Raw genomic sequence first — 72,089 nt, forward strand, 5'->3', positions numbered from 1 at the left:
AGACGGGCTGCGGCGTTCTGGATGAGTTGTAGGGGTTTAATGGCACAGGCAGGGAGCCCAGCCAACAGCGAGTTGCAGTAATCCAGACGGGAGATGACAAGTGCCTGGATTAGGACCTGTGCCGCTTCCTGTGTGAGGCAGGGTCGTACTCTGCGGATGTTGTAGAGCATGAACCTACAGGAACGGGCCACCGCCTTGATGTTAGTTGAGAACGACAGGGTGTTGTCCAGGATCACGCCAAGGTTCTTAGCGCTCTGGGAGGAGGACACAATGGAGTTGTCAACCGTGATGGCGAGATTTTTCTACTATTAGGTTTTTCTCTCTCTTTTGCAGTTCAATAAGCAAAGTTTTTGGGGGCTCTCGTATCTGCAGTAAGACCAAACCTTAACCTGGCAAGGAAGCCTTTAAAAAAAAAATATTTAACTAGGCAAGTCAGTTAAGAAAGCCTGCTCATGTAAATCAAATACAGACTAACCTGTCAAAAGCTTGGCTTGTATTGATCTGTTTTTATAACGGTATAACCTTAAATAATCTTAATGGAACTACATAGATGTCCGTAGCCCGGCCAAGTTGTCTACAGCCTCTCTGAGTGCCCCCACCCATGCTATGGCCTCTGTAAGTGCCCCCACCACTACACCGCATCTGAGTACCCCAATCCCTGCACCCCTGTCTGTGAGTGGAATTGTACCTGATACATCATACACTGTTGTCCTTTTAGAACTAATACCTAGAACTTACATCAATCAAACATGATGGAGAAAAACTATTGTGTGTCATGTTCGAAATATCGCATGACCATATTGTCGGTATTCATACACATCTTTTCCTTTAGCATTTCAGCATGATGTGCCTAGGAAGCCTGTTTGGGAAAATATTATATTGCTTAACCTGTCAAGAGCTTATTTGATTAATACTGTTTACCCTCAAATCATTTTCATGTTAGGTTATATAATAATCTTCTACCATTTCCCCTTCCTCCCAGCCCTTCTCCAGCCCTGCTACAGCCTCTGTGATGACCACCTCGCCTCTCTCCCAGACCCCATCTGCTACAGCCTCTGTGAAGACCACCTCGCCTTTCTCACAGACCCCATCTGCTACAGCCTCTGTGAAGACCACCTCGCCTTTCTCACAGACCCCATCTGCTACATCCTCTGTGAAGACCACCTCGCCTTTCTCCCAGACCCCATCTGCTACATCCTCTGTGAAGACAATCACTCTGCTGTTTCTAATGGGCACCGCCAGCTCTTCTAGAGCTTCTAAGTGCTCTCCTCTGATAGAGCCTCGGTACATAACACGCTGTCATTTCTTAACTAATATGTTATTAAACTATGTGTCAGTGTTTTGATTTGATTAAGATATTGTGAGTAATCATATGAATCTATTTTTGGCTTGTTTTACATTCAGTTGTCTTTGTCATTCTCAAGAGAGCTGATTGGTGGTTGGACAACCTGCTCAGGCAGACTGGGAAGGCCATACAGGACATGGACCTGACTCAGAGGAGACTGATATTCAGGACTATTCAATGGACCCCACAGTTGCTAGTCATCTGGATGGCTTCACTAACACCACCACTGCTGACTTCTCTGCTGCCAGGCCCACCCAAACTGCTCCCAATACAGTCCTGCTTCCTCCTGTGTCAAGTCTGCTGCCACCAATACCTGGCCTGCTTCACTCACAGCCCAGTCTGCTGCCAGGCCCACCCAAACTGCTCCCAATACAGTCCTGCTTCCTCCTGTGTCAAGTCTGCTGCCACCAATACCTGGCCTGCTTCACTCACAGCCCAGTCTGCTGCCAGGCCCACCCAAACTGCTCCCAATACAGTCCTGCTTCCTCCTGTGTCAAGTCTGCTGCCACCAATACCTGGCCTGCTTCACTCACAGCCCAGTCTGCTGCCAGGCCCACCCAAACTGCTCCCGCTACAGTCCTGCTTCCTCCTGTGTCAAGTCTGCTGCCACCAATACCTGGCCTGCTTCACTCACAGCCCAGTCTGCTGCCAGGCCCACCCAAACTGCTCCCACTACAGTCCTGCTTCCTCCTGTGTCAAGTCTGCTGCCACCAATACCTGGCCTGCTTTACTCACAGCCCAGTCTGCTGCCAGGCCCACCCAAACTGCTCCCACTACAGTCCTGCTTCCTCCTGTGTCAAGTCTGCTACCACCAATACCTGGCCTGCTTCACTCACAGCCCAGTCTGCTGCCAGCCAACTCCACCCACGCAAAACAACTTGAGTGGCAACGCGTCACTAGTTTCCATATAGATCCTGCTGCAAGTTTCCATATCGACCCTGCTGCAAGTTTCCATATCGACCCTGCTGCAAGTTTCCATATAGACCCTGCTGCAAGTTTCCATATCGACCCTGCTGTAAGTTTCCATATCGACCCTGCTGCAAGTTTCCGTATTGACCCTGCTGTAAGTTTCCATATCGACCCTGCTGCAAGTTTCCATATAGACCCTGCTGCAAGTTTCCATATCGACCCTGCTGCAAGTTTCCATATCGACCCTGCTGTAAGTTTCCATATCGACCCTGCTGCAAGTTTCCATATAGACCCTGCTGCAAGTTTCCATATCGACCCTGCTGCAAGTTTCCATATCGACCCTGCTGCAAGTTTCCATATCGACCCTGCTGCAAGTTTCCATATCGACCCTGCTGTAAGTTTCCATATAGACCCTGCTATACTCCAGCCCTTTTTATCTTCTTTCTAAAATTAGGGTCATCGAGTAAATCAGATTGAGCTTTAACCCATGGTTGTTCTAGTGTGTCACAAACCACTACCTTCCTTCCCACGGGGCACACCTGGGTAGAATCAATTTAGTTCCAATGTCATTTCAATGAAACTACGTTGGTTCAACAAAATTGAATTGACATCTGTGCCCAATGGAATGTGATGTATTTATAATTATATCAGGTAATATGCAGTCCACAAGAAACTGCAACAGATAACTGAATATTTAAGATACTAATTGCAAGATACTAATTGTATAGTACAGCAATAAACCAACCTCATTAGAACAACACTTCTATATATTATGATTATGCTACCATAATTGTTTCATTAACTTAGGTGATCTTAAATTCACCAATGAGAAAAATAACACTTTTGGAGACTATAGTGGTTGTTTAGACATGTTATTTCTGGCCAAGGTGGGATTGAACTGGGGACCTTAGGGTCTACTCTTCCCCTTCCCCTTCCTCTCCCCTCCCCTTAACTTATTATTGTTCCCCAGCTTTGGCGCTTGCAACACCAGGATAGTGGGTTTGATTCCCGGGACCACCCGTATGTAGGAATGTACGCACGCATGACTGTAAGTCGTTTTGGATAAAAGCGTCTACTAAATGGCATATATTATATTATTATTATGTGAATTTGTTTTTTCTGACCATGTGCAAAGCTGAGACTGAACCTAGGGTCCTATAGGAAGTGATGTCAAGGGGATGTAGTTCCTTTTTCTGCAGGTGTGTGTTGATCATTCAGGCTGCATTTTAATAGCGAAGCAGACAAGTTTCATGCCACTTCATTCCTTTGCTGGAATAGGCCCTTAGGGTAAACACATACACTATACAGGGACCCATACACACATACACACCCTCTCCAAGACAATCCCCACCCTTCATTTGTCCCTACATTGACTCTTTTTCTATTTGTTTGACCCACGGTGCATATACATATACAACCTGCTGGCTGCATACATGTATTGTGTGAAATCCTGCATTAAGACTACACTACAGGGTCTTGCTGCCATCATCTGGGTCACAAATTCACATACTGAGGGTATGTAAGGCTACATTTCCCCACATACTACTCAAAGGGTTGTATTCATCCCACAGTATACATCTGGAGTATGGCATATTTGGTGTGTGTTATCATACATCTTTTTTTCACCATCATACTTTTCCTTGAAGTGCAGGTGCGTTATGTCTCCAAATGCCACCTGTCCCTTCACATCCGGTGAGCTACATCTTGGTCCATAAATGAACTGATTTGGTCAGTATTGTCGCCCACAACTCAGGTCCTGATTGGCACAAAATGTACAAAGGGCGCGGCGTTGAAGTGCGAGTAGGCGTGGTAAAACTATCCAAACAGTCCTGGGTAATGAAACCGAGTGCTCGAGGACTGGCGCTCTGGATGAGGTGGGCGTTCTGTAGCGGGACGAGAGGGGTCTCCTGAGTTATTTCGGCTCGAGCGCAGTGAGATGTGTAGCGCAACACAGTGATACCTGCTAATATCATTGGATACAAATTTGGAAAACAAGTGCTTTAGTTTGGAATAAAACGTCTTTGTGGTTATCCAAGTGATCGGACAAAGGCAAGCGTAACGAGTTTCCCAAACTTTAGATAGAGAGGAGTGTAAACCTGTTTTCTACCTCTACATTAGGACCCCGAGAGCTGCTGCATAAAGAGTGGATTCTGTTTTTGTTGGATTTTAATCTGGACTTCAAATTAAACACATTATTTTCCTAAAATTTCTTCAAACATTTTTGCTGCAACTGTTTTTATTGAGTAGAGAGCCTGTGACCGATGCACGGGTGACTTCACCTGTCATGCGGAATACAAACTGTAGGAATATGAAATCGTTTCCGGATTAAGCCTGCGGTGACAGTTGTTACATTTATTGGCGCGTGACCTAACCGCAAGTAAAGAGGAAATTCAATTTTCAACTCATGTAATTGTAAAGCTCGGTGAATGATTTACAATTCGACCTCTAGACCCTCGACTTGGTGCTTTAGTCCATCTTTCGAAATCCTCACACATGTTTAATTGATTCGTTGGATTAAACAACAGTGAACGTTTATTTAGATTTTTCCCGGACCTTTACTGCATTTATAATCACCATGGTTCATTCGAAAGGTGCTCATGCTGTTGGAACAGAAACTTGTGGTCTGGAATGAAACTTGTCGGTGATTTATAGAACAGAGGACTCTGGGCATGCTGCTGGAGCAATTACTCTCTCCTGGGATTTCATATTTCCGAGATGCAGTCATAAATTAAAGGAAGGACTGAGCTGAGAAAATACTCAAGTTCACAGCACACAGTGCAATTTTTCTACCTATATTTCTTTCTGGAAATATCCCACTTTCCAATGGCAACCACAGTAAAACCCCCGCTATGCGGTGTCGTCCGTTGGCTGCTCGTGCTGCTCCTCTCCCAGCTGCCCCGGCTCGCGCAAACTGCCTCCAAGGATATAGTGTGTGAGCCCATCACGGTGCCCATGTGTAAGGGCATCGGATACAACCTCACCTACATGCCCAACCAGTTCAACCACGACACCCAGGAGGAGGTGGGATTGGAGGTCCATCAGTTCTGGCCCCTGGTCCGCATCCACTGCTCGCCAGACCTGCTCTTCTTCCTGTGTTCCATGTACACCCCTATCTGTCTGCAGGACTACAAGAAGCCCCTGCCCCCCTGCCGCTCTGTATGTGAGCGGGCCAAGCGAGGCTGCTCCCCCCTCATGATCCAGTATGGTTTTGAGTGGCCAGAGAGGATGAGCTGTGAGCAGCTGCCTCAGCTGGGAGACGAGACTCTGTGTATGGACCAGAACAGTAGCGAGACCACCACCCTTTCCCCTCCCTTGCCCAAACCCACCCCCAAAGGCACCCGCCGAAGGCAGCCTGCCCCCAAGCCCCCCGCCCCCCAGGAGTGTGACCGGGACTGCCGTTGTCGGGACCCTCTGGTGCCTATCAAGAAAGACGCCCACCCCTTATACAACCGGGTCCACACTGGCCCTGTGGATAACTGTGCCCAGCCGTGCCACCACCCTTACTTCTCCCAGGACGAACGCACCTTCGCCACCTTTTGGATCGGCCTGTGGTCCATCCTGTGCTTCGTCTCCACCCTGACCACTGTTGCCACCTTCCTCATCGACATGGAGCGCTTTCAGTACCCTGAGAGACCCATCATCTTCCTGGCTGCCTGCTACCTTTTTGTCTCCCTGGGCTACATTATACGACTAGTGGCAGGTCACGAGAGGGTGGCGTGCGCAGGGAGTGGAGACCAGCAGCACATCCTATATGACACCACTGGCCCACCCCTGTGTACCCTGGTCTTCCTGCTCATCTACTTCTTCAGTATGGCCAGCTCCATCTGGTGGGTGGTGCTCTCCCTCACCTGGTTCCTGGCCGCGGGCATGAAGTGGGGCAACGAGGCGATTGCTGGTTACTCCCAGTACTTCCACCTGGCTGCCTGGCTGATCCCCAGCGTCAAGTCCATCGTGGTCCTCGCTCTGAGCTCTGTGGACGGAGACCCAGTGGTGGGGATCTGCTACGTGGGGAACCAGAGTCTGGAGAGCCTGCGGGGGTTTGTGTTAGCTCCCCTGGTGGTCTACCTCTTCACCGGCTCCCTGTTCCTCCTAGCGGGCTTTGTGTCTCTGTTCCGCATCCGCAGCATCATCAAACAGGGAGGGACCAAGACAGACAAACTGGAGAAGCTGATGATCAGGATCGGATTGTTCACGGTGCTTTACACAGTTCCTGCTACTATAGTAGTAGCCTGCCTGGTGTACGAGCAGCACTACAGGCCTGGTTGGGACCGGGCTCTATCCTGCTCCTGTCAGGCTGAGAGACAGAGGCTGGGCCTGGGGCCCGACTACGCCGTCTTCATGTTGAAATACTTCATGTGTCTGGTGGTGGGGATTACGTCCGGCGTGTGGATCTGGTCCGGAAAGACCCTGGAGTCGTGGAGGAGGTTCACCGCTCGCTGCTGCCTCTGCTGGGCCTCCAAGCCCACCGCACCCCCCTCCATGTACAGCGAGGCCAGTACGGCCCTCACAGGACACCCCAGTGCGGCCCTGTCACCAGGGTCCTACCACAAACCTGCCCTGCCCTCACATGTGTGAACGGGACCCTAGAGGGTAGAGAGGCCACGAATGCACGTGTCCAGTGATAGCCCCCTGTCCTATGTGTGACTGGGAACGTGCCTCACCTGGAAATTGGACAAGATGGTGACTGTGATAAAAACACCATACAGCTCTCTGGAAGGAAAAGGGACAGAGGACAAGGAGATAACCAAGTAATTCCACAGGTTCTAAATAGAACATTTATCGACCAGCCTCACTAGCTCTTCTTGGAACATGAAGAACAGACACAAATGTGTTTTAACAGGAAAGAAATGGGACGTTTGTATCATATGAACTCTGTGGTACTTCTGATGCGCCGTGCTGCTTTGGTAAAGTACCACTACTTCAAAAGAGCCACTAGAACATTCTCTGAGAGGGGGAAAATGGAGATGTGTTTTTATGTGTATAAACTAGTACTCCTGTCAATCTATCGGGACCATTAGAGATGACTCATTATTTATTCCTGTATACATTACCAGTCAAAAATTTGGACACACCTACTCATTCAAGGGTTTAAAAAAAAATATTACTATTTTCTACATTATAGAATAATAATGATGACATCAAAACTATGAAATAACACATATGGAATCATGTAGTAAACAAAAAAGTGTTAAACAACTCAAGATATTATTTTAGATTTTAGATTCTTCAAAGTAGCCACCCTTTGCCTTAATGACAGCTTTGCACACTCTTGACATTCTCTCAACCAGCTTCACCTGGAATGCTTTTCCAACAGTCTTGAAGGAGTTCCCACATATGCTGAGCTCTTGTTGGCTGCTTTTCCTTCAATGTTTGGCCCAACTCATACCAAACCATCTCAATTGGGTTGAGGTCGGGTGATTGTGGAGGCCAGGTCATCTGATGCACCACTCCATCACCCTCCTTCTTGGTTCAACAGCCCTTACACAGCCTGGAGGTGTGTTGGGTCATTGTCCTGAGTCCCACTAAGTGCAAACCAGATGGAATGGTGTATCACTGCAGAATGCTGTGGTAGCCATGCTGGTTAAGTGTGCCTTGAATTCTAAATAAATCACAGTGTCACCAGAAAAGTACCACCACACCTCCGCCATGCTTCACGGTGGGAACCACACGTGTGGAGATCATCCGTTCACCTACTCTGCGTCTCACAAAGACACGGCGGTTGGAACCAAATATCTCAAATCTGGACAGATTTCCACTGGTCTAATGTCCATTGCTCATTTCTTGGCCCAAGCAAGTCTCTTCTTGTTGGTGTCCTTTAGCAGTGGTTTATTTGCAGCAATTCAACCATGAAGGCCTGAATCACGCAGTCTCTTCTGAACAGTTGATGTTGAAATGTGTCTGTTACTTGAACTCTGTGAAGAATTTATTTGGGCTGCAATTTCAGAGGCTGGTCACTAATGAACTGATCCTCTGCAGCAGAGGTAACTCTGAGTCTTCCTTTCCTGTGACGGTTCTCATGAGAGCAAGTTTCATCATAGTGCTTGATGGTTTTTGCGACTGCACTTGAAACTTTAAAAATTCTTGAAATTTCCCGGATTGACTGACTTTCAAGTCTTAAAGTAATGATGGACTGTCGTTTCTCTTTGCTTATTCAAGCTGTTCTTGCCATAATATGGACTTGGTCTTTTGCCAAATAGGGCTACCCCCTGTATACCACCCCTACCTTGTCACAACACCACTGATTGGCTCAAACGCATTAAGGAGGACAAAAATTCTACAAATTAACATTTCACAAGGCACAACTGTTGATTGAAATAGTGACTACCTCATGAAGCTGGTTGAGAGAATGCCAAGAGTGTGCAAAGCTGTCATCAAGGCAAAGGGTGGCTACTTTGAAGAATCTCAAATATATTTATCTTTTTTAACACTTTTTTGGTTACTACATGATTCCATATGTGTTATTTCATAGTTTTGATGTCTCCACTTTTAATTTACAATGTATAAAATAGTAAAAACTAAGAAAAACCCTTGAATGAGTAGGTGTGTCCAAACTTTTGACTGGTACTGTGTATGATGCTCTATAAATATTATGGATTGAGCTGGCCCAGAATGCCCCCATTATCCAGGGTACTGTGAAAACAAAACAACTCGAGGAACACTAATGAAAATATAGATTTTTTATTTTCAGCATGATCCCCAGTGATTTAAATCACAATATTCTGTATGAATCAAGTACATATGTGGTATGGATGTGTTTGTATGCTGCTCGAGTTGAATCAATCAGTATGTACCAATGCACGAAATCTTTGCCATATTATGCCTGGTAAATAATCCAGCTTGTTTGACTGGCCGGTCTGTCAACATCCCAGTCAGTCAATACAATAGTAGGATGAGGACCTCTAGCCCAACTGTTGACCAGTTGCTGGACTGGAGTTACAGTAAAACAGCCTCCCAAGATGTAATCAGAGTATGTATGTGGAGCAATGTACCAGTAAACAACAGTTATGAAGTCTATACTTTTCACAAACAATGTATTATTTTATTTTAGAAATCAATGTCAAAGGTAAACTCTAAAAACCACAAGCCCCATAACAGCCATTGCAGTAAATGTAGTGCTTTGGAATAGCCTTGATACTGAACATGTTGTAAAGTGGTTTGGAGGGACTACTGTCTGTCAGATCAGTCTCCCAGGCCAGAAGAGAGTCGTCTCAAAGGGCACCTGGCTTTTGCTCAGTGAGTCCTTTGCCATTGTGTTACTGCCTCTAGTGGTACACACAGGAACTGTTCACACCAACCCAATGGTGAACGTATGTATCTCTTAGGGCTTTGTATACATTTTCAATGACCGTGTCAGTACTTATCTTGTGTGTTTTACAAGTCAGAAGTTTACAAAAAAAGGCAAACCATATCTTTTCAATGGTATCCTGCAGACATCAAAAACGGTCTTACAATTGATATACTAATCATCTATAGGAACTATGGTGGAGAGCCAGAGTATGGTTGAACCAAAACTCTGGGTGAACCAAGTTGCCGTTTTACTCTGCTGTGCTTGTCCAAGTTGTCGTGTGCCTCGTTGTTTTTCTAACCAGACTAATGTGTAAATGGTCCAGTGTCTGTTTAATTTATTAGCCTGTTTCCTCTGTGTTCTACCCCATCATTTGTAAATCTGCTTTGGCATCCCTCCGTAGATGAGTCGACTGCATCGTTGTGTGTACTTACTTTTCCAAGAATGAAATGTCAGATTTTTTTTTTAAATAGATATTTATGAAAATGCATTCTTTCACTTGTTTCATTTGTCTCTGACGGATAGAGAATTAAACTGTGGACCAATCTGTTTCTGAGTATGTGTCATTTGATGTGTAAAGTAAAAATGTACATTTTTACAATGCGCTGTGCCACTCTTGCATAGTCTCATCTCCACTCCAATGAAAGCCACACGGATGATTAGTGTTTATGTAAAATACTCCATCTGCAAATTATTTTTACATTTAAAAACAAAAATGTCACAACTAGCAGCCTACATAGTAAGCAAATATATATATACACTCCCAGTCAGGGGAGTGGGCATGAGGGGCTGCCAACGACAAAATCCCTGAGAGGGGTTGGTGGCGAGTCATGGTTATGTATCCTGGAGTGTTTGTTGGTTAGGCTGTAGAGGTCAGATATTGTGTCGCTGTCCAGTGAGCACAACATTGGAGTATGGCTGTCCAATAAGAGAACAGCATTCGAGTGACATTTGTCCAATGAGAGAACAGTGCTGTAGTATGGCTGGCCTATGAGAGTACAGCATTGGCGCAGCGGATGCCCACCAGGTTGTCAGCGCTAAAGGACCTCTTCACGGCTGCTCGGCTCCAATCCTTATACTTGTCCTCACACAGTCTGGAGATGGCCTGAACACACACACACACACACACACACACACAGGGATGAGTGACGAGTTACTGTGGCTTCAAACCTAATGGACTGGTTAAATTCCCTTTCTACAATTCTTGTGTGTCACTCTCTGCTACCATCTTTTCTGTGACACATTCTCAAACCTCTACCTGTAAGCTCCATCACAACCCTCTCCTACCCAACACCCTTTAACTACCCCTCATTGCCGTGCCTCCAGTTTCTGTGCCCTCTCGTTGCTGAGTGTCTCCAGGGGGAAGCGGGGGCTGTTGTCGTCAGCCAGAGAGCGCAGGTCGAAGTAGTACTTGGCATAAACACTAGCCGGGACGTTGATGTGGAACTGCAGCAGCTCCAGGAATTGGCGTTCCATCTCGTTCCTGAAAGGGGAGAGAGCGAGGGAAACATGGTTAATATTCCTCGTAAAAGTTGCTCTTAGGCACAGCTATAGGATCAACCTCCCCAAATTAAATCTTAACCCTGCCAATCAGTGGGAGAGAAATGCCAAATGGACTTTAGATCAGTGATAGGGGTAGCTTCATCCACAGGCAAGCCCTCGGGGCATCAATCTAATCAACTCCACTTGTCTTTCCCTGGAGCAGCAAGGGGAACAGTACATGAGGGCTATTCATTCTAACTGTCCTGCAGTGAAGACCAGACTGGCTTTCTGACAGAGCGCCTTGCTTCAGGTATATCATGTCTCTCCCTATACAGATCCCCCTCAACATCCTCATCATCACGACAATGAATAGGAGCGGCAAGCCGGTCACCATGGAGACAGCATCCAGGATGCTTTGTGGGAAAGGAGACAAGAGGGCCAGGGTGGCTGAAGGTTGGTGTGTGTATTGGAAGGCTGGTCTCCCAGGGAAACTAATGGAGCGGGCGAGGGCTGGGGCCATTATGTAGTAGCAGTGAGAGCCACTCCACTCCCTCCCGCCGCCAGTCCTCGGCCCAGCTCACAAAGAGCACTTCAATGGAGGAGATGAAACTAGACTGCGAGAAGAGGGAGAGCGCACACACAGAAAAACATGTACACACACGTGTACTCTTAAACAAATGAGACATACAACACTCTAAAACCTACTAGGATGATGACCAGTAGTGGTGAGGAGCAGCCTACTGATTGCTTTGAGATTGCCTTCTGAACACAACCTCACTCAGCCTCCGTGCCCCTCTCCCTCTGTAGTCTCCTCTCAGTTTGATCCTAACACAGGGGCCCACATCACACAGCCCTGATCAGAGCTAGAGACAAGACTACTGTACCAGTCTACAGACCACCAGCCAGTGACTGATCATCAGACAGGAAGGAGGTCTACGTCTGTCCTCCACCTGAACCAGCACAGTATGGTTCAGGTTGGCACAATAATAAAAAGGGCATATTGTGTGTAATGACTCTATATAAAAGTGACAACTGTGGCAGACGTACATATCCTCCACAGTGATGTCTTTGAGGATCTGGCAGTAGTCTACGTTCCAGACAGCCTGGTCGTCCCACACCTTGGAGGCCAGCAGGATGGCTCCCAGTACAATGCGTTTCCAGTTACATGGGCAGATGTCCATCTCAGCGTAGGTCAGCAGACGCTCCAGGTACACCTGGTGAGGTAGATAAACCTGTGCTGATAAACCTGCGGTGGCTATTTCGCTTCAGAAATGTGATTGGCACAACAAAGAAAATAAGCGCAATCTGTGGGTAACGGCATGTCATTGATGATTTATTAGAACCAATCACACTGTAATAAACAAATGCAGGTCTACTCTGTTCATTGAGATGAGGCTCGGTTCACTTGACTTGCTGTGCTTTATCAATTGTTTAACACTTTGCTGCCCTCTGGTGGTACATTAGTGCAGATGCAGGTTAATACAACATCAAATCAAACTGTCACATGCACCGAATACAACAAATATAGAGATCTTACCGTGAAATGCTTACAAGTCCTTAACAAACAGTACAGTTTAAAAAGAGTTAATAAAATATTTACCAAGTTGACTAAAGTAAAAACTTTTTTTTTTTTAAGTAACAATAACAAGTCAGTGTGGGGGAGTACAGGTTAGAGGTCATTTGTACATGCAGGTAGGGGTAAAGTGATTATGCATAGATAATAAACAGCAAGTAGCAGCAGTGTACAAAACAAATGGGGGTCAATGTAAATAGTCCGGTGTCCATTTGATTAATTGTTCAGCAGTCTTATGGCTTGGAGGTAGAAGCTGTTAAGGAGCCTTTTGGTACTAGACTTGGCACTCCAGTACCGCTTGCCACGCAGTAGCAGAGAAAAGTCTATGACTTGGATGACTGGTCTGACAATTTTATGGGCTTTCCTCTGACACCGCCTATTATATAGGTCCTGGATGGCAGGAAGCTTGGCCCCAGTGACGTACTGGGCCGTACGCACTACCCTCTAGCGTCTTATGGTCATGAGCTGAGCAATTGCCATACCAGGAGGTAATGCAGCCGGTCAGGATGCTCTCGATGGTGCAGCTGTAGAACCTTATGAGGATCTGAGGACCCATGCCAAATCTTTTCAGTCTCCTGAGGGGGAAAAGGTTTTGTCGTGCCCTCTTCACGACTGTCTTGGTGTTTTTGGATCATGATAGATCATTGGTGATGTGGATACCAAGGAACTTGAAACTCTCGACTCGCTCCACTACAGCCCCGTTGATGTTAATGGGGTCGGTTTTGCCCGCCTTTTCCTGTAGTCCACGATCAGCTCCTTTGTCTTGCTCACATTGAGGTCATCGTTGTTGATGACCACTGTTGTGTCGTCAGCAAACTTAACGGTGTTGGAGTTGTGTTTGGCCATGCAGTCGTGGGTGAACAGGGAGTACTGGAGTGGAATAAGTACACACCCCTGAGGGGCCCCAGTGTTGAGGATCAGCGTGGCAGACGTGTTCTTGCCTACCCTTACCACCTGGGGGCAACCAGTCAGAAAGTCCAGGATCCAGGTGCAGAGGGAGGTGTTTAGTCCCAGGGTCCTTAGCTGATGAGCTGATGAGCTTTGTGGGCACTATGGTGTTGAACGCTGAGCTATAGTCAACAAACAGCATTCTCGCATAGGTGTTCCTTTTGTCCAGGTGGGAAAGGGCAGTGTGGCGTGCGATTGCAACATCTGTTGGGGCGGTATGCGAATTGGAGTGGGTTTAGGGTATCCGGGAGGATGCTGTTGATGTGAGCCATGACCAGCCTTTCAAAGCACTTCATAAGTACGGACGTGAGTGCTACGGGATGGTAATCAATTAGGAAGGTTGCCTTCACTTTCTTGGACAATAACACCTAGCGGAATATATCTACAGCACAGGAGGTTGGTGGAACCTTATTTGGGGAGGGGCTTGTGTTAATGGCTGGAGCGGAATGGTATCAAATACATCAAAAACACACAGCGTTTCAGCCACTATTATGAGCCATCCATCCCTCAGCAGACTCCACTGTATCCTTTCATATATGTGTTAATTAATCATGTATTCGCTGCTGATACATGAGTGTAGAATGGGCTTTGATTGTGCCGACTGGACTCACCAAGGTGACGATGGCACACTCTGCAGTGAGCTGTGCAGCGCTGAACAGAGTTCTGACAAAGCGGTAGATGAGTTTGTGCTCGGGGTTCGTACGAGAGTAGTCACCAGGAACCTGCTCTCTCTTCAGGGAGAAGACCGTGTTAGACACAGATAAAATTAACACCAGCGGAGGCTGCTGAGGGGAGGACGGCTCATAATAATGTCTAGAAAAGAAGCGAATGGAATGGCATCAAACCATGTGTTTAATGCATTTTATACCATTCCACTCATTACCACGAGCCAGTCCTCCACAAAGTAAGGTGCCACCAACCTCACATGATACACCAGCCCAGACTCAACAGATTCAGTCTTAAATGGCATATAGACTACTCTCAACAAGTTACAGTTGAAGTCGGAAGTTTACATACACCTTAGCCAAATACATTTAAATTCAGTTTCACAATCTGACATTTAATCCTGGTAAAAATTCCCTGTCTTAGGTCAGTTAGGATCACCACTTTATTTTAAGAATGTGAAATGTCAGAATAATAGTAGAGAATGATTTCAGCTTTTATTTATTTCATCACATTCCCAGTGGGTCAGAAGATTACATACCAAATACTAATGGAGTGTATCATTGCCTATAAATTGTTCAACTTGGGTCAAAAGCTTTTTTATGGCAGTCTTGGAGCAGTGGCTTCTTCCTTGCAGAGCGGCCTTTTAGGTTATGTTGATATAGGTCTCGTTATACTGTGGATATAGATACTTTAGTACCCGTTTCCTCAAGCATCTTCACTAGGTCCTTTGCTATTGTTCTGGGATTTATTTTCACTTTTCGCACCAAAGTACGTTCATCTCTAGAAGACACAACTTGTCTCCTTCCTGAGCGGTATGACGGCTGCATGGTCTCATGGTGTTTATACTTGTACTATTGTTTGTACATTTCGTACATTTTTTTTCTGGATGTCTTGACTGATTTCTTTTGATTTTCCCATGATGTATGATGTCAATTAGCCTATTAGAAGCTTCTAAAGCCATGACATCATTTTCTGGAATTTTCCAAGCGGTTTAAAGGCACAGTCAACTTTGTGTATTTAAACTTCAGACCCACTGGAATTGTGATACAGTGAATTATAAGTGAAATAATCTGTCTGTAAACTGTTGGAAAAATTACTTATGTCATGCACAAAGTATATATCCTAACCGACTTGTCTAAACTACAGTTTGTTAACAAGAAATGTGTGGAGTGGTTGAAAAAGGAGTTTTAATGACTCCAACCTAAGTGTATGTAAACTTCCCACTTCAACTGTAAAAATAAATAAAAAATAAAAAAAAAAGAGTAAAAAAATTAGTAATTTCTAAATGTAGGTTCATGTTGAGTTTCCTACCAGCTAAACTAAATCTTATTCAATCCCCCTGCAGTGGTGTGTTTTATGCTGAAATTCGAGCTAGAGGTGCACTGGGCTGGGCTATGGCATAAAGTTACAGTGTAAGGTCTAGAAGGGAGTGGGGAGACTGGCTGATACCAGATATTGATGTAGACAAGGGCAGACACACCAGTACAGCCAACAGTAGATCTACTGCAGATCTCTGTTAGGATGTAAACCGATATCAGAAGCCATTCTTTGGAATACAGAAGATTCTGCAAACCCAGAGTGGATTATGGCAAAACTGGAACTGCCCACTCACCGATAAGGGGTGCATCTTCTCATCGAAAATGTCCAGTGACCTGTCAGAGTCCCTGAGACAGAGACGGAGAGAGAGAACACCACTCTGAACCACACTGTCCCAAACATTTTTCCAGGCGCAGAGACCACCAACAGATCCATAATGCCTACTACCTATGTATACTCAAAATGAACAAGTCAAAACACTGCCACTCACCTGTTTTTAATGTGGTAGTATATCGCTAGTGTAACACTGGAAGAGGAGAAAGATAATTCATTAGGACCTGTGTTCAACTAGAAAAGGTTCATGTCTTGTATGTGCATATGAAGGTAGCAGGTAGCCACCATTTTATTGTGCTTTTCAAGTTGGGCTGGCTGACCGTGCTGTCATCGATAAAGATGGTGGAACAGGAACTGTACTTCTTAGAGAGAGGAGAGGTCTGCAAAAGGAAATGTGTGACATTCAGTGGAAGTTGTCTTGGAAGTCAGACAGTGCTATATTGAAACCTATCCCTTTGAGGTAATTGATGCTAGCCTGTGGTGGCTATAGCATAATAATGACATCACCAATTGTCAGGAGTTACTGCAACCAAACTACTTCCAAGGTAAGGTTTGAAATGTGGGTGAACTAGGCCATGCAATCTTGGGTCTGGGCAGTCACTATAATACAGAGGTGTAGTTGAGGAAGGACAGTGGACACACTCAAAACATTCATACCAGGTCTCCTGTTTAATTGTGCTTGTCTTCTAGCTGACCGGACACCCCAACCACTTACTACAGGGGCTACAGTCTGTTCACCACACACACACACACACACACACACACACACACACACACACACACACACACACACACACACACACACACACACACACACACACACACACACGGGTATTTGACCAGGTCAAAAAGTCTTGGCAAATAGTTAGTTTCCACAGTGGGGATATTAAATAGAGGTCAGAGTACACAAAGATTAAGAGGGCAGCCATAATGTCAACCAACCCTCTTCCCAGATCCTTTAAAAAGCTGACCAATCAGGTATGATGTCAGAGAGTTAAATTTGCATATGTATTAGTTTGGTGTTGCCCTCCAGAGTAGGGACACAATGTTTTGGTGTCTCATCTGCCAGAGCCACAGTGCATCTGATGACCCCAGGTGACAATGACATCATACTGCTAACTCTAGAGCATGTGATGAATATACACACAGTAGCCCCCCACAAAACCTTAATTATAGTTGGTTGACAAAAACCCAACCTAACCATTAAATACTTACATGACTAACATGGTTTATGTGATTGCTTTTCCTCTTGTCTTGCACTGGAAGGAAAAAGAAAATAGGCCGTATCAGACTCAGACAAAACAGTCACATGGAAAGGAACAGTCACATAGAAAGGACGAGGAACAGTCCCATAGAAAGGAACAGTCCCATAGAAAGGACGAGGAACAGTCACATAGAAAGGAACAGTCACATAGAAAGGAACAGTCCCATAGAAAGGACGAGGAACAGTCCCATAGAAAGGAACAGTCCCATAGAAAGGAACAGTCCCATAGAAAGGAACAGTCCCATAGAAAGGAACAGTCCCATAGAAAGGAACAGTCCCATAGAAAGGAACAGTCCCATAGAAAGGAACAGTCCCATAGAAAGGAACAGTCCCATAGAAAGGAACAGTCCCATAGAAAGGAACAGTCCCATAGAAAGGAACAGTCCCATAGAAAGGAACAGTCCCATAGAAAGGAACAGTCCCATAGAAAGGACGAGGAACAGTCACATAGAAAGGAACAGTCCCATAGAAAGGACGAGGAACAGTCCCATAGAAAGGAACAGTCCCATAGAAAGGAACAGTCCCATAGAAAGGAACAGTCCCATAGAAAGGAACAGTCCCATAGAAAGGAACAGTCCCATAGAAAGGAACAGTCCCATAGAAAGGAACAGTCACATAGAAAGGGAAAGGAAGAGGAACAGTCACAGAAAGGGAAAGGACGAGGAACAGTCACAGAAAGGGAAAGGACGAGGAACAGTCACATAGAAAGGGAAAGGAACAGTCACATGGAAAGGAACAGTCACATAGAAAGGGAAAGGATGAGGAACAGTCACATGGAAAGGAACAGTCACATAGAAAGGGAAAAGACGAGGAACAGTCACATAGAAAGGTAAAGGATGAGGAACAGTCACATAGAAAGGAACAGTCACACAGAAAGGGAAAGGAACAGTCACAGAAAGGAACAGTCACATAGAAAGGGAAAGGACGAGGAACAGTCACATAGAAAGGGAAAGGATGAGGAACAGTCACATAGAAAGGGAAAGGATGAGGAACAGTCACATAGAAAGGAACAGTCACATAGAAAGGGAAAGGACGAGGAACAGTCCCATAGAAAGGACGAGGAACAGTCCCATAGAAAGGACAAGGAACAGTCCCATAGAAAGGACAAGGAACAGTCCCATAGAAAGGACGAGGAACAGTCCCATAGAAAGGACGAGGAACAGTCCCATAGAAAGGGAAAGGACGAGGAACAGTCACATAGAAAGGGAAAGGACGAGGAACTGTCACATGGAAAGGAACAGTCACAGAAAGGGAAAGGACGAGGAACAGTCACATAGAAAGGGAAAGGATGAGGAACAGTCACATAGAAAGGGAAAGGATGAGGAACAGTCACATGGAAAGGAACAGTCACAAAGAAAGGGAAAGGACGAGGAACAGTCACATAGAAAGGGAAAGGATGAGGAACAGTGACATGGAAAGGAACAGTCACACAGAAAGGGAAAGGACGAGGAACAGTCACATAGAAAGGGAAAGGACGAGGAACAGTCACAGAAAGGAACAGTCACATAGAAAGGGAAAGGACGAGGAACAGTCACATAGAAAGGGAAGGGACGAGAAACAGTCACATTGTGCTTATGAGGGAGCATAGAAGTCACTTACAGTAGCCTAAGTATCATCTGTTTACATAGCGTGCTAGAGCAGAGACATTGGTGGTGGAGAGGAAGAGTTACCACCGTACCAAGTAGCTAAAGTGCATAAGACGAGAGTTTGAGATGTGTGCCGTATGGACTCTCACGGCATCATGATCATGTCTCGTGTGATGATGTGATGCGAGCAGGGTAGATTACTTACACTCACAGTCTGTCTGGGACTTGCTGAGGAAGATGGTTCTCAGTCGGGCATGGTTCGATGGGTGGGACTCCTGGGCCAGTTCTGGAACGCACAAAGTCACCATGGACCAATAGAAAACAGTAGATAAAAGAGGGATAATGATACAGACTGTTACTGAAGAGACTGACTTATTCCATGGTTAGTGATACAGAGAACAGCATGTGTAAACTCTTAGTTCACTGGAGGCCAGTATGTTGACCCGAGGCCAGTATGTTGACCCGAGGCCAGTATGTTGACCCGAGGCCAGTGAGAAGAAAATTAGACCTGATGCTCCATAAAGACATTCCAGTGACCTGAATGCATACTATTACCCAATTAGATGAATGCATGAATGAATACATAAATTAAAACAAAATGTGTATAGGACAGCCAAGCTATGTAACCAAACACTCTTGGACAGCAGCAGCATCACATACTAAACGATGGAGATCGATTTGATGACCTCATTTGAAACTACACCACATAATGGGTCCATTACACACAGGTTAGGCTTAGAGATTAGACAACCTGAACCAACCGTAATGTATTAACAGCTGCCTCTCTGTCTGGGATTGTGAGCCCCTGGTGTGAAACGTGGCAGGCAGGGCCAGGGGAATATCAGGTCAGGCGGGTTGGCTTGGCAGAGCCAGCACACCCCCCCGTCCACTCAGGCTGTGGCAGGGGCACGGGATGATGGTATGGGACTGGCAGGGAGGGGGGCAACAATGAGGCCTTTGTCTGGGGTCTCTGGAGAACACTGAGTCTGCTCTCCTTAAGCTCCACCCATACTGGCCAGCATGCTGAGAAACAGAAGGTAGAGCAGAGAGGAGGGGTGCCTGTGCCAGTCATGCCTGCCCATCTGCAGACATGCTACCGAACAGCGTGTGCGCTTTGCAGAGCATAGACAAGGGTCATGGATAACTTGGACCAACAGGTAAAATCTGTGGTTTTCAACCTGTGGTCCGACCGCTGTTGATCCGTGGGGTACTGGAGGTAATTTTTTGGTAATAAGCCATTTGATATTACAATTTGCCTTTGAATGTGTTACAGTCACTGATCAAATTTACTCTTAATTTGACCACTAAAATATTTGTGATTTGGTGGTCCCGGGAACAGAAAAGAACTGAGAACTGCCGAGGTAGACTTGGTTGCAACACAAAATACAGTGCGACATACACACGTCTGCCACTACCGATCAGATAAATGGCACGCTGTCTGGGATTGTGAGCCCCTGGGCCACCGAGTGGCGCGGTCTAAGGCAATGCATCTCAGTGCTAGAGGCATCACTACAGACCGTGATTCGATTCCAGGCTGTAATCACAACCGGCAGTGATCAGGAATACCATTGTGCGCTGCCCTATTGGCCCAGCATCGTCCGGGTTAGACCAGGGTAGGCCATCATTGTGAATAAGAATTTGTTCTTACCCGACTTACCTAGTTAAAAGGTGAAATAAAATACAGATTAGAGTATGTCAGACATCAAGTGATTACTGCATCCTAGATAAGATGGAGCCTCAGCTCCCCTACCCAGCCACACAGCTCCTCCCTCCACCAGCATCTACCATTCACGCCCTGACCTCTACATGGACTGGAGTCTTCCTGCCGGGGAATCCCATGCCCACTGAGCACCGTCTGTGCTCGTCATGGTATTTCTGTCCCAGCTCCACTGCTCCAGTTTAAGAGGTATGCCACTGCCATGTGATGCCAGGAATGGGATGTGGAGTGGAGTTGGAGCCAGGCGGGCATACAGTATCTCTCAACAGTAAGGAGGGCAAGCCATGGTTAGCATGTTACCCACTAGAATCTGCCATGCTCCTGGACCTACTACTCTGCTGCAGCAGGCATAGGTCTTCTGAGTCATAACCAGTGGTCATACAAAATGGATACACAGATTACTTCATTCAGCCCCCTTCACTCGTATTCGTCCCATTTTGCCATGGCTCATGCGGTGTTCTTATACTATCCGAGTGACTCAAAATCAAATGGGTGCCCCATGCCATGTTTGAATTTTTGTGTTTTGATTCAGTGATGTAAATGAGAAAGCACAACCGTCACTCACTGCTCCGTTTTTCCTCTGTCACTGTCACTCAGAGGCTGCGTGACAGCAAAGCCTAGTCTGACTGGCCTGTTTGTTCTTACACGCTAAATAAAAACATACCTAGTATCCACTTTGCTCGCGCTGCAAGCCGCTCCAATCATTAAAACAAATGTAACAGAAACCACATCAAATGTTATTTCGCCGTGATGGAGCTGAGCAGAAGAGAACAGAAACATCTACATGATTCAGGTGGATGACATATTGAGTTCAAATGTTGCATGTACAGCCAACTAGCGCAAAAATAATATTGTGATATGAAACTATCGATTTTTTCCGCCATTACTAGTAATGATCCAAATATGACTAACTTAAGTGATCGAGTAAGAACGAAAATAGCCTTCATTGTCTGCTTGTGCAGAAATGTGCTTTGCACCCTAGGCTCAAGGGACAGCAGTAGTAGGCAGGCAGAGCAGACAGCACTGATAACCACTCTATTGATTGAAGGAAAGTCCTTGCTGTGAGATCAATGTCCTATTGGCCTTCAAAGTTCAGACAGCAGGATGTGTGGGCTGCCCGAACCAGGGTGAGCAGGCTGTGATGGTGACGTAGACTATTGTGCTAAAATGTGTCACTGGCGCTTAGGCCGAAGAGTGGCTGTCTGAAGTCTCTGCACATGGTGATTATGCTCCAAAACTTCTCAGTTCCTCACACAAGACAACACTTTGGCATGAGTGGCCCTTATCAGGTGATCTACCCTCAGTTCAGTCTACTACTCTTTATCATCCACCTACAGCTGGTCATACTATTCATAATAGTGCTGAGCAATTAGTGCTTTTTGAGGTCGGTTTGGTTATTAAAAAAATTAAGATTTTCGGTTTCGATAATTGTTTTTAAAACATGAAATGCACTATGCATTATGTGGGTTGAATGCTGTAAAAACACAATAAAACAATTAATAAAAGTCCCATTACGGTAGTGACTGCCATACGCATGACACTTATTAACAATCAGTTATTCACAGTATTTGATACAAATATTTCAGGTTGTGTATTTAACATGTTTTATTTGATAACTTGTATTTCATTCCAAATCATCTCTATAGAGCAGTTTCCTATGCCGTCTAACAAAACCACTATTTTAGTAGTTCAAAGTAAATAAGAATACTTTTGTAACTGTTGAATACCAATTATTAATCACTTAGATAATGTATTTTCAGGTAAAGATGCCTCATGAAATAACTGCTCTCTTGATTCTTCTGTCTCCTATGTAGCAGGCGTAAAAGAAAGAGACTGGACAAGTTTACCAGTCAATGGACTATGGTCATTGTAGTTGGGTAAGGCATTGCAGAGATCAGTGGCTATATCAAGGATTCAATCATCTGTTTATGGCAAGGACCACTAAAACAAAACATCCTTGAAACATTGCTGCAATTCTTTCATGAGGAGGATATCCCAAGCTGGAAGGCATGCAATGAAATCACATGGGTGTCACCCATAGGCACAAGGGGTCTTATACTCACTGAGGGTTAAAATAGTTATACTGTAGCTACATAACACTGCTTATCAGAGCATAGTATACATAGTATTGGTTTAAAACAGCTTTTCCCCTTGATTATGTGTGTGAGTCAGTGAGGCAGCTGTCCTGCGGTATAGCATCATCAGGATTCCTGGGATATCTGGCAGAGTTGGGGAATAGATCCTTGGGGGTCTGTGCCATATTACACCAACCAGCCAGCCAGCCTCACCACACAAATGGCACCCTATGGCATAGTGCAGTACTTTTGACAAGGGCCCATAGGGTTCTGGTAGTACACTAAATGTGGTCCTTTGTAGTGCAGTTGGTAGAGCATAGCGCTTGTAACGCCAGGGTAGTCGGTTTGATTCCCAGGACCAACCATATGTAAAATGTATAAATGCATGACTAAGTCACTTTGGATAAAAGCATCTGGTAATTGGCATACACTCACTAGCGTTTTAGGTATATCCACATTTCAGGTACACCCATTTAGTACCGGGTCAGACTTTGCCTCCAGAACAGCCGGAATTCTTTGGGGCATGGAAATGTTTCTCAATTGGTATCAAGGGACCTAATGTGTGCCAGGAAAACATTCCCCACACAATTACACCAACAGCCTGTACCGTTGAGACCAGGCAGGATAGGGCCATGTTGCAGCAGATGACCACACCGGGTTCCACACCTATAATGCTGCTTACGCCAAATCCTGACTGACATCAGCATGATGCAACAGGAACTGGGATTCGTCAGACCAGGCGATGTTTTTCCACTCTTCAATTGTCCAGTTTTGGTGATCATGTGCCCACTGGAACCACTTCTTGTTTTTCCTCTGATAGAAGTGGAACCCGGTGTGGTTGTCTGCTGCAATAGCCCATCCGTGCTGTTATTTGCCTGGATCAAACACCCCTCCTTCCCAGGCAGCCTCATCACACCCAACTTTATGGGCATGTAATTCAATTGGCTACAGACCTGAGAGAGGTGTATGAGAAATGGTGGGCTCAAAATACTAAATGGGTGTAAAACTAATCGGAATATTGTACCTTTAGTATCTCTACTACTGCAGCTAATCCCAAATATGCGAGCGTGACACCTACCGTTAGGTTCCTCTCTGTCGCTAATGTGCTGCAGGTACGGGCGGGTGTCGTCCCTCACGTTCGTGCTTATTTGGTAGTCTTCCTGGCGGTCCGCCAGTTGCCTTGGTAACTTTGGGCTTCTCTCCGGGGACACGCAGCATGCTATCGTATTCCCCATTCCACACGAGGAATAACTTAAATACTATTTTAGAATCAAGAGTAGTGCAAAATTCCTTCAAATCAGGTATGCCAGCTAGCTAGTTTCAGCTACCAACAAATACATACGCTTATCATTCAGCTACAAAAAAACATTGAAAACAGAGAAAATATTACATTATAAACAAAATTACTGACAAGAAATATCAATAAATTGCACTTCTGTCCATGAGGGTGTGCTTGCCTGTTCTCCTTCCGCACCATGCATTAATCAAGATTGCTGACTGCAACTAAAATAAAAAGCGATGTTGTTTCTTTGTGTATACTATATTAGATACATGGAGCAAAAACAAGGTTGCTCGCTACTTAACATAAATCATTTGTAACACCGAGGTCATCAAGAAGCTGTTTAAACCCGAGCAATTCAAGTGGCTGCCCATTCATCCATTGGACATTCCTTTACAAGAAAGTCAGCAAGCTAGCTGTAGCAGCAACGGAACACTGTATGAGCGATTAGCTAGTCCCTTTAATTAAACAATATAACTACTCCACGCATATGCAACTAGTTTTCACCCGTCGGTTCCCAATTGTCCGAAGTAAATTAGATCTCTGAAGCCAGTCCCTTCTTTGATTCCCAATCCCAGGATCAGACGCCAACTCTATCCCGAGGCTTTGTGTTCACGTAGCTGCCGTCGTGATAAAGAAATCAAAGCCGGAGCGGTTCAAATCATTTATCGAAGTCAATCTGGTCAAGTCTTCCCGAAGTTCATCTTCGACCCCACCCCCTAACATTCGGACTCAGGATCCTCCGTTATCCCCTCGTCCCCACCGGCCAGTTCTGCGTACCGCTCGCAGCCACTACAGCCATCTGTTCTGAACACCGCTACATGGCATGCACAGCTGACCCACCCACTTACAGAATTCCTTTAAATTACTATTGGGCGTAATCAAAACGAGGGGAATTTCTCAATGGCGATTGGTTCAAAAACGTGTCAATTGAAATGAATTCTGACAAATAAATACATTCAGATAAATACATACATCTTCATCCTTATTGGTCTTCAAAATATGAATAATTAAGAATGACCGTCTCCCATCGTTCAATGGGCGCATTCGATCATTCTGAGCCGCGGGACACCTGCCCATGGACCTGTGACGTGACCCGGGCAATAGCAGTGAGACGTGAACGCCGTAATCTACGTCGCGTAGTCATGTCGTCAACAAGGCAGCATGGTGTATCGTCCAGAAACATACATCTAGTTTCCATAAAACATACACTCACCGGAACAGTTTATTATTTAAACGAATGTAATCAACTTTCACCCTGTGCAAAACACGCCGACCCGACCGCCCGATTAATCAAATCCCCTCATTTTACTTGTCCAATTTTAATTTTGATGTAACCTTTATTTCACTAGGCAAGTCAGTTAAGAACAAATTCTTATTTTACAATGACCTCCTACCCCGGCCAAACCCTTGGCTGGGCCAATTGTGCACCTCCCCCTAACATAACAGGGGATAACGTACAGGCTAGTTGAGGTATACAGTGGGATAAACCAAGTAGTGTAAAAACAAAGTGGTGGGGGGTAATTTTTTGGGGCCTTCTAACACCACCTCGTATATACAGCTGAAGTCGGAAGTTTACATACACTTAGGTTGGAGTCATTAAAACTCGTTTTTCAACCACTCCACACATTTTTTGTTAACAAACTATAGTTTTAGAAAGTCGGTTAGGACATCTACTTTGTGCATGACGCAAATCATTTCTCCAACAATTGTTTACAAACAGATTATTTCACTTATTCTAGCGGGTCAGAAGTTTACATACACTAACTTGACTGTGCCTTTAAACAGCTTGGAAAATTTCAGAAAATTATGTCATGGTTTTAGAAGCTTCTGATAGGCTAATTGACATCATTTGAGTCAATTGGTGGTGTACCTGTGGATGTATTTCAAGGCATACCTTCAAATTCAGTGCCTCTTTGCTTGACATCATGGGAAAATCAAAAGAAGTCAGCCAAGACCTAAGAAATTCAATTGTAGACCTCCACAAGTCTGGTTCATCCTTGGGAGCAATTTCCAAACGCCTGAAGGTACCACGTTCATCTGTACAAACAATAGTACACAAGTATAAACACTATGGGACCACGCAGCCGTCATACCGCACAGGAAGAAGACGCGTTCTGTCTCCTAGAGAAGAACGCACTTTGTTGCGAAAAATACAAATCAATCCCAGAACAACAGCAAAGGTGCTGGAGGAAACAGGTACAAAAGTATCTATATCCACAGTAAAACAAGTCTTATATCGACATAACCTGAAAGGCCACTCAGCAAGGAAGAAGCCACTGCTCCACAACCTCCCTAAAAAAGCCAGACTAAAGCTAGAAACAAAAATAGAACTGTTTGGCCATAATGACCACCGTTATGTTTGGAGGAAAAAGGGGGAGGCTTGCAAGCCGAAGCACACCATCCCAACTGTGAAGCACGGGGGTGGCAGCATCATGTTGTGGGGGTGCTTTGCTGCAGGAGGGCCTGGTGCACTTCACAAAATAGATTTGCTTCATGGGGGAGGAAAATTATGTGGATATATTGAAGCAACATCTCAAGACATCAGTCAGGAAGTTAAAGCTTGGTCGCAAGTGGGTCTTCCAAATGGACAATGACCCCAAGCATACTTCCAAAGTTGTAGCAAAATGGCTTAAGGACAACAAAGTCAAGGTATTGGAGTGGCCATCACAAAACCCTGACCTCAATCCCATAGAAAATGTGTGGGCAGAACTGAAAAAGCGTGTGCGAGAAAGGAGGCCTACAAACTATGACTCAGTTACAGCTCTGTCAGGAGGAATGGGCCAAAATTAATTGAGCTTGTTGTGGGAAGCGTGTAGAAGGCTACCCGAAAGGCAATGCTACCAAATACTAATTGAGTGAGTGTATGTAAACCTCTGACCCACTGGGAATGTGATGAAAGAAATAAAGCTGATATACAACATTCTCTGTACTATTATTCTGACTTTTCACATTCTTAAAATAAAGTCGTGATCCTAACTGGCCTAAAACAGGTAATTTAATTATAGGATTAAATGTCAGGAATTGTGAAAAGCCGAGTTTAAATGTATTTGACTAAGGTGTATGTAAACTTCCGACTTCAACTGTAGGTTCTGGATGTCAGGAAGCTTAGCCCAAGTGATGTCTTGGGCCTTACGCACTACCCTCTGTAGCGCTTTACGGTCAGATGCCCAGCAGTCGCCATACCAGGCTGTGATGCAACCGGTCAGGATGCTCTCGAAGGTGCAGCTGTAGAACCTTTTGAGGATCTGGCGACCCATGCCAATTTTTTTCAGTCTCCTGAGGGGGAAAAGGTGTTGTCATGCCCTCTTTACAACTGTCTTGGTGTGTTTGGACCATGATAGTTCGTTGGTGGCGTGGGCACCAATTTCAAACTCTTAACCCGCTCCACTTCAACCCCATCGATGTTCATGGGGGCCAGTTCGGCCCATCTTTTCCTATAGTCCACGATCAGCTCCTTTGTTTTGCTCATAATGAGGGAGAAGTTGCTGTCTTGGCACCACACTACCAGGTCTCTGACCTTCTACCTATAGGCTCATCGTTGTCGGTGATCAGGCCTACCACCTTTGTGTCGTCAGCAAACTTAACGATGATGTTGGAGTCGTGCTTGGCAATTCTTTGAGGGACAGGTAGCTATTGGGGGTCAGCAAGGATGGGGTGATATTGGCAGACTTTTTTTGTGTCAGAATCCTTGCAGCACTGTTGGAGGAAGTTGTTCTGCATTCAAAACTTAATCTCTTCCATTTAGCTGGACCAGGTTGACAGAGCAAATGTACACCTGTTTGTTGTCTGCATAGCAGTGAAATTGGACACTCTGCTGTCTGAAGATCTGGCCAAATGGGAGGATGTACAGCAGGAAGAGAATAGGTCCTAGCATCGACCATTGTGGTACACCGCAGGTTATGGTGGAATCCTCTGTTATGGTTATGGTGGACTCGTCTGATCTTGCCTCACCGAATGTGACTGTACTTGTTACATTTTTTTTATTGAACTTTTATTTAACTAGGCAAGTCAGATAAGAACACATTTTTATTTACACATACTGCTTGCAGTTAGAGAGGTAGGAGGTGAACCAGTTTAGGGCAGTCCCACAGTTGGCAGTGTGCTTTCTGAGGGGCTGCTGTGTTCTACTGTGTCAAAAGCAACACTGAGGTCCAGAAGAATCAAGATGGTGGGGAATCCTATATCTGCAGGCATGAGCAGGTCACTAACAGCAGCCTTCACCAGGGCTGTCTCAGTACTGTGCATGGGTCTGAAGCCAACTGGAGAGCTTCATAAAGCTGGTTAGCGCTGAGGTGTGAGTGAATTTGAGTTGCCACCATCTTCTCCAGGACTTTAAATATAAATGGGAGGTTGGAAATAGGTCTGTAGTTTGAGAGGAGGTCTAGGTCAAGAGATGTTTTTTTGAGCAAAGCGGTGATGGCAGCAATTTTGAATAGTGACGACACCTGCCCGCTATGGAGGGGCTTGTTGAACAGATTTGTTAAAAACCTGGATGAGAGCAGCTGAGCATGTTTTGAACAGTGATGTTGGATTAGGGTCGAGAGTGCCACTGGTAGTTTTCATTTTTTATATTAGTTTATGTTAGCAAAGTCACTTAGAGGATGAGCAGATATGGGGGGTGGTGTAGGAGCCAGAGTGGGGTTAGATTTGGAGGATAGTATGTTCTCTCGGATGGTGTTGATTTAAGCCTTGAAGAACTCAGCAAATATATTGCATTGTTCGGTAGCTGCTATGGGAGGGCCAGAGTCTGTAGGGTGGAGGAGGTGACTGATGGTGGAAAACAAGGTCCTAGGATTTCCTCGATTGTTGTCTATCATGGCAGAGTAGAAGGTGGAGCGGGCTACTTTAATGCTTTGAAATACCAAGCCTGGTGGTCTTTATAAGCCAGTAGGTGGACAGTTAGGCCAGTACTTCTCCACACACGTTCTAGCTTGCGGCCAATGATGTACTGTATATAAACCCTGGATTGCTGATTCTATGTATTGGCCATTGAGGTGCTTTGAAGCCACTGGCCGGCCATAATGGCACTCCCCTGGAGAGCAGTCCTCCATAGGAATGAATGGAATTCTAAGGTATTTCAGTTAAATGTTTCAAGGACAAAATTAAATGTATCAAAGTATGTTTGTTGTTGTGGGAACAGTTTTATTTTTATGTTTATTTATTTTATTTATATAACATAATTATGTATGCATTAAGGTGTCTAAATAGAATAAATGTGTCAAAAACAAATGTAGACATTAATAAATGCATTTTTATAGCTTCCAAAATCTGTTTTACAATGGTAGAGGAGTAACAAGATTGCTGTGCGGTGGCTTCAATACAGCGTCCCCTGTCAATCATCCAGGGTTTATTACACATCATTGGTCTTCACGCAACTCAGCTCCTCTGTGAACCATGGCGATGACCATTGGAAGGACAGTTGTTTTTCAGGGGCAAGGCTGTTTATGGTCCTTAGAGTGCTGTTATACAGGTCAACCATCACACCAGGCGTGGACTCATGACAGTCAGCTTGTAGGGCAGGGCAAACAGACTCTTGTAAGATGGAGGTGTCTAGGGACATGATGTTTCTGAATTGAATAGTGCGCTTTAATAGGCTCTTTTTAATGGCTGGAATGGAATCAATGGAACAGACTCAAACATGTGGTTTCAGAGGTGACGAACCAGCACAGGTGTAACCATACTGAGTAACGAGGTGAGACCAATTGGTGCGCCCCACGTGCTAACATCCAACCTCGAAATATAAAAACTAAAGCCAATTTCCCCACAGATAACATTGTTATCGTCTTTCTGTAGGAGCAGAGCCCCTGCTCCTACGTCGCTGGAATCTGTGTGCAAAGCAAATGGACAACGGAAATCTGGAGCAGCTAGCACCGAAAGGGTCTTTGTCTTCTCAGAAGCCTCCAGACAGTCAGGGCTCCACCAGAAAACAACGTTCGCATTGATCAAATCTGTAAGTGGCGCAACAATCTCAGCAAAGTTCTTGCAAAAAGTCCAGTAGTAGCCAGCCATTCCCAAGAATCAGTGCAGCTCCTGTTGAGAAGCTGGCACTGGAAGGTTATTGATGGCCACCGCTTTTGCCAGGACCGGTTGGACTTTTCCTTGCCCCACCACCTTCCCGAGATATTTCACTGTTGTTCTGGCAATTTCGCTCTTTCACAGGTTAACTCTCAGGTTGTGAGCTGCGAAACACCCGAACAGACTCCTAATATCCTGAAGGTGTTGGGGTCTGGTGATGCTAAATAAGACCATATCGCCTAAATATGCCTCCACATTTTCCAGGTCATGTAGCACGATGTGCACGAGCCTTTAAAACTTGGCTCCAGAATTTCATAACCCGAACAGGAGATGAAGGTAGGAAAACAAGCCATCAGGATTGACAAAAGCAGACAACTCTTTGGCACACTCAGTTAGAGAGACCTGCCAATATCCCTTCAGCAGATCAAACTTGCTAACATACAGTACTGTTGATGATAGTGAAGACATCAAAACTATGAAATAACACATATGGAATCATATAGTAACGAAAAAAATATGATATTCTAAAGCATTGCAACAATGTTGCCTTTTTCCTCCAGAGACAAGTAAGACATCAAGATCTTCTAGAATCTCCGAGTTACTCAACTGCACAACAGGCACAGGGTGTATTGGGCTTTCCTTGTGCTTTTGAGGAAGACTAAAAGCAGAATATCACTACCGGTTTCCACTGACTTCTCCGCCCGATCATAGAGGGTGAAGTATGATTTCAAAATGTTGACATGACACAGCCAGGTTTTTTCCCCCTGCACTCCGGTGTGGCGATGATGCAATCTAGATGACCATTTTTTTCACTACAGGGTAAGGGTCTGAAAAGCGAGTTTGAAACAGTGACCCCAGAATGGGCAACAAAACCAGGACTTGGTCACCCACATCAAAAGTGCGGCTTCGGGCCTTCGATTGCACCAAACTTTTATTTTAATTTGCGCCTTCTCCAGATTCTCACTGGCAAACTCACACATGCGGTGCAATCTGTATCATTTGTTTTTGTGTTTAAGGTGTTGCCCTGCAGCAACCTCTCTCTCAACAAGCTCAAAGGATCTCTGGCATGATGTCCAAACACAAGCTCATTCGGACTAAAACCAAGACATTCCTGAACAACCTCCTGTGCTGAAAACAGCACAAGAGGGATCCATTCATCCCAGTCTTTCTCAAACTCAAAGCAGTAAGCTCTTAACATTGACTTCAAAGTCTGATAAAATCTCTCAAGAGCACCTTGAGACTCTGGGTGGTAGGCACTAGAGGGGCAATGGGTAACACTCAATTGCTGTAGTAGTGGCGGGAAAACCTTTGACATGAAATTCAAATCTTTGTTTGCACTAACTGCGGGAGCTCAAACGCTGAAAATAATTTCACCAGGGCCTTAACAACACACGGAGCTGTGATTTTTCTCAGTGGAATGGCCTCCGGGAAATGGGCAAAGGACCAACACAATCCACCAGAACCATGCTGAACGGTTTGTCCAAAGCAGGAATAGGCAGCAAAGGTGCAACCGGTTCAACTTGGTTCAGTTTACCCATCCGCTAGCAAGCACAACAGGATTTATAGTAAGTCTTGTTTCAGACCAGGCCAGAAGAATTTATGCAAGATACGGTCATACGTCTTGTTGACCCCAAGATGGCCTGCCATAATACCATTGTGAGCCAACCTCAGTATCTCTTGTCAAAGAGTAACTGGAACAGGGGGCCTCCCGGGTGGCGCAGTGTTTAAGGGTGCTGTACTGCAGCGCCAGCTGTGCCACCAGAGACTCTGGGTTCGCGACCGGGAGGTCCGTGGGGCGACGCACAATTGGCCCAGCGTCGTTAGGGAGGGCTTGGCCGGTAGGGATATCCTTGACTCCTGTGGCGGGCCGGGCGCAGTGCACACTAACCAATGTTGCACGGTGTTTCCTCCGACACATTGGTGCGGCTGGCTTCCGGTTTGGATGCGCACTGTGTTAAGAAGCAGTGCGGCTTGGTTGGGTTGTGCATCGGAGGACGCATGGCTTTCAACCTTCGTCTCTCCCGAGCCCGTACGGGAGTTGTAGCGATGAGACAAGATAGTAGCTTCTAAAACAATTGGATACCACGAAATTGGGGAGAAAAGGGGTTAAAAATTCAACAAACAAAAAAAGCGTAACTGGAACAACAATTTGAGAAACATTGGGCCCAAAAAGTGGCCCAGAATGCCATTTCCTTATTAGAACACCAACTCTGTCAAAGTAACACCCACACATTTAATCAAACTCCTCTGGACGTATATCAGCAACAAGAGGGGAGAAGGAAACTTATTTTCTCTGTTCAGCAATTAGCTGCTTCCTAGACATCAAGTCTTACAAACTCACCTTTGAGGTTTATTTTTTTGTTGTTTTATTACCCCCTTTTGTCCCCAATTCCGTGGTATCCAATTGGTAGTTACAGTCTTGTCCCATCGCTGCAACTCCGATACGGACTCGAAGGTCCAGAGCTGTGCATCCTCCGAAACACAACCCAGCCAAGCCGCACTGCTTCTTGCCACAATGCCCGCTTAATCCTGAAGCCAGCCACACCAATGTGTTGGAGGAAACACCATACACTTGGCGACCGTGTCAGCGTACACTGCACCCTGCCTGACACAGGAGTCACTAGTGTGTGATGGTACAAGAACATCCCTGCCTTGTCAAACTCTCCCCTAACCCGGACGACGCTGGGCCAATTGTGCGCCGCCCCATGGGTCTCCCCATCAAGGCTGGCTGCGACAGAGCCTGGACTCAAACCAGGATCTCTAGTGGTACAGCTAGCACTGCGATGCAGTGCCTTAGACCACTGCGTCACTCAGGAGACTCACCTTTGGGGTTTTCAAGGGAGAGGTCAGTTCAGGAGGTTTACCGAAATCAGGATCCCCGATAAACGTCTCAGACAGATCTACCATGGTGGGATTGTTGACATCCTCCTCAACACTAGACTTCTTCCTGGCGACTTTCTTAGACAGCACGTGTAACAGCACACACTGGGAACACTCTAGGGTACTTTTCTGATTACCAATCAGGTTCCTCTACTCTAGGTTCCTTACAAATGACAGGATTTGCCACGACCTTCACTCCAGCCAAATCGTTTCCCAAAAGGAATGAGACCCCTGTCACTGGTAGGCTAGGCCTCACTCCAACGATCAGACTCAAGTTCCACATTATACAAAAGAACTTCCATGCAACCCAACTCCACACCTTGCACTAACACACTGTAATCAGTTGTTGAAGTGTCAGACAAAAGCAATACACCCTTCAAATGAATAACTGTGCTGCCCAGTATCTCGCAGTATCTTCACCGGCTACTTAACAGCATAGCCACTCTGCAGAAACACAAACACATCTGAAACAAAGGGTCCATGCACATCCAATCCAAAATGTTGTTTAGGAGATACACCAGTCACAACAGAAACTTAATGGGCTGTAGTGCTCCCACAAGAACAAACTGCTTTTCCTCTCTCTTATTGTTATGTTTCAACTTAGGACACAGAGACAATGTGTCCTTTCCCACGGTAGTAATGACAAACTGGCAGATACAAAAAAAACAGTTTGGCGCCAATCCTTATCTTTGGGCACTGTAGAAAAGGACTGAAATCTCACAGTAGGAGGTGACTTCTCTGGATTGCTCTTTGCGTAGAGATAACTACTGGGTGCTTTGGTCTTCTACAAGAACTGCAGCTTTCTCAGGAGTGAGATCCTTGTGCTCATAGATGTAGGTAGCAACCCTTTTTGTGAAGGCAATTTTTTAACTGCTTGAGAAGTACGAGTGTCTTTAAATCCTGAAAGTCCAAAAAGACAGGCTTGTTTTCTTACGAACTTAACATGGCTTTGTGATTCCGTCTTTTTGTCATTTACAGAAGTGTTGTCTGTTGGTCTTGAGGTCCTTCTGTAGCTCAGTTGGTAGAGCATGGCGCTTGTAACGCCAGGGTAGTGGGTTCGTTCCCCGGGACCACCCATACGTAGAATGTATGCACACATGACTGTAAGTCGCTTTGGATAAAAGCGTCTGCTAAATGGCATATATTTTGAGAGATGTGGAGGGTTGACACCTTTAGTTGGCTCTCCCTATTTGATTTCTAGACAAACAATCCTTTATCTGATCTTCCCTGTATTCGTTTTGCTCCACTTTTTGGTTTGCTTCTTGTCTCTAAGTTTGGTGTGGGTTTTAATTTGGTTTGCCTGTTTTTAGGCTAATTTCGTGGGTGCTCATGGTGGATGTGTTTTAGGTTCCAGTTGTTTCTAGTCTACTTTCAATGGACACCCCTGTTGTCACGCTGTATAATGATAGGAACCTAAAATCAAGTACATCATGAAAACAATGGGGACAAAGCCCAAAAACAAACACGTGTATATATATATATATATATATATATATATATATATATATATATATATATATATATATATATATATATATATAAAACACAGGGATGTAACCCAAACAATAGAGTGAGGTGTAAAACCTCTAAATAATACACGGGACGAGACCCGTAATAACAAGTGCACAATAACACGTAGCATGAAGACCGATACCACAGAGCACACAACCAACAAACATGGGACAATGATCGACAAGGACAATGGGGAACAGAGGGCACATATATACACATATTAATCAGGGGGAATGGGAACCAGGTGGACGTAATGAGACAAGACAGTTGCGGTTGGTGGTAATGAATTCTGTTCAGTGACGCATAGAAGGCCGGTGACGTAGACCTCCGGAGCTGGTGAACGGAATGAGCAGCAGTACCAGGGGAAGAGTGTCTTTCAGGACCCCTCTTAGCTTGACCTGGTAAAATCAACTATGTTAGCTACATAGCTAGTAGCTAGCTAATGAACAGATTTCCAGGACCAAAGAGAGAACTATGAAAATACAAAAACACAATTGCAACAAAAATATAAAATGTTATATCACTTGAGAATAATGAAGCAAGTCCTGGACTAATTTCTGTTTCCTAACCTCAGATACAGAGACCTGTGAAAGCTGATAAATCCTGTCTGTGGATGAATGTCCCAAAGAAAGTCCCAAGTCCTGGAGAGACTGAAGGGTATATCTCCAACGTGTTATATATGCTATTGGTTTACTGTTACAATTGGTTGTAGGACTACCAAAATACCGTTAAAAGTAACAATGCATAGACCTAGAACATGCATGGACAACCTTGCTCTTAGAGGTCTAGCTACTGTGTGTGCAGGTTTCTGTTCCAGCCTTGACATTCTGGCTATTATTTGTAATAGACACTACTCATCTAACTATCATATCTTGTTTTGGAGTAAGATGAATGTTTAAACCCACTAACCATTTACATATGCATTCTTTGTATGATATGAAATAGTGTTGATTCTTCGATTTAAGTATAGTGCATTTTTTGGTCATTTAACATTCCTTGTTTGTCTGGTTTATTTGGATTGTCACTTACTCTCATTTTGTCTGATTATATTGCACAGATTTGCAGCTGATATAATATTGAGCTCGTGGACATGTTTAATGCACTTGAACATCATTTCTATACTGAAACCGGATTAGTAAATCCTCACACATTGTTTACAATTTGTTGAGATGTTTTCTCCATTTGAAATTATATTAGAAATAGGAAACACAATCACATATCAGAGATAATTTATGTGTGTGTCACAGATGGCCTGAGGCACCTGAATTGGGGAGAATGGGCTCGTAGTAATGGAGAATGGGCTCGTAGTAATGGAGAATGGGCTCGTAGTAATGGAGAATGGGCTCGTAGTAATGGAGAATGGGCTCGTAGTAATGGAGAATGGGCTCGTAGTAATGGAGAATGGGCTCGTAGTAATGGAGAATGGGCTCGTAGTAATGGAGAATGGGCTCGTAGTAATGGAGAATGGGCTCGTAGTAATGGAGAATGGGCTCGTAGTAATGGCTGGAATGGAAAAAATGGAACGTATCGAACACGTCAAACACATTGTGTCAGTGTGTTTGATACCATTCCATCCATTATTATGAACCATTCTCCCCTCTTCAGCCTTTTGTAGTGTGTGGGAATAATTTGCTAATAACTTGAAAGAATTGAAAAGGCTGACACTGGCAAGACCAGTGTGTGGGTTTTTCTTTTTCATTGGACAATTAATGAGGCTAACTATGTTGAAGGATATCCGGTTTGACTTCTACAGCTACTGTATATGCCGTCATGAAATGGATTAGTGCAAGCCCTATCCTTGTAATGAAGGTAGGTAGGCCTTAAGGATGACATGCACAGGAGAGAGATATTACTAGCACATGAGTGTGTGCAGAAAGGAATTATTTAAGGTTATCTGATTTAATTTCAAAATACATGTTGCTTGAAATAAAGTTGTAATTTGTTTGCTTCATGTATCATCCTGGTGTAATTAATATGCAGTTCTACATTATCACAAGTTGCCTTCCGACTGGTGCATCGATCCTGGGCTGTGTTGCAGCCGGCTTCGACCGCGAGACGGCGAACGATTGTTCCAGCGTCGTCCGGGTTAGGGGAGGGTTTGGCGCACGCCAGTTTGACGGTGTTTCCTCTGAAACATTGGTGCGGTTGGCTTCCGGTTTAAATGGGCAGTGTGTCAATAAGCAGCGCGGCTTGGCAGGGTTGTGTTTCGGAGGATGCACGGCTCTTGACCTTTGCAGCGACGGGACAAGACTGTAACTACGAATTGGATATGTCAAAACTGGGGAGAAAAAAATAAATAAAAATAAACATTATCAGCATTAGCATTTGTACAATAGTCTCCTATAGCTTTACAATATAAACAAACCACTAGCTAGGTCTAGTAATGCAAGGTCAATAATACATGCGTAGCACAAGCTAGTGCATAATTAAAACTACAGTATATTTCTTAATTGAAACTAAATGAGTTATATACCTGGGTAAAATATATTTGCGTTTTGGAGGAAGTGGACGAAGAGCTAGGAGAGACAGATTGGTGAGGGGGGAGAGAGAGGTTGATAGTGAGATAATTACTGCTGCTAGCTAACTTTTGATGTAAACAATGTGGCCGTTAAACATTGGACTCGTATGCTAGCTACATTTAGTTTAGTTATATTATTGGCTGTCTTGAGAGAAATGATCTGGCTAACAAGGTAAGCTGATCTTTACCTTGACATCACGCTAGCTCTGTGGTTATTTGCTGTGCTCGCCAAATGTAACACCACCAGAGCAAACGGATAATAACCAGGAAATGAACGTTGTCTGATGATTTGCGCGTCCATATCGAACATGTTATTGTTTTGACAGTTAAAAACAGTCTATAAAATGATGACAAATAAGGCACTTTGAATGCAATTTATTGTGGCATAAATGTTTACAAAAGAGTGGTACAATGTGTCACATAGCGCTTTCAAAATGTCTATCTGTCCATGGCTGTGGAAAGATGTTTCGGGGTGGGGGTGCTGACATTTTTCCTAGATTTTTTGTCTGCTGACAAGTACTTTGCTTCGCTCCACTTCTACAGGAGTAATAAAGGCCTAGTGCATTAATTGGATGAATTGTTTATTTCTTTATTGATCAGAGGACAGCACCCCTATTCCCCGCGACTTTGTATCTGTCTAAAGTGTGGATCGTTAGGCGCTTTAGTTTAATGCTGTTCACAGACAGTATATACAATGGACAGATACACAACTGGAACACAATAAAACCTCCCTTAACAGGATTACATTATGTACAATAAATGGTATTTAAAGATTACAATTTGTAAAATTGGCAATATTCAAACAGGGCACAAAAGTTTAGAAAAAGGTTATTGTTCAAAGTTCCACTATGACAGGCTGTTCATGCAGGAAGTAAAGCCAGGTTGTGTACCTCAAAATGGTACAGAAACCAAACCACTGTAGGCTATTGATATTTTTTTTGTTCATTCAGCTACTTAAATTGAATGAAATGCTAAATACAAAAGCCTATAGGCAAGTTTACCTCTTGGTATCTTCACTGGTATTTTGTCAAGATTAATTCAAGATTAATTCTTCTTCTGTTCAAGCAAACCTCACCTACTGTTTTGTAAGCGCCATTGACCTGCTCTGCTCAGTTCTGCTCGGGTCATAAAATAATGAGTTTTACAGAGCTGGCAAAGCTGAAACTCAAGGTGTGCTGTGTCAAATTGCTTCCCTTCAGCATGAGTCCATAATCTACCCTGAAAAAGCTCTGCTAAGAGATTACCTCTGCAATTTGTCATGCTTGGATTCAGCCTCACAAATGACTTGTCAAAGCGTCTGTAAAAACTGAAAGAATAGCGCCAGGACAAGGTAATGATTCATACGACTCAAAAGATGGCTTTGCCTTTTGCAAGCAACAGAAGAACACAATTACAGTGATACCCTTGCACAATGATAATCAGAAACATTACTTTCTGTGACCATTTCACACGAACCCAACCCACTTTTCTTTTTACAATACCATTCACATAATATGATGAATGCTGTACATTATAAACAGTCTTTTAATGTAGAAAAATAAAGCAAGCAGAGTGACACTGGATTGACTGAATCTCAACGTACAAACACAGTAAAAATGATAACCATTAACAAACTACCCCCATCCTAACAGAAAACTCAAGAAGTTATGCTTTGTTATATGTTTGATGTGCATGAGATGAATCTGGGTATTCACACTGAAGATACATTCCAATTCCAATGTGTTGATTTGTTTTTCATGGTTCACCCAGGATCAATATATTTAGATTCCTGATGCGTCCTCCTGAATACAAAAAGACGAACAAACTACGATTTTGGTGCTGATTATTTCCACAAATAATGTTTGTTTTTTTTAAAGATATTACAGGTTTGGAGTTGGCTGAACCATGTATTTATTTCACATTCAATTCAGGAATATTCTAGTGTCTAAAATGAATTCTTATTTATAAAGTACAAACAAAGGCAAAAAATGTAGGAAGAAATGCATTTACTGTACCGTGACATTACATATGACATAATATCTAACAAAAAGAAAAGAAGCTTTCATTTTATGATGGTGTTTCTTCCTAGGCGGGCGGCGGCGGGGGGTGCTCTGTGATGAAATGCATTTATAGTAAGCATGTTACAACATTCGCAAGAGGCTTTTACAACCACTTAGGGCTCTCAGTCCTCTGTACAGATGAGTGGTGTGGCTGGCAGAATCACATTTATTTCTTAGCCATTTACAGCTTAATGAAACCCAGAGGACTAATTGAACTAATATGTCTTATGGGTCGTAATAGCTTCCAACAAGCTGTTCACTCGCCTGTCTCAAAAGAAGATGAGCAGAGCAACACAAAGCATGGTGAGTTTAAAAAAGGCCTTTTTCTTAAATAGCTGCCGACATTGTAATAGGCCTGGTAAGCTAAAGGAATACACATGATATATTTTTATATTTTTTTATGTGCTGCAGTATATGATACAAATACGTTAATCTATATTGGTTTCATATTATGCATAACAATTTTCTTATCAAATCAATAGAAATATCATAGTAAAATCTACACATGCTGTAGGCTCCATGTACAGTAATTATATCAAAAAAAAAAATCAATATGTAATACAATATGGTACTACTTTATCCTATCATAAACAGAATATAAAGTATCTATGTCTGTGATGTTGGAAGATTGATCCCAAGTCCTACATAAACCTACTAACGAAATGTTAATGTAATCGTATACACTACCGTTCAAAAGTTTGGGGTCACTTAGAAATGTCCTTGTTTTTGAAAGAAAAGCAAATGTTTTTCCCATTAAAATAACATCAAATTGATCAGAAATAATATAATAATAATAATATATGCCATTTAGCTGACGCTTTTATCCAAAGCGACTTACAGTCATGTGTGCATACATTCTACGTATGGGTGGTCCCGGGAATTGAACCCACTACCCTGGCGTTACAAGCGCCATGCTCTACCAACTGAGCCACAGAAGGACCACAAATACAGTGTAGACATTGTTAATGTTGTAAATGACTATTGTAGCTGGAAACGGCAGATTGTTTATGGAATATCTACATAGGCATACAGAGGCCCATTGTCAGCAACTATCACTCCTGTGTTCCAATGGCACGTTGTGTTAGCTAATCCAAGTTTATCATTTTAAAAGGCTAATTGATCATTAGAAAACCCTTTTGCAATTATGTTAGCACAGCTGAAAACTGGTGTCCTGATTAAACTAGTCGAGTATCTGGAGCATCAGCATTTGTGGGTTTGATTACAGGCTCAAAATGGCCAGAATCAAATAACTTTCTTCTGAAACTCGTCAGTCTATTCTTGTTCTGAGAAATAAAGGCTATTCCATGCGAGAAATTGCCAAAAAACTGAAGATCTCGTACAACGCTGTGTACTACTCCCTTCACAGAACAGCGCAAACTGGCTCTAACCAGAATGGGAAAAGGAGTGGGAGGCCCCGGTGCACAACTGAGCAAGAGGACAAGTACATTAGAGTTTGAGAAACATTAAACATTAAATAGTACCCGCAAAACACCAGTCTCAATGTCAACAGTGAAGAGGCACATCCGGGATGCTGGCCTAGGCAGAGTTGCAAAGAAAAAGCCATATCTCAGACTGGCCAATGGGCAAAAGAACACAGGCACTGGACAGAGGAACTCTTGCCTAGAATGATCAGTTAGCCTTTTAAAACAGGCCTCTGTACACCGATGTAGAAAATTCATAAAAAGATCTGCCATTTCCAGCTACAATAGTAATTTACAACATTAACAATGCCTACACTGTGTTTCTGATCAATTTGATGTTCTTTTCATGGCCCCAGAAAACTAGGCCCCCAGCCTTGGCCCCCAGCCTTTTATTATTATTATTTTTTTAAACAAGGACATTTCTAAGTGACCCCAAACGTTTGAACGGTAATGTATGTACTGAATGTATGTACAGTAGTACACACACCATAAATATGTGTATGCCGGAGATTACAAATGTATCTATTCCAACAAGATTTACTTAGGTGAATTTAATCTCAGATAATTGCCATTAACCCATTAACCATATGTAGTGTGTACTGACAACTTTTTCCAGTATTCAGACATGAATCTGTTTTCTTCAGTAGTTATATGGGATCCATATTCCACCACCACCTAGCAACAATCTTTAGAGCGTAACAAAAGTAGCTCAAATCTCAGATATCAAAATGTAACGAAATACAGAAAATACCCAAGACACTTGAAATGTAAGATGAATCCGAGTTGATGGGTTATACTGATTATGGAGGTTTAACCTAAGCACTGAGATCTAGAAAAGAACATAATCTGATCTCATATGATCTACTGAGCAGGGCCCGGTTTCCTGATAGCGATGGAATTTAGGCGTGTTTTAACAATGTATCTTTCCCAAAGATGTAACATGAGTTTCCCAAAACACCACACAGAGAGAACGCTCGCTTAAGAGCGTTGTTTGATCATGTGTTGATACTGATAGGATTGAAAGAAAGGGAACTTTCCTCAACATTATAATTATTTCACAATACTGACGACAGATCAGCTCCTAGAGTGATATTACCATGGCCGCAGGAAGCTGTTTTGGCGTGGGGGTGCTGAAATTGTTTGTCGACGGGCGAGTTGGGGGGCTTTCCCCTGCTCTGCGGATGAGTATTTTTCCCCGCTCATACAGGGGTAATAAAGGCCTAGTGCACCAATTTGGTTTATTCAAAGGCCGAGTGCACTAATTTGGTTTATTGTGATTTATGAGGGGGTGATGCAGCACCCTCAGCACCCTTACTTCCCGCGGCTACGGATATTACCACCCATGGATGCAAATATTGAGGCGCCTTAGTCTAATGCTTACCCACTAAATCAAAGATTTGTCACATCATTAAGCACGTTAGGCTACACATCATGAAATATATTGAGACAAATTACAAACAGTAGCCTACAAGTAGCAAAATAGAACTCAATTGATTGAACATGGTAAGTATTTCAATAGGACTGAAATAGGCCTACTTCCTACTGTTTATATTTTAATCCAGTCATCTCGGTTTTCATTTGAAGCATATTTTTATACGTTGCTTGTTTGTATCAATTACAAAGACATTGGCACCTTTGCATTTGTAGTCAACATTGTTCTGAAGTTATCATCGGACACAGAGAGACGGATAAACCATGTGATGTTTAGCGGAGATCTTCTGTACATAAAAGAGGGCAAAAAAAGCATCTAACGACGCACTGCTGTTCTACGAGTGGTCTGAAGCATGCGTTAGATTACGAGCGCTTTCAAGTGCAATGTTAATAACGAGATTTAACGAGGCTCCTACAAAGGTTCTAACGATGAACTTAGCCTTAAGATGCTTTTGGGAAACCGGGCCCAGAGAAATCTACAATGTCTTAACTGACTCCAATGCCAGGGTTCTGGAGGCTACCTTGACTTCCTTGTCTTGACTTCCTCTTGAGCTGATTGGACATTCAGACACTAACCCTATGGTTTGATTGGCTAACCATTGTTAGTGAAGACATACGAGGCTTTGGGTTAATAACAAATGACTATGTCAGAAGTCTGTGACTTCTCTTCCCAGTATTCAAACCCCAAACAAGAAGCTTGAATAGTGTAAAAGAGTTAGTGTTATGTTTCACCACGTTATCCCTGGAACCACAACTGACGAATGAATCCTCATCATTTCAGTTCCGCGGTGGGATAATATTGAGAGAAGTTGGGAGAGGCAAAGAAAGATGAAAAGGTGGATAACAAGTGAGCGGGAGAAGAAGGAGTGGAAGCAAGAGGATGTGAGAGAGAAGACAGGGTGAAAATGGATTGGTGGATGGGAGATTGGGGGACGTATGGGCCAAAGTGGTCATGTTTACTACAATTCCCACAAAGCACTGTCCATCACTGATCTCCCGTCCATCAATCCATTTTCATTCTGTCTTCTCTCTCACATCCTCTTGCTTCAGATGTCATGGGTCATGCCCGTAGGCCAATGCTTGGCAGAGTCTCTGTACAGGTCAGTGGGCAGTCTGATGCCCGCTGAATAGGGAGTGACAGTTGGGCTAGGATGGGTTATTTTGAAGCTACTCAGATTTATGGCAGTACAGGTCTTTAAGTGCTTTCAGTTCCTCTATGAGGGTTTTGTTCTGGTTTTCCAGCACGGCCACGCGGTTCTCAAGACACTTGACATACTCCTTCTTCTTCCTGCGACACTCGCGGGCCGCCTCTCTGTGACACAACAAGAACCAAGACACAGTTAGGGAAACCTCTGGCTATTGGCTCAGCTAGCATGGGATGGTACACATCGTCTTCTCTAGAGCAGCTTCTAGTTTTGTGCCAAAAACTCTTGAAGTTTTTCTTCATTTGTATTTGTAAATACAGTGCCTTGCGAAAGTATTTGGCCCCCTTGAACTTTGCGACCTTTTGCCACATTTCAGGCTTCAAACATAAAGATATAAAATTGTATTTTTTTGTGAAGAATCAACAACAAGTGGGACACAATCATGAAGTGGAACGACATTTATTGGATATTTCAAACTTTTTTAACAAATCAAAAACTGAAAAATTGGGTGTGCAAAATTATTCAGCCACCTTAAGTTAATACTTTGTATCGCCACCTTTTGCTGCGATTACAGCTGTAAGTCGCTTGGGGTATGTATGTCTCTATCCGTTTTGCACATCGAGAGACTGACATTTTTTCCCATTCCTCCTTGCAAAACAGCTCGAGCTCAGTGAGGTTGGATGGAGAGCATTTGTGAACAGCAGTTTTCAGTTCTTTCCACAGATTCTCGATTGGATTCAGGTCTGGACTTTGACTTGGCCATTCTAACACCTGGATATGTTTATTTTTGAACCAATCCATTGTAGATTTTGCTTTATGTTTTGGATCATTGTCTTGTTGGAAGACAAATCTCCGTCCCAGTCTCAGGTCTTTTGCAGACTCCATCAGGTTTTCTTCCAGAATGGTCCTGTATTTGGCTCCATCCATCTTCCCATCAATTTGAACCATCTTCCCTGTCCCTGCTGAAGAAAAGCAGGCCCAAACCATGATGCTGCCACCACCACCATGTTTGACAGTGGGGATGGTGTGTTCAGGGTGATGAGCTGTGTTGCTTTTACGCCAAACATAACGTTTTGCATTGTTGCCAAAAAGTTCAATTTTGGTTTCATCTGACCAGAGCACCTTCTTCCACATGTTTGGTGTGTCTCCCAGGTGGCTTGTGGCAAACTTTAAACAACACTTTTTATGGATATCTTTAAGAAATGGCTTTCTTCTTGCCACTCTTCCATAAAGGCCAGATTTGTGCAATATACGACTGATTGTTGTCCTATGGACAAAGTCTCCCACCTCAGCTGTAGATCTCTGCAGTTCATCCAGAGTGATCATGGGCCTCTTGGCTGCATCTCTGATCATTCTTCTCCTTGTATGAGCTGAAAGTTTAGAGGGACGGCCAGGTCTTGGTAGATTTGCAGTGGTCTGATACTCCTTCCATTTCAATATTATCGCTTGCACAGTGCTCCTTGGGATGTTTAAAGCTTGGGAAATCTTTTTGTATCCAAATCCGGCTTTATCTTCTTCACAACAGTATCTCGGACCTGCCTGGTGTGTTCCTTGTTCATCATGATGCTCTCTGCGCTTTTAACGGACCTCTGAGACTATCACAGTGCAGGTGCATTTATACGGAGACTTGATTACACACAGGTGGATTGTATTTATCATCATTAGTCATTTAGGTCAACATTGGATCATTCAGAGATCCTCACTGAACTTCTGGAGAGAGTTTGCTGCACTGAAAGTAAAGGGGCTGAATAATTTTGCACGCCCAATTTTTCAGTTTTTGATTTGTTAAAAAAGTTTGAAATATCCAATAAATGTCATTCCACTTCATGATTGTGTCCCACCCCACTTGTTGTTGATTTTTCACAAAAAAAATACAGTTTTATATCTTTATGTTTGAAGCCTGAAATGTGGCAAAAGGTCGCAAAGTTCAAGGGGGCCGAATACTTTCGCAAGGCACTGTATGTGTATATATAGCCTGTGGCTGCATAGAATTCTTCCACTCCTTTATGCTGTACATGTTTTGTGTTGTATGTTATCGGTCTTGTATCTAGCAATCCGTCACCACACATGACGTTATTGTAATTGAACGAATTGATGGTCTTGGTTACACTTTACTTAATACAAGCAGGTATAATGTTTGTTTACTTGTAGCATATATAAGCCCTAAAATGGCTTATTATAAGGTTTACAGGTCTCCAAAGGGAACCCCACTCTGTCCTTACCTGTTCTTCATGAGTCTGACCTCTCTCTTGCGGGTAACTTCTACCTCTGGGCCCCCCTGGCCAGACAGGGCAGGGGAGGAGGCCATGACCACCCCAGGGGCGATGGTGCTAGTGGGGGCCGTGCGGATCTGGTAGGCCTGCACATCTCCTGACGCAGCTGGGGAACAATGGAAACGATCCAAACGATCTCAAACACTCCGATTGACTGTGTGTTTTTATCCATATCAAGAGGTAAGGCACTACCACTCACCTTGCACTACCACCTGGTTGCTTGGCACCAGGATCTGCTGGCCGTCCGAGGTCTGAGCGTACTGCAGGATGGTGGTGCCCTGCTGGGCGGCCGCAGCGTTGGTCATAGTCAGGGTCTGCAGTCCCTGGATCCCGTCTGTTCCGTTATTGGCCAGCTGGATTGCCCCGCCCTGGGTGATGGCGACTGGGAGAGGAGAGGGAAGGAGAGAGCAAGAGAGAGACAAAGAGAGCCAGAGAATGAGGGCAGACAAAGAGAGAGCGAGAGAAGGAAAATAATAAGGTTGTAACATTAGCAACTAAACATCTTGCTTAAAATACCCTCTTAAATTACCTCTGTCAGTGACTGAAAAAATAACTTTTGCTGCTCCGATGACCATGATATTGTTGAGTAAAAGAACAAAGGGTCAAACGTGACGTACTGTACTGGCCACTGCTGGTCTGGTAGATGGGGCATGATGTGGGCATGGTAACCGTGGTGATGGCGGGCGCTGTGTCCTCCTCCGACTTCTCTTCCTCGATCCTGGGAACCCCTGGGGTGTCACCTGATGACAGGTCATTCAGGATCTTCCTGTTAGGGTTAGAGGGCAGGATGTCAGATAAACACCAAGAAACACCTTCAGTAATCACAGCACTGCATTATCACACACACCAAAGTGTACCTATATGAGGGGCGTCGTGAGAGGATCTCTCTGCGTTTCTGAGAGTCAGTCACACTGTCCACTGACTCCTGAGAGTCTTCACTCTCTGCTAGGGTGGAGATCTGGAAAAGTCCAATCAGGTGTGTTAGTGCTGGGCAGGAAAAAATACTTACATACACTGTATTTCTTCAACACCAGGGTTGGTGATCATAACTGGTTTATTATGACCAGGTCTGGTTGGGGTCACAGTGATTTCTTCTAGGGCTAAGTTGTTGTTTCTAAGCTAGGATTTTGTTAAAGTTTTTTATCTTGACGACAAAGCTCTATAAATAAAGGTTAGATGAGAAGGTCTACTCACCTGAACAGTCTGGACCTGTGGTGACTGTATGACAGAGGGCTGAGCGGCCTGGATGACGCCGTGAACCTGGACCGTCTGGCCATTGGGCAGCTGCACCAGGGTGACTGTAGGACCGCTGGATGTGGCGTGACCTGCTGCCATGGAAACCTGCAAAGCATAAACATAATCCTGCTGTCCAGGGGACACACACCTATAACTAGAACCCCCGAGTTCTCCTGGTCTGGAAAAACTTGAGGTTTTCTGGGTCCTACTACTTCTGTTTATAAAAATACCTGTTTGCTACATTTGTTTGTCTCTGTATGTATACATATTTACTGCATTTGTGTGCATATGGGAATGAAGCGGAAGCGTGAATGATGTCAGTATGTACAGTATATTTTGTGACATTCTCCTGCTTGCATCAGCCTGTTCTGCTGTAACTGAAGTTGTGGGGGGGGACTATTTCCATGTCTTCCTATTTCTTGTACAACAGGGTCATGCTGACTACCGTCTCCCAGTGAGTCATACTGTATATATCTGCTGGGTGTGTGAAGTGGCAGACCATTCCCTATCAGTCAGTGAGTATTCACAACCCTGTGAGGGACTGGGTCCGGTCATAGATTAGTCAGTGGGGTAGTGAGTGGAAGTTGTAATGCGCAAGTGTGTGGTAGGGAGGCAGAGTAGGCTTACCTGTGAATGGTAGTAGTAATGTTATACTGTACTAGTGTGTGGTAGGTTGATGGGCCGGCTACTTACCTGTGCCAGGGTGGCTATCTGTGCCTGGGAGATATGTTGGCTGTCTGTCTCTGACACTACCGTGTCTCCTCCCTGATGAACCTCTGCTCCCGACTCCATGGTCATCGACTTAGCTGTAGGGGAAAAGGGAGAGAAGGACATTAGGGTTAGAGAGGGCTTAGATGGGACTTTCTGATACATTTTATGGGTGTCTTGTTATGATCGTTAAGGGGCGGCAGGGTAGCCTAGTGGTTAGAGCGTTGGACTAGTAACCGAAAGGTTGCAAGTTCGAATCCCTGAGCTGACAAGGTACAAATCTGTTGTTCTGCCCCTGAACAGGCAGTTAACCCACTGTTCCTAGGCCGTCATTGAAAATAAGAATTTGTTCTTAACTGACTTGCCTAGTTAAATAAAGGTAAAAAAAAGGAGAAAATCTCAGTAATGCTGATGATCATTTCAGCTGGTTTGACCTGGTTTTTGTTGAGAGTATTGTAGTACTTAGTAGTAGTACTAGTAGTACTTTCTACTGGTACTTATTTTTGAAGGATTCAACAGATAGTTAGTTACCTGGCACCAGCTGATATTTGGGGCGTTAGGCCAGTAACCGAAAGGTTGCTAGATTGAATCCCCGAGCTGACGAGGTAAAAATCTGTCGTTCTGCCCCTGAACAAGGCAGTTAACCCACTGTTCCCCTGAACAAGGCAGTTAACCCACTGTTCCCCTGAACAAGGCAGTTAACCCACTGTTCCCCGGTAGGCCGTCATTGTAAATAAGAAAATCAGTGGAAAACCTGTCTCTAGAATCAACCTACTGTCTGTTAGGCAAGTGTTTCTGCAAACTGCCCACAGCCGTCCTTCCATCTTTTATGAACATAGTATTTAATAATTGAAACAGATGTGGATTATGTGACTGTTTATAACTGTTTGTAACTGACTGGCAACATGATAGCTTGTACCTCTCTCAGAAGTCAAGCGGGGCGAAGCCGCTTCTTACGGATGTAACTGAGAGGTCCAATGTAAGTGGAGAAGTTCTCAAGGCTATTCCTAAGCTTTATCATACTCTTCTAAAGGTACATAAGAGAGTTGGGGCTACCCTTTGACAATGTGATTTTTGGGCTGGAAATCTTTTTAGGAATGTCCTGAGACAACCTTGGAAAACATTTGGCATTACTATAAAGAACAAATTATTCCGTTCTGGCTGAGGAATAGCTTGGAGACTGGCGTAGCGGAGTAAGGAAGTGACCCATTCCTAGGTTATAAACACACACACACATTAACAAGCATTTCCCTACACCTGCAATAACATCTGCTAAATATGTGTTACGCGACCAATAAAATGTGATTTGACACAAACACACAGCACTATCCCCTGGAGAGGTCATTCTTCTCATTGTCTAGGAATGCGTCACTTTCCTCCTCGTGGGTATAGGGCCTAGCAGCTAGCGTGTGTTTGGTTTGGGCAGCTGACATTTCCCTCTGGTCCTCTGGGACACCTTGTTCAGCAGAAGGCCTGTGTACATCCACCTAATGGCTGCCAAACACAGCATGGCTGCACCTGAAATGGCATCCTATACCCTACATCAGGAGTCCCCGATAACATTCAGCCGTGGGCTGATCTTTCCTTGTGCGGATGGTCGGAGGGCCGGAACATAGTTCTAAATCATTTGTACAGTGCAAACAGACCGCAAGAATCCCAAACAATATTTGACAGAAACAGAATCATTTTAAACCTTAATTACAGTGGAATACAATCACATATGCCTCGCTATTTATGCGTGGGAATACTTGGGAACAGATTTACGAAATTAAAATAATTTTGAGCTAATTCCTTAGTGATTTTCCAGTCTTTTATGTCCAACAAAAAAATCTTTAAAAACAATGAATTTTTTCTCAGAAAACTTGGGTGGCCAGATAAAATTATTTGGCCCGTGAGTCGCCTTTTGACCAGAGACCCATAGAGCGCTGGCCAAAAGTAGTGCACTATTTACGGGATAGTGTGCTGGCCTCTGGTCAAAAGTAATGCACTATAAAGGGGATAGGGTGCCATTTTGGACTCAAGCCATTTTCTTCCTTCTCTAGACCTTTAAGCTTAAATATTCTCCAATAGCTGTTGCTAAACTCCACAGAGTCCGACCAACTCAGACTTGGCAAACATGTGCACTGCCAGAAACCCATTACCAACATGTCATGCAATGGCTTTATCCGCTAGAGGCCTTTCCCAGATTCCCAAAACACTTCCGCCTCCTACTCCTCTGTCTTGTCAATATGCCATGTCTCTAGACTAGCCAGAGAAATGTTTCACCTAACAGGGATAGCTAGGACAGAACACACACATGGGACAGTGCTCTCAGGCAGTCTGTAGCCATAGGCACATATGTGTTATGACTTGTCTGGCCTGTCTGGTCTGCCAGTGCCACCCCAACAGCGCCAGCTCTGTCTGTCAGAGAATACAATGTTGGCAATTCCCCTACTACCAGTGACCATTGGCTGGCTGCTAAACATGGTAGTCTGGTTGTGGAGGGGAGGGAGTGCCAGCAGCCACAAACCCTCCCTCAGTGGAAAAGCAGGGTCATGAAAGAGGTGCCTGTTGCAGACAAAGGGAGAGAAACAGCTTCATTCTGCCCTGATAGTCAACTCTGTTTTCTTGCCCTTTTTATTTTATTGAACCTTTTCAGAACCATAGAGAAAGAGCATGACAGAAGAACATTTGTGGAATAAAGCTATCAACCATGAGTGTAGTAGCCTATTGATTTTGACAATAATATTTTGACAATGTAATTACAAAAAAAAAGATTTTTTAACTAAATAGCAATGCAACAGTAATAGTGTGTAGAATGCTGAATCATTATTCAAGTCCCATTCAAAAGAAGGCAGAAATGAAAGCATCGTGAGCTCACACACTGCATCACAGTCGGTCACAGTGAATAACGTCTCTGTTGAATCTTACAGAGTTATCCCTCTTCAGAAGTCACTGGGTGTGTTCGAGCGGTAAGGCTTAAGTAACCGACTGTAGACAATAGTCGAGAATTGAAGTTGAGGGAGACAGCTGAAAGTCGGACACTAATGTGGTTTTCCACAGCAAGGCTCAGTGCAACATGGCAGTATAAAAAAAATGATTTCTCTAACCACCATATCACACATTTTCAAACTGTAAATATATGTGTTTACATTCAATTGTACATATCGACTTTATATCTGCTCAGTGACAAGACAGAGAGCCACATGGAGAGCAGCGACGCCCTCTTTGTGTCATACCATTCATAAATAGCTTACCATTGGTTTTACATTTAGTTCGCGACAATTTTTGTGAACTTTTGAGAGCGATATATAACATTATATCATGCGGTATAATAAGTGAATATCCAAAATAGGCTGACCAAAAACTCATAGTGGCCTAATGCGTTTGAGGATGTTTTGACTAGACTACACTTACATAACTTTATTTTGGCACAAAAAAACGACTAGAAGCAAATAGACTGGCATTACGTGATGGGTCATATTATTATAGCGAACCAGGCATATGGATACATAATAATACCAAATTAGGGCACTTGTCTAAATTGACGATTTCTTATTATAGACTAGGACAGCACAGCAACAAGCCTTCTCCCAAAGAGTTGGTTTGACAAGTGGACTAGGCCTACCCCTATAAATAAACCTATAAATAAAATCGACATTTCTCATAATTTCTTATTCTGGTTTATGAAAGCCAATACATAATTTTGCACTTTTAAGAATTTAAGTTCAATAATACCCAACACATTTTTCGTACGAACAATTATTTAGCAGTTGAGTTTGGCTTATAGGACCACTACATTTTTTAGGCTACATAAAATCTAAGACAGCTCCCTTTGCATTTCTACTCTACAGGCGAGGGATAGGCTGCTGCGCAAGAAGACCCACAGCGCGCGAGTAGCCTTCAATAGGCTATAGAAAGCAGAAAGTCTCATGTTTGATCACAGTGCGCATTTGCTTGTAATGTCGCATCACAGACTATGCTGTCCAAACAAGCAATGTTCTCGATCCTGACTGGCGAGCAAGCATACTCCACATTCCCTGCCTTTATATACTAGCCGCAGAAGCCTCCCCTCCCTCCATGCCTGCATGACTGCCTGAAACAAGCCCGCCGCCATGATCTCTTTGTTCATCCGATATGAACCGGACCAGAATACAGTTTATGTGGGACGCGCCTTGTCTCTCTTCCCCTGGACACTAGTCCTCTCTTACCGAAACAGACTCCCTCGGTCACTCCCGGGCCCTCGGAGCTCCACTTTTATTCAGGCCGACACGTAAGAGACCGCGTCAGGCTACACCTCCGTCGCGTCACCGAGAACAACAACACCGAGAACGAGAGGGACGAAAATCAAATCGTCAGCGGCACCATCGAGAACGACCGAATGATGGGCGGAACAAGCCGAACAACTGACGGAGTAGACCGAAGTCATCTCGAAAATGGGCGGAAAGGAACGAACGTTTATGCGAGATGGTCATAATTCTGTTACAAAGTAGCAGCATATTTTGATACATTTAGCGAGGTTACTTTGTAGCGACTAGTTGGTACGTGCCAACCAAGTGAAGTGCAATGTTACAATGTGGCAACCTGTGCTGTGTGTGTCCCAAGGTTATTATAGTAAATGTAGTAAAAATATGAAATCAAATAATTAACAAACCACTAAATGTATCAAAAACTAAAAGATACTTACACTATTTTACTGTATTTGACTCCAAAACTAAATAAAACACAATAAAAAACAGCATTACTTGTTTTCAGTTTTCGTTTTTTTCTCTCAAAGTTTTGGGTAAAATCGAATGGGGTTTTCATAATTTTTTTAAAGTGTTTTTAAGCTTCTGAATCTGGTGGGTCACATTGAGAATGACTTTAATTCAAATGTAGACTCAGCAAAATTATATTTCAACAAGCAGAGAGACAGATATTGGTTGTGTTCCCCTGCTCAGATGTTGCATGCATCATCTGTCGGCACCAGATTTCGATACATTTTGGTTATGTCCCTCTGCTCAGAATTTGCGAAAGCATGCCAGATCTTACAATGCATGGATAGGTATTTTGTTATATCACATTTACACAACTATTCAGACCCTTCAAGTCCAGGTTCTGGCTGGGCCACTCAAAGACACTGCGTTGTCTTGGCTGTGTGTTTTACATTTACATTTTCATTTAAGTCATTTAGCAGACGCTCTTATCCAAGGTGCATACATTGACACCAGTGGAACAGCCACTTGCATCTAAATCTTTTGGGGGAGAAGGAGGTATTCCTGTTGGAAGGTGAACATTCACCCTAGTTTGAGGTCCTGAGTGCTCTGGAGCAGGTTTTCATCAAGGATCTCCCTATACTTTGCTCTGTTCATCTTTCCCTCGATCCTGACTAATCTCACAATCCCTGCTGCTAAAAAACATCCCCACAACATGATGCTGCCACCACCAAGCTTCACCGTAGGGATGGTGCCAGGTTTCCTCCAGATATGACACTTGACATTTAGGCCAAAGAGTTCAATCTTGGTTTCATCAGACCAGAGAATCTTGTTTCTCATGGTCTGAGAGTCCTTTAGGTGCCTTTTGGCAAACTCCAAGCGGGCTGTCATGTGTCTTTTACTGAGGAGTGGCTTCTGTCTGGCCACTCTACCATAAAGGTCTGATTGGTGGAATGCCTCAGAGATGGTTGTCCTTCTGGAAGGTTCTCCCATCTTCACAGAGGAACTCTGGAGCGCTGTCAGAGTGACCATTGGGTTCTTGGTCACCTCCCCGACCAAGGCCCTTCCCCCCCCAATTGCTCAGTTTGGCCAGGCGGCCAGCTCTAGGAAGAGTCTTGGTGGTTCTAAACTTCTTCCATTTAAGAATGATGGAGGTCACTGTGTTCTTGGGGACCTTCAATACTGCAGAAATGTTTTGGTACCCTTCCCCAGATCTGTGCCTCGGAGCTCAATGGACAATTCCTTCGACCTCATGGCTTGGTTTTTGCTCTGACATGCACTGTCAACTGTGGGACCTTATATAGACAGGTGTGTGCCTTTCTAAATCATGTACAATCAATTGAATTTACCAGAAGTGGACTCCAATCAAGTTGTAGAAACATCCCAAGGATGATTAAACAGGATGCACCTGAGCTCAATTTCAAGTCACATAGCAAAGGGTCTTAATACTTATGTAAATAAATATTGGTTTTTATTTGTAATAAATTTGCAAAAAAATGTAAAAACCAGTTTCCGTTTTGTCATTATTATTATGTGTGTAGATTGATTAGGATTTTTTAAAAATGTAATCCATTTCTGAATAAGGTTGTAACAACAAAATGTGGAAAAAGTCAAGGGTTCTGAATATTTTCTGAATCCACTGTATATTGTCGTAAATAGATTATTGGATTTATTTATGTTAAAAATGTGGATCACATGTAGGCCTATGTATCTAGATTGTAAGGATGTAAGGATAAAGATGTATTTAAGCTCTAAATAGTAATCCACCCAAAACGGTAAACATGCATTGATAATAACCAATGATATGTGGCGACATCAACCGTTTATGAGTCTTTAGTGCCTTTTGCTTCCAAAAAAACAGAAGAAGGTTGTCTCCCACAATGCTTTGGTTCTGACTTCAAGTTGCAGTTGGTGAGGAGCAGCTACAAACAGTTCCAGTCAACCTGGGTCGAAGGTTCATAACCTTTGTTGTAAACGTCATGCAGTCAACAAGTTGGACAATTTTTATACCCATAATGCAACACACCTTGAAAGACAGTGACCAACGTTGGTCAAGGTCTTGACAAAAGTGATCTGCTAGAACGTGCCCAAAGTAGTAGTTGCTGGGCCAAAACAGCAGGACAGCTAATAATTTCTGCCAAATTTTCCAAAATGGCGTTGGAAGCGGCTTACGGTAGTAAAATTAACATTAAATTCTCTTGCATAAGCTCTGGTGAAATTACTGCTGTTGTGAAAAACAGAGACAATTAAATTGTATGCAAGGTTAATCCGTCTCTGATCACAGTCAAGGAAGTAGCTCAAAGAGTAAAAGGTTACATGTCCCTTATATAGTGGGAGGTGATAATACAATCATATTCACAACAGTTCTTCTATACAAGCAACGGTTACAGAACACAATGGCTTTGTGTTAGGGTGCAGTGATAACAGGAGTCTATAAAATGTATTGCATTACAGTCCAACACAGAATAATAACATAACCCATGAGAAGTTACAACAGCTCACCCCAGTTCTGCCACAACACTGCAGTCAGAATGCCATGGCAATTGCACGCTTCATCAAAAACCTGAGATATCTGTGGTATTGTGTTGTGTGACAAAACTGCACATTTTCGAGTGGCCTTAGATTGTCCCCAGCACAAGGTGCACCTGTGTAATGATGATGCTGTTTAATCCGCTTCTTGATATGCCACACCTGTCAGGTGGATGGATTATCTTGGCAAAGGAGAAATGTTCACTAACAGGGATGTAAACAAAATGTGTGCACAACATTTGAAATAAATATGCTTTTTGTGCGTTATGAAAAACAAACAAAAAAATGTTCAGCTCACGAAACATGGGACCAACACTTTACATGTTTTATATTTTAGTTCAGTATAGTATACCCCTCTGGTTGTTGCGGAAATCAAATCAAATCAAATGTATTTATATAGCCCTTCATACATCAGCTGATAAGTGCTGTACAGAAACCTAGCCTAAAACCCCAAACAGCACGCAATGCAGGTGTAGAAGCACGGTGGCTAGGAAAAACTCCCTAGAAAGGCCAAAACCTAGGAAGAAACCTAGAGAGGAACCAGGCTATGAGGGGTGGCCAGTCCTCTTCTGGCTGTGCCGGGTGGAGATTATGACAGAACATGGCCAACATGTTCAAATGTTCATAAATGACCAGCATGGTCAAATAATAATAATCCCAGTAGTTGTCGAGGGTGCAGCAAGTCAGCACCTCAGGAGTAAATGTCAGTTGGCTTTTCATAGCCGATCATTAAGAGTATCTTCTACCACTCCTGCTGTCTCTAGAGAGTTGAAAACAGCAGATCTGGGACAGGTAGCATGTCCGGTGAACAGGTCAGGATTCCATAGCCGCAGGCAGAACAGCCACTACTACTGTTTACTTTGTGCATCTACATAATCTCTCTGAGTCTACTTTTAAACAGAATCTAAAGTACTGTATGACCTGACCCAGTGCAATCAGAGAAGGAGCAAACCCATTATTGCAGGGCAGAATATTTTGTTTTGGCAGGGGATGCATAGAATGCAAAAACGATAGATTCCAACTTCCACTCACAACTCTATAACAAGTACAAAGTAAGCGTTAAATAATTGCTATTTATAAAAGTATTGAGTGGTAGTGCATGTTTGAAGTTGCTAACTTACTCCATTGGAAAACAGCGGATTACATTGCATAATTTGACATCACAATAATTATGTTTTTAATAGAAACTTTCTCAAGTAAAAGGGAAAGTCACTCAGTAAAATCCTGCTTGAGAAAAAGTTAAAAAGTATGTGGTTTTAAATATACTTAATTAAGTATCAAAAGTAAATGTAATTGATAAAATATACTTGAGTATCAAAAGTACAAGCAAAAATTAAGCATAAATTAAGCAAACCAAACGGCAAGGTTTTCTTGTTTTAAAATGTACGGATAGCTAGGGGCACACTCCAACACTCAGACATAATTTACAAACAAAGCATTTGTGTTTAATGAGTCCGCCAGATCAGATGCAGTAGGCATGACCAGGGATTTTCTCTTTAAATGCGTGAATTAGACCATTTTCCTGTCCTGCTAAGCATTCAAAATGTAACGAGTACTTTTGGGTGTCAGGGAAAGCGTAAGGAGTAAAAACTACATTATTTTATTCAGGAATGTAGTGAAGTAAAAGTAAAAGTAATCAAAAATATGAATAGTAAAGTAAAGTACAGATACCATAAAAAACGACTTAAGTAAAAAATACTTTCATGTATTACTTATGTACTTTACACCACTGGTCAATACGTCCAGTCACTACAAAGATACAGGCGTCCTTCCTAACTTAGTTTTCAGAGACAAAGGAAACCGCTCAGTAATTTCACCATGAGGCCAATGGTGACTTTAAAACAATTATAGGAGAAAACCGAGGATGGATCAACAACATTGTAGTTACTCCACAATACTAACCTAAATGACAGAGTGAAAAGAAGGAAGTGTGTACAGAATAAAATTATTCCTAAAACATGCATCCCGTTTGCAACACGACATTAAAGTAATACTGCAAGAAATGTGGAAAAGGTAATTAACTTGTTGGCCTGAATACAAAGTGTTATGTTTGGGGCAAATCCACTACGACACATTACTGAGTACCACTCTTCATATTTTCATAGTGGTGGCTGCATCATGTTATGGGTATGCTTGTAATCGTTCAGAAATGGAATGGAGCTAAGCACAGGAAAAATCCTTGAGGAAAACCTGGTTAATTCTGCTTTCCACCATACACTGGGAGATTAATTCACCGTTCAGCAGGACAATAACCAAAAATTCAGAATCTGCACTGGAGTTGTTTACCAAAAAGACAGTGAATTTTCCTGAGTGACCAAGTTACAGTTTTGACTTAAATCTACTTGGAAATCTATGGAAGACCTGAAAATGGTTGTCTAGCAAAGATCAACAACCAATATGACAGAGCTTGAAGAATTTTGCAAAGAATAATGGTCAAATGTTGCACAATCCAGGTGTGGAAAGCTCTTAGAGCAGCGTTTCCCAAACTCGGTCCTGGGGAATTGAAGGGGTGCATGTTTTGTTTTTTTCCCCCCTAGCAATACACAGATGATTCAAATAATGAACTCATAATCAAGCTTTGATTATTTGAATCAGCTGTGTATTACACAGGAGGTTTGAATTCAGGTTGTAACGCAGGCACAGAGGAAATAAAGAGACAAATTAAAGATAAAATCTGCCTTTTCTTTCTATTGCCCCTTGAATGAAACCTGCAGTTGACATTAGTTCACAGGAATGTATAAATGTAGAAAGCCTTTTGAAAAGTGTAGGCCTGGGCAGGCCTATTGAAAAGGGTAGGACTAGGCCTATTGAAAAAAGAAAGCAGTTGACACATCTGAACTCATTTAATTATCAAAAGAGCACAAATCGATTGATGTTTCTCCATTCTCTACATCACATATCAATCAATATATTTAGGTTAGAAACTGATACACTGCATTTTGTCAACCCCACTCTATTTCCAACAAGTAGCCTATTCAAATGCTTACCACTGTTAACTTCAGTTGACAAAACGGTTGATCAATGCACCGATGAGATAATGACTGTTATTATTTTAGAATACTGTACACAGCCTATGGGTACATAGATGATGATTGGTTGGTGTTAGTTTTTTCTTATTGTTATGTAAAACTGGTGAAATAACCCAGAAGACAGCAAGAGGGCGGTCTCACCACTTTGTAATGGGTTGTCCTTTCACTGACAGTACCTCTTCTGTCCAGATGGGGGCACCCTACAACAGTGTACTGGAAGAGGACCAATGGCTTCCAGTCTCAACCCACTGCCTGTTTAAGAGGGGGTTGTAGCTGCTGCGGTGGATATGTGAGTTTATCAAGGCAATTCTTTTTATAATCCTCCAGATACTCACTTGTACATGTTTTATCTGTTTAATAGTGCTTTATGGCTACAAGCCATAAAAAACTGCTTTTTATTGTGACATGAAACACATTGTTTGGGGAATTGACCCTGCCTCGTTAATGAACAACAGTGAATTTGCTGCTGCTGGCTAAAACCTCAAAGGAGAAAAAAATAAAAAATTTGACCAAGTGTAACGATCTTTTTCAAAGAAGAATTAACATCACAGTCACACTAACACAGAGCTGTCCGTGCTCACATATGCATAAACAGACACAGAATAATCAATAGAAGCATTTGGTCTATTATCATAAATACGCTGTGCATCTGTGTTCGAATAATCAGCTTTTTATCACCAGGTGGTTGGCTTTGACTTGGCTAATAAACACTATAGTTTGTTGTGTGTGTGTGTGTGTACCTGGCTCTGTGTGTGTACCCGGCTCTGTGATTGACCTTGAGAAAGCAGGCACAGTTGGAGCAGAGTGGGCCGTGGAGGCTCTTTTTCTTTCTCTCTGAGCCCCGCTGTGTGTCTTCCCCTGGGTTAGCGCTCGCTTTGTCTTTGGCTCCCCGCCTCACGCTCATCGCGACCGTATCCCCGGGCCAGCATGGAGCCAACCTGACGGGATAGCTGAATTACTCTGCACTCCTTTAGGAGCCCCTTTCATACTGCCAAGGTGCTCCACTAAGGATTCATCAAAGGCCTAACCATGCCTCAAGCTTTGAAAATGCATAACCAAATGGTAATTGAAAGGAAAGAGACAGGTGTCTTAGTGTATGATACAGTTCATGAGGCATTTCTTTATATCTGATGCATATATTTACCCTGGTTACTAAAGGAGCTTGGTGTGTTGTTATCTAGTATTTGGTAGTATTTGTTCCTCACAGCCTGCACTACATCTCACACTGTCTTTGTTGTTTCCTCTCTAAAGCTTTCCTCAAAATGCTCATGAAAGAAATATCAGAAGAGTTTGATTTCGTATAGAAAAAAAAAACACACAGGCTTTATTTGTGGATGTTCTCTCACATTGTGTTGCCCCTTGATAGTTTGTTTCCTGAAGCAAACGGCAACAAAATATTGGCTATATTTTCTTTTTATATATATTTATGTTTTTTTTCCCTAATCATTGGGGACGGGAAGGTTTTGAGTAGAACTGTAACGGTTATTGGTCTATGTTATAATTTATGTTTGCATAGGGCCTTATGCAACATTCTACAACATCTATTTACCTTCTATCCCCAGTTAATAGGAACTGATGAATTGCTCTGTGTTGAGGTGCTAGTGAGCCTTGTTGTCACCTTTACTTCCTCTGCAGGGAGAAGCTTGCAATGTGCATCAGGCAGATAGGTCTGAAACAGCAGGGGACTATTGTCTTCATTCAGTATAGTGGAAGTGAATGAGTTTTCTACTCAGTTCTGAAAAACTGTATCCGTCTCTGTCTCAAGGGGGAGGTGTGTGTCTTTGTTAACAACACCTGTTGCGCAATCTTTAATACGTCTCAAGGTTCTGCTCACCTGAGTTAGAATACCTCATGATAAGTTCTAGACCATACTATTTACCAAGATAGTTTGCATCTATATTTTACTTAGATGTCTATTTACCACCACAAACTGATGCTGGCACTAGGATCGCACACAATGAGCTAAATAGGGCCAGAAGCCATCAAGGGCTCCTAGTGAGGCCGATAATTTTAATGCAGGAAAACTGAAATCTGTTTTACCTCATTTCTACCAGCATGTCAGCGGTGCAACTAGAGGGAAAAGACTCTAGATTACCTAGAGACACAGAGACACATAGAAGACTCTCCCTCGCCTTAAATTCTCCCTTGCAAATTTGACCATAACTCTATCCCCCTGATCAACCCGGTCTCAGAGCATTTCGTAATATTCTGTACGTAAATCCATTTAGTATGATATATTCCGTTTCGTATGGTATGTGTTAATTTGTGGATATCCATCACCCATTTTGTATGATATGTTACGAATTACAATGCGTATAATATGTTACGAATTTGCAAAATGTAAAATATGCTGCAAATGTTCAAAACGTATGATAAGTTATGTATTTGTAAGACGTATGATATGTTACGAATTCTAGTTAGGTGGCTCACGTTAGCTAGCTGACTAAGGTTAGCTAGGCTAGGGGTTCTGGTTAGGGTTAAGGTTAGGGTTAAGTTTAGGAGTTAGGTTAAGGTTAGGGGTAGGGTTAGGGGAAGGGTTAGCTAAAAGGGTTAAGGTTAAGGGAAAGTTTAGCTAATGTGCTAAGTATTGAAAGCAGCTAAAAAGTAGTAAGTAGTTTAAAAGTTGCTAATTACCTGAAATGCTTAAGTTGTCCGAGATGAGATTCGAACTTGCAACCTTTTGGATTGCTAGGCGTTCACGTTATATGACTACCCATCCTCTCCGACCAACCACCCTACTTTGTTTTTTGGCCTTAAGATGGTTGATCTTTCTTATTTAACCATACCATACGTAACATATCGTACTAAATGGAGTGTCTCGGATTTACATACTGAATAATACAAAATGCTCTGAGACCAGGCTGTCCTGATTCCTGGTTACAAGCCAGAACTCAAACAGGAAGTACCAGTGACACGCTCAACTTGGAAGTGGTCTGATGAAGAGGATGCTAACCTTAAGGACGATTTTGCTAGCACATGTTCCGGGATTCATCTGATGACATTGTGGAGTTTACCACATCAGTTACCTGCTTCATTAATAAGGGTATCGGCGACGTCATCCCCACAGTGACCGTACATACATATCCCAACCAGAAGCCATGGATTACAGGTAACATCCGTTTTGAACTAAAGGCTAGAGCTGCCACTTTCAAGGAGTGGGTCACTAAACCAGACGCTTATAAGAAATCCCGCTACTCCCTCCGACGAACCATCAAACAGCAAAGCATCAATATAGGACTAACATTGAATTGTACTACACCAGCTCTGAAGCTCGTCACATGTGGCAGGGCTTGCAAACTATCACAGATTACAAAGAGAAACCCAGCCACAAGCTTCCCAGTGACACAAGCATACCAGACGAGCTGAATGCCTTCTATGCTCGCTTCGAGGCAAGCAACACTGAGCCATGCGTGAGAGCACCAGCTGTTCCCGACGACTGTGTAATCATGCTCTCTGTAGCCAAGGTAAGACCTTTAAACAGGCTAACATTCACAAGGCCGCAGGGCCAGACCGATTAACATAATGACCCGTACTCGGAGCATGCACTTACCAGTTGGCAAGTGTCTTCACTGACATTTTCAACCTACCTACATCTTTCAAGCAGGCCAGCATAGTTCCTGTGCCCAAGAATGCCAAGGTAACCTGTCTAAATGACTATCACACTGTACCACTCACATCTGTAGCCATGAAATTCTTTGAAAGGCTGGTCCTTGCTCATATCAACACCGACATTCCAGACACCCTGGACCCACTCAATTTTGCATACCACACCTCAACAGATCCACAGATGACACATTCTCTATTGCACTCCACACTGCCCTTTCCCCCCTGGACAAAAGGAAAACCTATGTGAGAATGTTGTTCATTGACTTTAGCTCAGCATACAACACCATAGTGCCCTCAAAGCTCATCACTAAGCTAAGTTCCCTGGGACAAAACACCTTCCTCTTGAACTGAATCCTGGACTCCAGGATCCAGTTGCCGCCCCCCAGGTGGTGAAATAGTCAACAACACATCCTCCACACTAACTCTCAACATAGGGGGCCCCTCGGATGAGTGCTTAGTACCCTCCTGTACTCCCTGTTAGTCCCCTCCTGTACTCCCATGGTGAGGGCACTATGACTGCGTGGCTGCGCATGACTCCAACACCATCATTAAGTTTGCCAAGGATACAACTGCGGTAGGCCTGATCACCGATGACGATGAGACTTGGCAGTGTGGTGCCAGGACAACAACCTCTCCCTCAATGTCAGTAAGACAAAGGAGCTTATTGTGGACTACAGGAAATGGAGGGCCGAGCACGCCCCCATTCACATTGTAATGGCTGTAATGGAGCGGGTCGAGAGCTTCAAGTTCCACTAAGGATCTATCATGGTCCAGACACACCAACACAGTCGTGAAGAGGGCACAACAACACCTCTTCCCTCTCAGAAGGCTGAAAAGATTTGGCATGGGTCCCCAGATCCTCAAAAGGTTCATCAGCTGCACCATCGAGAGCATCTTGACTGGTTGCATTACCTCTTGGTATGGGAACTGCTTTGCATCAGACTGCAAGGCGCTACAGAGGGTAGTGCTTACGGTCCATTACATCACTGGGGCTGAGCTCCCTGCTATCCAGGACCTCTATACCAGGCAGTGTCAGAGGAAGCCCCCCAAAATTGTCAGACTTCAGCCACAGACTGTTCTCTCTGCTACCATATGGCAAGCGGTACAAATGCACCAAGTTTGGACCCTGAACAGCTTCTACCCTCAAGCCATAAGACTTCTAAACAAGCCGGCTAAATAGCCACAAGACTTCTAAACAAGACTGCTAAATAGCTAATAAAATGGCTACCTGGACTACCTGCATCGACCTATTTTACTCTTTTGCACTCTCTATGCACACACACTAGACTCCACACACACACACACACACACACACACACACACACACACACACACACACACACACACACACACACACACACACACACACACACACACACACACACACACACACACACACACACACACACACACACACACACACACACACACACGTTGCTGCTAGTCACTTTACCCCTACCTACTGTATATGTATAGTACATGGCTGCCTCAATTACCTCGGTACTTCCTGTATATAGTCATGTTATTTCTACTTCCTGTATATAGCCATGTTATTTCTACTCCCTGTATATATATCTAATGGGTGTGTATTGGTGGCAGGGAAGTCAGGCGCAGGAGAACGAACTTGTTATAAACGGAGTCGTTTACTAAGTGCTCATAAAACTCATAAAACCAAAATATACTAAATAATAAAAGTGGGTACAAAACCCATCGTACACCAAACATAACTTGCACATAACATACAATCAAACAATCTCCGACAAGGACATGAGGGGAAACAGAGGGTTAAATATACAACATGTAATTGATGGGATTAGAACCAGGTGTGAAGGTAGACAAGACAAAACCAATGGAAAATGAAAAATGGATCAGCGATGGCTAGAAGGTCGGTGACGTCGACCGCCGAACACCGCCTGAACAAGGAGAGGGACCGACTGACAATATAGCCATGTTATTTTCTACTCCCTGTATATAGCCATGTTATTTTCTACTTCCTGTATATAGTCATGTTATTTTCTACTCCCTGTATTTAGCCATTGTTATTTTCTACTCCCTGTATATAGTCATGTTATTTTCTACTTCCTGTATATAGTCATTTTATTTTCTACTCCCTGTATATAGTCATGTTATTTTCTACTCCCTGTATATAGATACTCATGTTATTTTCTACTCCCTGTATATAGTCATGTTATTTTCTACTCTCTGTATATAGTCATGTTATTTTCTACTTCCTGTATATAGTCATGTTATTTTCTACTCCCTGTATATAGTCATGTTATTTTCTACTTCCTGTCTATAGCCATGTTATTTTCTACTCCCTGTATAATGCCATGTTATTTTCTACTCCATGTATATAATCATGTTATTTTCTACTTCCTGTATATAGTCATGTTATTTTCTACTTCCTGTATATAGCCATGTTATTTTCTACTCCCTGTATATAGTCATGTTATTTTCTACTTCCTGTATATAGTCATGTTATGTTCTACTCCCTGTATATAGTCATGTTATTTTCTGCTCCCTGTCTATAGTCATGTTATTTTCTACTCCCTGTATATAGCCATGTTATTTTCTACTTCCTGTATATAGCCATGTTATTTTCTACTTCCTGTATATAGTCATGTTATTTTTTACTTCCTGTATATAGTCATGTTATTTTCTACTTCCTGTGTATAGCCGTATTATTCACTGTATCAATTGTTAAATTTTTTATTGAACATTTCACTGTTAGGATACTCCTGTTGTGTACGAAGCATGTGACAAATAACATTTGATTTGAATTCTCTGTCTGTCTCTCACTTTCTCGCTCTCACTCTCTCTCTTTATTCTTCTCTCTCTATTCCTCCCTATCTCTCCGTCTCTGTCTCTCTCTGTCCCCTCGCCAGCCCTTTTTCTTTCCGACTCTGTCTCTCTTCCTCTCTGTATGTTTCAACAGTAGTGCTGATAGCTGCAGTCTTACAGAGAACTGCATGTTGCTGTTATTGATGTGTGGGCTCAAAGGATCCCAGACTGCCTGACTGCCAGAAGAAAGGCACTCCACTCTGTCTCTATATTGAGCCCTCAATAGGTGCTGTCTGTAGTGTACTATAGTGTAGCAGCACACAGCTAGAAGGAGAATATAACCTCATTAGTTGCTAGAGGTCCATTTCCAACACAGTTCTATTCATTATAACTCTGCTTGTGTTGGAGGTGTGTGAATGCAAGGTTGACCTTGCATAGGTTGACCTATGTATCACAAATTAAATATTGACTTCCATGAAGAAATAACTACCAGTGAATGAACTTAAGTAATTATTTTGTAATAGCATTATTTCCTGCATTAATGTACCTAGTAGTAGTTACCACTTTTATTTCCTGCATCAGTGTAGGATGAGACTCCCCTGCTTCTCTAACATGTAATATTCATACACCGCCTGCCTGCAATTGGACACTGTTATGTAAATGCTCAGAGCCCACAGTGCATGCTGGGAAATATTATTGCATTGGCACCTGCACATTGCTGTCTCTAGAAAGGTTTCCTCTCCTTTAGACTGTATATGTGAACATAACTGAGAAAGCACAGCAGGACTATACACCAAGACATATCTACTTATGATTCCTCCCTCCCTCTACTTATCCATTCCCCTAAAGTGCAATGGCAAAGAAAGAGTGGAGGCAAGCATATGAGGGAGGGAGGGACTGTGGCACCACAGGCATTTTATTAAGCAGGCAATAAAAAGATGGGGACGAGGCATCTCTGACATCTAAGGCCCCTGTCGTCCAGACTGACGCAGCCTCCTCTGCTTTCGTCTCTCTCTACCGAGGATAGGAGGGATGAAAATAACAACAGCAATAACTATGCTCAGGAGAGAGAGGGGAAGAGGGAGAGATGGAGGGAGGGATTGAGAGAAAGGGGCAGAGGGGTGTCGTAAACAACAATGCTAACTACATATACCCTACATAAAATAGCTACATAAAATAAAATAGAGTAAAACAGCTGTAAGTAGCAGTAGAAGTATCGTTGTCTGTTAGTTTACTCTAATCAGGGGAGGGCTGGTAGGGTTGGGGAAAATTATCATACAAAAAATAATATAATAAATAAGGGGCATTATAAATGATGCAAACAATTAAATTGATAGAACCCAAAATCTATCTGCAATATTTAAGCAGGGGATCTAACCCCCCATTGGTTGGTTGGTGCTATTTTTACTACGGTGCAGGAGGAGGAGGATGAAGTGGAATAGAAATGCGAGCTCTGCATAATGCATGCCCCCTGTGGAGCCACGGATCTGCCTTACACAATCAGGTGCTCTCTCTCAGGGACCACAGAGAGAGACAGACTGACAGACAGACCGCCAGACAATTTCTGGGCCAATCTTAGGTCTCATACCTGTCTCTTGGTTCCCCGCTTTGTCTGTGTTATGATTTCCCTCTCTGTGCATCAAAACTATTTGTGTGAGCAGAACAATTGTCTTAAAGGCCTTGAAAAAACATGCAGTTCTTTATTTAGCTATGCTGTTCAATGTCCATTTCATCGAGTCCACTTCAATGGTTCTGGACTTGGAAAAATCTGTGTGGCTGAGTTGGCCCAGTGCATCCTCACTTCGATGGGCCACTCAGTGTTAATGCTTTGTGGGCTTCACATGACCCTATCCAAAGCAATTTAGATCATGGACAGTCAATCCCTACAATTTCTATCGATGCCAACACCATAATTGGATTGTGTCTGGACAGAGTGGTAGGATCCCAAATGGCACCCTGTTCCCTATATAGTGCACTACTTTTGACCAGCTCTGGTCAAATTAGGGAATAGGCTGCCATTTGGGATGCAGCCTGAGATTCAGGAGATGGAAGATGGAGGTGAATCAGAACATAAAGTGTCTGCTGAGGGGGAGGTCATCAGGCCCTGTAGAGGAGAACAGGACAACAGGATGTTATGTTGACCATTGCCTGCTTCTCCTTTACGTCCTGTTTATTGACATTAGTTGACATTTATAGAGTTATGTGCATATTTGATGTTCTATCGCCTTCGCATACGTTTATGTATTTGTGTGTCTATGTTTATGCATGCGTGTGTGTCGGTGTGTGCAGCCCTTGGCTTCGACCTTGGCAGTTGATATGTCATTGGTGGCACACCACAGATGGCTGATCCCAGCAACTCTCCCCTCTAACCTGTGACAACCACTCACTATCCCCAGACCCACCCATCTCTCTATCACATCATCACACATGCACACACACATGCACACACGCGCACACACACACACACATACACACAAACACACACACACACACACACAGTATATACCACATGTAGAATTCTGGTAAAGCCACCAGTACACTGGGTTTACCTGTAACGCTCTGGGTGTTGTGGGTGTGAAGTCAGGTGCAGGAAACACAGAGTTCAATATAGTGCTATTTAATGCACACACGGTGAACCACGGCCACCCCACGAAACACTGGGTGCTCAAAACAAATGCCCCAAACACGGGGGACGAAAACAGTCCAGCAAAATCCACGACCATGAACAAACACGTTCCTCTACTACATACACGGAGTAAACAATTAGCAAGTCAATAACACAGTAGAAAAAAAAATGGGCAGTCTATATACAATGTGTGCAAAAGGCATGAGGAGGTAGGCGAATAATACAATTTTGCAGATTAACACTGGAGTGATAAATGATCAGATGGTCATGTACAGGTAGAGATATTGGTGTGCAAAAGAGCAGGAAAGTAAATAAATAAAAACAGTATAAAAACAGTATGGGAATGAGGTAGGTGAAAATGGGTGAGCTATTTACCTATAGACTATGTACAGCTGCAGCGATCGGTTAGCTGCTCAGATAGCTGATGTTTGAAGTTGGTGAGGGAGATAAAAGTCTCCAACTTCAGCGATTTTTGCAATTCGTTCCAGTCACAGGCAGCAGAGTACTGGAACGAAAGGCGGCCAAATGAGGTGTTGGCTTTAGGGATGATCAGTGAGATACACCTGCTGGAGCGCGTGCTACGGATGGGTGTTGCCATCGTGACCAGTGAACTGAGATAAGGCGGAGCTTTACCTAGCATGGACTTGTAGATGACCTGGAGCCAGTGGGTCTGGCGACGGATATGTAGTGAGGGCCAGCCGACTAGAGCATACAAGACGCAGTGGTGGGTGGTATAAGGTGCTTTAGTGACAAAACGGGTGGCACTGTGATAGACTGCATCCAGTTTGCTGAGTAGAGTGTTGGAAGCCATTTTGTAGATGACATCGCCGAAGTCGAGGATCGGTAGGATAGTCAGTTTTAGTGCTAACGCTCTGTCAACATAATTCCCAGCTGCGGCTGAATCGACGAGCACCTTATGCTGGGTATGCTGGGAGAACTCAATGAAACAAACACGTACAAGCAGGTGGACACCAGGGGACTCTGGATGAGAGTGGTGCATACTCACCTGGGGTGACGCCAGAGTGCCCTGCCTGCTGCCTCGACTCCCAGAGGGACCAACCCAGCACCGACCGCCAGTGTGCCCTCTGCGGCCACAGAGGGTGCACGTGAAGGCCTCCTCCAGCCTCCCTATGCGCAGCCCCTCCCAACTCCATGGGCACCGGAGCAGGAGTGCTGGGAGATGGAACTGACAGAGCCCCCTTAGGACGTCCACAGATGACCAGCAGGTTATCCAACCAGATGGACATATCCACCAGTTGGTCAAAGGTGGTGGTGGCATCCCTGCAGGCCGACTCCCGTCGGATGTCCTCACGTAAGCTGCATCGATAGTGGTCGATGAGGGCCCTGTCATTCCATCCTGCTCCGGTGGCCGAGGTCCGGAACTCCAGTGTGAAATCCTGTGCGCTCCTCGTCCCCTGCCTCAAATGAAAGAGTCGTTCACCCGCTGCTCTACCTTCGGGCGGATGGTCAAAGACGGGTAAACTCCTCGAAGTGGTCCAACGCGGCGTCTTCCTCTTCCCACACGGTGTTTGCCCACTCCAGAGCTCTCCTCGAGAGGCATGAGATGAGGGTGGATACTCTCTCCCTTCCTGAGGGAGCTGGGTGAACAGTGGCCAGGTATAGGTCCAGTTGTAAAGGAACCCCTGGCACTGTGTGGCCGTCCCATCATACTCCCTGGGAAGGGAGAGACGTATTCCACTGGAGCTGGATCCGGACGGGACGGGTAGAGAGAACCCCAGTTGAGCTGGTCGAGGCGCTGGAGAGTCTTCCTGTCTCTCCCAGCGGTCCATGGTCTGGACAACGCGATCCATCATAGCCGCGTGTTCCTGGACGCGTTCCTCGACTCCTCTGACCAGGGTACCTGCTCCTCCTGAATCCATGGTTGGTGTAGGATTCTGTTAGGAGTGTGTATCGGAGGCGAAGTCAGGTGCAGGAGAGGATGGAACAGTAGTGGAGAGGGTAGCAAGTTTTAAGTTCCTCGGCATACACATCACAGACAAACTGAATTGGTCCACTCACACTGACAGCGTCGTGAAGAAGGCGCAGCAGCGCCTCTTCAACCTCAGGAGGCTGAAGAAATTCGGCTTGTCACCAAAAGCACTCACAAACTTCTACAGATGCACAATCGAGAGCATCCTGGCGGGCTGTATCACCGCCTGGTACGGCAACTGCTCCGCCCTCAACCGTAAGGCTCTCCAGAGGGTAGTGAAGTCTGCACAACGCATCACCGGGGGCAAACTACCTGCCCTCCAGGACACCTACACCACCCGATGTTACAGGAAGGCCATAAAGATCATCAAGGACATCAACCACCCGAACCAGTGCCTGTTCACCCCGCTATCATCCAGAAGGCGAGGTCAGTACAGGTGCATCAAAGCTGGGACCGAGAGACTGAAAAACAGCTTCTATCTCAAGGCCATCAGACTGTTAAACAGCCACCACTAACATTGAGTGGCTGCTGCCAACACACTGTCATTGACACTGACCCAACTCCAGCCACTTTAATAATGGGAATTGATGGGAAATTATGTAAATATATCACTAGCCACTTTAAACAATGCTACCTTATATAATGTTACTTACCCTACATTATTCATCTCATATGCATACGTATATACTGTACTCTACATCATCGACTGCATCCTTATGTAATACATGTATCACTAGCCACTTTAACTATGCCACTTTGTTTACTTTGTCTACATACTCATCTCATATGTATATACTGTACTCGATACCATCTACTGTATGCTGCTCTGTACCATCACTCATTCATATATCCTTATGTACATATTCTTTATCCCCTTACACTGTGTATAAGACAGTAGTTTTGGAATTGTTAGTTAGATTACTTGTTGGTTATCACTGCATTGTCGGAACTAGAAGCACATGCATTTCGCTACACTCGCATTAACATCTGCTAACCATGTGTATGTGACAAATAAAATTTGATTCGATTTGATTCGAGAGCAGAGTGTAATGAACAGGCACACTTTTTATTCTGGTCAAAATGACAGCACAAAATAACATAAAATGTGCCCAAAACACGGAACATAGACAAAAAGTAATGCGCATAACAATATCCACAATACAAAAATACACGTAACACAAAACAATCCTACACAAAGACATGATGGGGAATCAAGGAATAAATACATATGAATTGATTGGGGAATGAAAACCAGACAAAACAAATGGATACATGAAAAATGGAGCGGCGATGGCTAGAAAACCGGTCATGTCGACCGTCGAACGTCGCCTGAACAAGGTGAGGAGCCGATTTCGCCGGAAGTCATGACAATATTAGTGAGCTACGTCAAGAGTCCAGTATTATCAATAAATATGTGGTGTGTATAAACAGTGTAACTAAAATGTACAGTATTAGAAATATTATGATGAGTTACATTGGAGATACTGTTTTTAAATACATAGTGTGGAACTGGTAGTGACGTGTGGTTCAATGTCTCTATGCGATGGTTACCAAACGTTTTATAGTCCCATACCCCTTCAAACATTCAACCTCCAGCGGCGTACCCCCTCTAGAACCAGGGTCAGCATACTCTCAAATGTTGTTTTTTGTCATCATTGTAAGCTAGAAGCTGTTCAACAGTCTGATGGTCTGGTGATAGAAGCTGTTCAATAGTCTGATGGAATGGTAATAGAAGCAGTTCAACAGTCTGATGGTCTGGTAAAAGAAGCAGTTCAACAGTCTGATGGTCTGGTAAAAGAAGCAGTTGAACAGTCTAATGGTCTGGTGATAGAAGCTGTTCAACAGTCTGATGGTCTGGTAAAAGAAGCTGTTCAACAGCATGATTGTAATTGAAGCTGTTCAACAGTCTGATGGTCTGGTAATAGAAACTGTTCAACAGTCTGATGGTCTGGTGAAAGAAGCTGTTCAACAGTCTGATGGTCTGGTGATAGAAGCTGTTCAATAGTCTGATGGAATGGTAATAGAAGCAGTTCAACAGTCTGATGGTCTGGTAAAAGAAGCAGTTCAACAGTCTGATGGTCTGGTAAAAGAAGCAGTTGAACAGTCTAATGGTCTGGTGATAGAAGCTGTTCAACAGTCTGATGGTCTGGTAAAAGAAGCTGTTTCACTTTCTGATGGTCTGGTAAAAGAAGCTGTTCAACAGCATGATTGTAATTGAAGCTGTTCAACAGTCTGATGGTCTGGTAATAGAAACTGTTCAACAGTCTGATGGTCTGGTGAAAGAAGCTGTTCAACAGTCTGATGGTCTGGTGAAAGAAGCTGTGCAACAGTCTGATGGTCTGGTAATAGAAGCTGTTCAACAGTCTGATGGTCTGGTAATAGAAGCTGTTCAACAGTCTGATGGTCTGGTGAAAGAAGCTGTTCAACAGTCTGATGGTCTGGTAATAGAAGCTGTTCAACAGTCTGATGGTCTGGTAATAGAAGCTGTTCAACAGTCTGATGGTCTGGTAATAGAAGCTGTTCAACAGTCTGATGGTCTGGTAAAAGAAGCTGTTCAACAGTCTGATGGTCTGGTGAAAGAAGCTGTTCAACAGTCTGATGGTCTGGTAAAAGAAGCTGTTCAACAGTCTGATGGTCTGGTAAAAGAAGCTGTGCAACAGTCTGATGGTCTGGTAATAGAAGCTGTGCAACAGTCTGATGGTCTGGTAAAAGAAGCTGTTCAACAGTCTGATGGTCTGGTGAAAGAAGCTGTTCAACAGTCTGATGGTCTGGTAATAGAAGCTGTTCAACAGTCTGATGGTCTGGTAAAAGAAGCTGTTCAACAGTATGATTGTAATTGAAGCTGTTCAACAGTCTGATGGTCTGGTAAAAGAAGCTGTTCAACAGTCTGATGGTAAAAGAAGCTGTTCAACAGTCTGATGGTCTGGTGAAAGAAGCTGTTCAACAGTCTGATGGTCTGGTAATAGAAGCTGTTCAACAGTCTGATGGTCTGGTGAAAGAAGCTGTTCAACAGTCTGATGGTCTGGTAATAGAAGCTGTTCAACAGTCTGATGGTCTGGTAAAAGAAGCTGTTCAACAGTATGATTGTAATTGAAGCTGTTCAACAGTCTGATGGTCTGGTGAAAGAAGCTGTTCAACAGTCTGATGGTCTGGTAAAAGAAGCTGTTCAACAGTATGATTGTAATTGAAGCTGTTCAACAGTCTGATGGTCTGAAAGAAGCTGTTCAACAGTAAAAGAAGCTGTTCAACAGTATGATTGTAATTGAAGCTGTTCAACAGTCTGATGGTCTGGTAATAGAAGCTGTTCAACAGTATGATTGTAATTGAAGCTGTTCAACAGTCTGATGGTCTGGTAAAAGAAGCTGTTCAACAGTATGATTGTAATTGAAGCTGTTCAACAGTCTGATGGTCTGGTAAAAGAAGCTGTTCAACAGTCTGATGGTCTGGTAATAGAAGCTGTTCAACAGTCTGATGGTCTGGTAATAGAAGCTGTTCAACAGTCTGATGGTCTGGTAATAGAAGCTGTTCAACAGTCTGATGGGTAGAAGCTGTTCAACAGTCTGAAGGTCTGGTGAAAGAAGCTGTTCAACAGTCTGATGGTCTGGTAAAAGAAGCTGTTCAACAGTCTGATGGTCTGGTGAAAGAAGCTGTTCAACAGTCTGATGGTCTGGTAAAAGAAGCTGTTCAACAGTCTGAAGGTCTGGTAATAGAAGCTGTTCAACAGTCTGATGGTCTGGTAATAGAAGCTGTTCAACAGTCTGAAGGTCTGGTAATAGAAGCTGTTCAACAGTCTGATGGTCTGGTAAAAGAAGCTGTTCAACAGTATGATTGTAATTGAAGCTGTTCAACAGTCTGATGGTGATAGAAGCTGTTCAACAGTCTGATGGTCTGGTAATAGAAGCTGTTCAACAGTCTGATAGAAGCTGTTCAACAGTCTGATGGTCTGGTGAAAGAA

At 43.7% G+C, this 72,089-nt stretch overlaps 3 protein-coding genes across 9 annotated transcripts; 1 reads left to right on the top strand and 2 right to left on the bottom strand.

Moving 5' to 3' along the window:
- Nucleotides 1-4,128: 4,128 nt before the first annotated feature.
- Nucleotides 4,129-9,671, top strand: LOC118366960 (frizzled-5-like). The gene has a single exon (XM_035749826.2). The coding sequence runs from the start codon at nucleotides 5,078-5,080 to the stop codon at nucleotides 6,827-6,829; it is 1,752 nt and encodes a 583-aa protein (XP_035605719.1). The 5' UTR covers nucleotides 4,129-5,077; the 3' UTR covers nucleotides 6,830-9,671.
- Nucleotides 9,672-10,193: 522 nt separating this feature from the next.
- Nucleotides 10,194-24,772, bottom strand: LOC118366961 (cyclin-Y-like protein 1). Of its 7 annotated transcripts, none has more exons than XM_052493705.1 (11): nucleotides 24,755-24,772; nucleotides 23,579-23,759; nucleotides 18,914-18,994; nucleotides 17,074-17,117; nucleotides 16,144-16,238; nucleotides 16,016-16,051; nucleotides 15,821-15,872; nucleotides 14,154-14,273; nucleotides 12,069-12,235; nucleotides 10,860-11,022; nucleotides 10,194-10,644 (listed from the first exon to the last, which is right to left on the bottom strand). In XM_052493705.1, the coding sequence occupies exons 2-11, from the start codon at nucleotides 23,733-23,735 to the stop codon at nucleotides 10,528-10,530; spliced, it is 1,032 nt and encodes a 343-aa protein (XP_052349665.1). In that variant the 5' UTR covers nucleotides 23,736-23,759; nucleotides 24,755-24,772; the 3' UTR covers nucleotides 10,194-10,527. The 7 variants fall into 7 exon arrangements, with proteins under 7 accessions (XP_052349665.1, XP_052349668.1, XP_052349667.1 ...); XM_052493708.1 differs by having other exon boundaries at nucleotides 10,845-11,022; XM_052493707.1 differs by lacking the exon at nucleotides 24,755-24,772 and adding an exon at nucleotides 23,958-24,615.
- Nucleotides 24,773-37,067: 12,295 nt separating this feature from the next.
- Nucleotides 37,068-51,318, bottom strand: LOC118366962 (cyclic AMP-responsive element-binding protein 1). Its single transcript, XM_035749836.2, has 8 exons — nucleotides 51,151-51,318; nucleotides 46,946-47,058; nucleotides 46,211-46,357; nucleotides 45,874-45,974; nucleotides 45,634-45,782; nucleotides 45,216-45,398; nucleotides 44,966-45,122; nucleotides 37,068-42,910 (listed from the first exon to the last, which is right to left on the bottom strand). The coding sequence occupies exons 2-8, from the start codon at nucleotides 47,048-47,050 to the stop codon at nucleotides 42,766-42,768; spliced, it is 987 nt and encodes a 328-aa protein (XP_035605729.1). The 5' UTR covers nucleotides 47,051-47,058; nucleotides 51,151-51,318; the 3' UTR covers nucleotides 37,068-42,765.
- Between the last annotated feature and the right edge of the window lie 20,771 nt (nucleotides 51,319-72,089).

This window comes from Oncorhynchus keta, chromosome 34, assembly GCF_023373465.1.
Source record: "Oncorhynchus keta strain PuntledgeMale-10-30-2019 chromosome 34, Oket_V2, whole genome shotgun sequence".
Classification (NCBI taxonomy): Eukaryota; Metazoa; Chordata; class Actinopteri; order Salmoniformes; family Salmonidae; genus Oncorhynchus; species Oncorhynchus keta.

Bases quoted from the DNA above. Each gene is read 5' to 3' on its own strand.
- LOC118366960 (XM_035749826.2), top strand. From the start codon at position 5,078: ATGGCAACCACAGTAAAACCCCCGCTATGCGGTGTCGTCCGTTGGCTG.
- LOC118366961 (XM_052493706.1), bottom strand. From the start codon at position 23,977: ATGGTGCGGAAGGAGAACAGGCAAGCACACCCTCATGGACAGAAGTGC. The intron at 16,239-17,073 runs GTAAGTATTTAA...TTCCTTTTGCAG, and splicing joins ACATAAACCATGTTAGTCAT to ACCTCTCCTCTCTCTAAGAA. The intron at 12,236-14,153 runs GTGAGTCCAGTC...CTACCTCACCAG, and splicing joins AGTGTGCCATCGTCACCTTG to GTGTACCTGGAGCGTCTGCT.
- LOC118366962 (XM_035749836.2), bottom strand. From the start codon at position 47,050: ATGACCATGGAGTCGGGAGCAGAGGTTCATCAGGGAGGAGACACGGTA. The intron at 45,783-45,873 runs GTACACTTTGGT...TAACCCTAACAG, and splicing joins TCACGACGCCCCTCATATAG to GAAGATCCTGAATGACCTGT. The intron at 45,123-45,215 runs GTGAGTGGTAGT...ATTGTTCCCCAG, and splicing joins CAACCAGGTGGTAGTGCAAG to CTGCGTCAGGAGATGTGCAG.